Source organism: Odontesthes bonariensis, chromosome 14 (assembly GCF_027942865.1).
Source record: "Odontesthes bonariensis isolate fOdoBon6 chromosome 14, fOdoBon6.hap1, whole genome shotgun sequence".
In the NCBI taxonomy this organism is placed as follows: Eukaryota; Metazoa; Chordata; class Actinopteri; order Atheriniformes; family Atherinopsidae; genus Odontesthes; species Odontesthes bonariensis.
Window position 1 is genome coordinate 31,293,678 of NC_134519.1, and position 58,180 is coordinate 31,351,857.

General features: G+C 41.1%; 4 protein-coding genes across 5 annotated transcripts; 2 read left to right on the top strand and 2 right to left on the bottom strand.

Annotated features, from left to right (window-relative positions):
* Positions 1-1,569: 1,569 nt before the first annotated feature.
* On the top strand, positions 1,570-7,432 carry slc35a3b (solute carrier family 35 member A3b). The gene is made up of 8 exons (XM_075484025.1): positions 1,570-1,819; positions 3,316-3,562; positions 3,742-3,896; positions 4,736-4,858; positions 5,012-5,186; positions 6,171-6,289; positions 6,445-6,578; positions 6,671-7,432. The coding sequence occupies exons 1-8, from the start codon at positions 1,739-1,741 to the stop codon at positions 6,762-6,764; spliced, it is 1,128 nt and encodes a 375-aa protein (XP_075340140.1). The 5' UTR covers positions 1,570-1,738; the 3' UTR covers positions 6,765-7,432.
* fam78ba (family with sequence similarity 78 member Ba) lies at positions 6,942-11,698 on the bottom strand. Its single transcript, XM_075484026.1, has 3 exons — positions 10,517-11,698; positions 10,092-10,371; positions 6,942-9,440 (listed from the first exon to the last, which is right to left on the bottom strand). The coding sequence occupies exons 1-3, from the start codon at positions 10,849-10,851 to the stop codon at positions 9,198-9,200; spliced, it is 858 nt and encodes a 285-aa protein (XP_075340141.1). The 5' UTR covers positions 10,852-11,698; the 3' UTR covers positions 6,942-9,197.
* An 85-nt stretch (positions 11,699-11,783) lies between these two features.
* On the top strand, positions 11,784-18,219 carry cmpk (cytidylate kinase). The gene is made up of 6 exons (XM_075484027.1): positions 11,784-12,040; positions 13,412-13,558; positions 14,242-14,394; positions 14,515-14,591; positions 14,824-14,920; positions 17,246-18,219. Exons 1-6 carry the CDS (start codon positions 11,897-11,899, stop codon positions 17,285-17,287), a joined length of 660 nt encoding a protein of 219 aa, XP_075340142.1. The 5' UTR covers positions 11,784-11,896; the 3' UTR covers positions 17,288-18,219.
* An 18,649-nt stretch (positions 18,220-36,868) lies between these two features.
* Positions 36,869-42,793, bottom strand: bcl6ab (BCL6A transcription repressor b). 2 transcript variants are annotated; one of them, XM_075484029.1, is made up of 9 exons: positions 42,745-42,793; positions 40,644-40,815; positions 40,234-40,455; positions 39,324-40,136; positions 39,080-39,183; positions 38,819-38,983; positions 38,595-38,725; positions 38,373-38,510; positions 36,869-38,211 (listed from the first exon to the last, which is right to left on the bottom strand). In XM_075484029.1, exons 1-9 carry the CDS (start codon positions 42,773-42,775, stop codon positions 38,068-38,070), a joined length of 1,920 nt encoding a protein of 639 aa, XP_075340144.1. In that variant the 5' UTR covers positions 42,776-42,793; the 3' UTR covers positions 36,869-38,067. The 2 variants fall into 2 exon arrangements, with proteins under 2 accessions (XP_075340144.1, XP_075340143.1); XM_075484028.1 differs by having other exon boundaries at positions 39,080-39,207.
* Positions 42,794-58,180: the final 15,387 nt, after the last annotated feature.

The following is a 58,180-nucleotide window of genomic DNA, read 5'->3' on the forward strand; positions in this document are numbered from 1 at the left end:
CTTGCACTTGCTTAAATGATGAATCCATCTTAGAAATGTTCTTTCAGCCACATTATGGTTTCAGAGGAGTTTCCATCAACTAACCTGTTTAACTACCTGAAGGTTGTCAGCAGAGCAGATAGTGTCAGACTGAAGCTCTTGTTGAAGGCATGCTGGTCATGTCCACACAGGTCAGCGCAGTAGGTTTATTCTTCTTTGTTTGCTGTGTATTGTCTGTCAGGCTGGAACATGCTGAGCTGGGGTGGTGTTATCTGCTTAGAATCTATCTCTAAGAGGCGGCTGGTCGATATTAAATAGGATTTAAATAATCAATGAATAAATGGCATGAAGAGAGACAAGGACGGATATCTGGGTTGGAAACAGAAGCAAATATTCTCTCCAGGTTTTCATGTTAGTAGGTCTGGTTTAATTTTTAGGGATGGCTACAAAGCTTCGAGTTACATTTGGACTCTCATTCACATGTTGCAAATTTGTTTGTAAGGTGTTAATAGAAAAGACAAGGTATAACTTTAAAAAGTATAGCGTATAGACGGTTTTGTGTGTATATTTGGTAACATAGTATTTTTGATTATCCAAAATGTGGAAGAACAAAATACCTGCAAATGCAATTATCTGAGAATTTAGGTTTTTTTTCAGCCACTTTTTTTCATATTACCTGCTTCCATTAAAGATGTTTTATTAAAGATGTTATCTATTTGCATTGTGATGTCATCTTTCCTTTGTAGTTAATTCTATTGTACTTCACTGTGGAGCTTAATATCTACAATGTTTCTTTTTATATTTGGCAATCAGACAGGGTCCAGATGATTTGAATACATTCTTCAGAAGTCAAAAAAAGATTTACATTTCAAATGCAGTACGAGATCAAAAGATCTTGAGCCACCTATCATTTCTGTGTATTTTCACTTCAATTTTCATTCAAGACAAACTGCTCTGGCTTGACTTTGCAGGATTTAGTCTGTAACGTAGTTTTGGTTCCCCGCAAGTCAAACAGTTCAATAAACGAGGGCACAGGTGGCACCTAAAATTGAAAGAGTTCTTAAAATGGTCTTAGACTTTCTTTGGTGTGTTTAAGGATACACACATATTGGCACAGGCAAACACAGGATTATTGTGCAGCCAACCCGTTCTGCAAAGCACAGCTGCCACATAAGGAAGTCAGTGTGTTGAACAAACCACACCTCCTGCTCAGTCAACACTTTTTTTGGTCTGCGTGGCTTGCTGTACAACAGTTTTTGTTGCGATAGTAAAATGTATAGGACCATTTTATAAAATGGCCCCGTGGATTTTGTCTAAACTAATCAGTAGAAGTGGAAGTTTCACGCTCTGGCTCTCACATTATTGTCATCACATAGCTAAGTTTTAAATTAGACGATAAGTATTTTCACTAGCAGTTGAAAGGAATTGTAAGCTGAGTCAGATCTGAGTAAACACAATTACCTTATAATTATCTTATAATTGTGCTGATATAGAGACATCAGCAAGGACCATTTAACCTCACCTCAGCCAGTTCCACAGGTTTATCTTGTTAAAACCATGAAACCTGCCTAAGCTCCTCCCACCACTATGAGGGCACTGTGGGAGACTCAGAGACTAGAAGTGACACTGCTACATAGGTTTAGTATAGTTAGTCTCTTTTAATATCCTACCCTCTGTGCAGGAGCTTTCAGATGTGGGGCCATGTGGAAGAGGTTATGAGAAAAAGAGGAACTTACAATAGAAACCATTAAGAGATAAGATGGTTCAGTCAGGAAATACAAGACTGAAGAGTGAAGAATGCCTCTCTTCAGACTTTCAGGATGCCGGAACTGTGAGACTGGTAATAATTAACTCATGGCTGTCAACTCAACTATTTGTACATAATAATGTATGAGCCACAAGTAGACAAGACAATAAGCTATGTTTTTGAATTACAAGCTATTTCAGTGAAAGTGAAAGTAAATTTGCTGAATTGCGCTGCACTTAAGCCTTGATATATCATCACACAAAGTGTATTTGTGTGTGTGTGTGTGTGTGTGTGTGTGTGTGTGTGTGTGTGTGTTTGCTTTCGTTACCTTTTTGAAGCTTTCTCTGCAACAAAGAACCTGTCAAGCCCTGTTCTAATGTGGCAAAGCACAATTTCTGTGCCAGTAATTCTAAGGAGGAAGTTGAGAAATATGGTTAAGATTAGAACTAAGACTGGCATAGGCTGTCCACATTGAATAAAAGTTATTATAAGTGCTTATAAGGATAATTGGTAAAACCTGTGTGTGTGTGTGTTTACTCATTTTCGTTGTAGGGACCAGTAGTCACCATGGAGACCAGTGTTTTATCCTGACGTGGCAAAACCTTATAGCTAGGCTCTTTGTTCCAGTGTTTAAGTTAAGATGTATTGAGATTTCAATAAAGATTAGGCAGGAATTAGTTAGGGCTTAGCTGTCCAAAAGTAATGAAAATAAAAAATTTAAAAAAGCAAGCAACTCACTATAATTGTGAGGTCCTGATGGACCCCACATGTTTAAAGTGTCAAAACTTCAATTCATTATTATTGTTAGAATTAGGTTATAGTTAGATTTAAGGTCATGTTTAGGGTTAGCCATTCAGGTGATTGGTGATCCTATAGTGAATAACCACAAAGATAAAAAAAAAAACACGTTTGTGTGTGTGTGCGTGCTAATTTTGTTATATCTTTGGGACCTTTTCCCATTTAATCACGGACTTTGTCAGGTCCTGTCTTTCTTATAGGGACTCAAGATGGTCTTCAAAAAGCAGGATGTCATTTCTGGGACCTGGTTAGGGTTAGGGGTCAGGTGGGACGTGAGTTCAAGAGAAGATTAGGGTATTGCAATAACTGTTTGGATTAGGCTGTCCACAGTGAATCTTGTGTTTGTATACATTGCCGTCCAGCTGATGTTCTCAGATAAAAACCCAAATCAAAGAACCCCAAAGCAAAGTAGTGATTCAGGAAAAAGGTTGATTGCAATAATTCTTTTGCTAAACGGATGAGCAAACAGGTGGAGCGCAGTACAACAGAGACGAGGTGGAGTAATCTGTCCAAAATTTGCTGAAGAGTGGGCAGGGAGGCAGAGCTAGGTCCAGAGGTAGCTGTGGAGGACAAAGTTGCAGTGGCTTTGAACAAGTGGAACTTGAGTTGAGCTAACAGGTTGGCAGAAGTGGGAGAAACAAATTTAAAGTGGGGCGAAAAACATTTATTCTTAGTGTGAGTTACAAGTTAATGTCAACTTCCATTGTGGGAATGCACTACATGGCAGAAGCAAGCAGGTAGTCTTTTCTTACATCTAAATCTATCAAATTTTTTTGTGTGTACATTTTAAGGTTCCTCCCCCGCCTGATAACTCAGACAAAGAGTCCTCCAAAATGGTCTTGGCCTCGCCCCACTCCTTGCGGCTAAAGTACATATCGCTGGGGGTACTGGTGCTGCAGACCACTTCACTAGTGCTCACAATGCGCTACTCACGTACCCTAAAGGAGGATGGTCCCATCTACCTGGCCTCATCTGCTGTGGTGTCAGCTGAAGTGCTCAAGGTCTTCGCCTGCACCTTCCTAGTCTTCATGGAGAATAGTGAGTAGGAAAGAGAGGGGAAGTGGAAAGAGTGAATGAAGAGCTCTGCTTTCTCCTCTGGGTCGGTTCCCAGGTGAAGTTTAGGCAATGCAATTTTGTATGAATACTCGCCTGCCTTTTTAACATACTCCATGGGTGATCCTCAGTTGGAATTACTGACCACACTCTGTCTCTGTCAGATTTCCGCTTGCGGGCAATGAACCAGCTGCTGAAGGAGGAGATTGTGAATAAGCCTATGGACACTATGAAGCTGGCTGTGCCGGCAGCGATCTACACGCTGCAGAACAATCTGCTCTACGTTGCCCTGTCCAACCTGGATGCAGCCACCTATCAGGTTACATATGAATTTGCAGCTACAAATGCATTGCAGGTGTCTGTGTAATTAAACTATTATGCCGTATGACTTTGGATTTGTTTTACAAATGTATTATCATCATTATTTTATCATTATTATTAATAATATTTGGTTCACATGATGTTTTGTTTGCCAATGTGGGCGATTTAGGAGGATCTGTGTTTGACAGATGAAAACAAAGTGAGACCTTTATCTCTGCATGGGGATTAAATCCTTGTGCAGTGTGTTCAATGTTGCACTGCATGATTTTTCTAGAAGCCCAGAATAGATACACCGACACTTGTTTTAGAGAGGTTTTCTAGCTTTATCTACATGCATGGAAAAGAATGATATTTAAAAAGTTGTAATCTGTAATCTCCATTTAATTATGAATTTTGAATTATGAATAATTGTAAAGACTAGATGTAAAAAGTAGTATTATATTACTAATAATAAATAAAAAATATGTCATAGACAGCACTGTAGAGCATCTGCCCTTTATGGAAAGAGACAGAGGCAGTTTATTGCTACATGTTATTATTGATTTTAAGTATGATCCAGGAAAACTTGAAATACAAAATAATAAACATTTTTTTCAGTCTTCCTTTCAAGTGTATCAGGGTTAACGGCTTGTCTGTTGTGCTCTCTGTCTATACACTCCTAAAATTGAAATAAATGAATTAACTAAAACATACAAATGTGATACTAAAAAATAAAAGCAAAATTATGGAATTTTGTGCATGAATTGTTTCTTGTGCACTCAAAATAATTCTGCCACTGGCCACTCACAGTCAGATTTTTCACTACATGTATCACTGGTGTGTTTGTCATTCCCACAGGTCACGTATCAGTTGAAGATCCTCACCACAGCACTGTTCTCAGTCTCCATGCTTGGGAAGAGGTTAGGCCTCTACCAGTGGCTCTCCCTGCTCCTCCTCATGGCTGGAGTCACTCTGGTGCAGGTACCAGAAGCTCAGACTCGGCTATGTCCCTGAACAGTACACATAGACATATGAATATGAATATGTCCTATGAATATGAGCAGATTTTGTAGTCAATCAGTATTCTGTCAAGACAGATAAGTTCTACCCCTCATCAATGTTTAACTTCCACAGTGGCCCTCAGATTCAGGAGGAGACTCGGAGCAGAAGATACAGACTACAGGCTTCCAGTTTGTGGGGCTCATGGCTGTGCTGATGGCCTGCATGTCCAGCGGTTTTGCTGGAGTTTACTTCGAGAAGATCCTCAAGGAGACTAAACAGAGTGTATGGGTCCGTAACATACAGTTGGGTGAGTGGTTGTAGTCTATATTTGTATGGCAGATTGGTATGAATGTGTTGACATATGAATCCTCTATCTGTTTATGAGAAAGATAAACATGAGATATAAAGTAAAACTTTTCTAAACTGCTTGGGTGTCCTGTCTAATTTGATAGAGAAATACATTAACACCAACTATACATAAAGGAGCAATGCTTCCCACTAACTGATCAAACATGCAGGTTTTTAAAAGATAAAGTCAGCCTTTCATTCCTGTGTATCACCACCAAAGTCAAATAACACATACAATATTAGAGCTTTGGATTCAGTAATATATAGACAGATTTAACTGATACACCTACTGATGTTACAATCTATTGTCCCCTTTGATATCATTAAAGATATAAAGGTGATTTCTCCAAGTATAAAAATCAGTCTTGTTCACCCGAAGTGGGTCACAACATGGAACTTCTTCATTCAAGCTGAACGTCTCTATTGTTTGCTCCTCTTCTTGTATTCTGCTCAAGTGAATAGCCATAGGTGTGTGAAAGAAACAGGTTTTTCAAGCTCAACTGTCTTGTATTACTTTTCTGTTACCAATAGTTCATAGTTAGAGTCCTTTTTTTACAGATTAAATGATTTATGAAGGAACTTGCACGTTTGAAATGAGGAGAAATGAGGGAATGTAAGGATGTGTCTCTTTCTCTTCCTCAAAGGAAACCTCTCTCCTAACTTAACTTTCTGGTTGGATATTGTGCATTTCTTTAGAACATTTTGGCCTTGGAGATGTGAGGAGTTGACAAAATGTTTTATTTTTCCAGGAAATAACCTGGATCATTTTTAAAGAAAGAATTACATTTTCCCTTGTGTGATATCTGTGGACAAATATTTTGGCGATAAAACATTTCAGGGCAGCAGTTTTGTTCTAATAGAGCAGAATTACAACAACTCTGAGTTAGTTTCTTACATTTGCTCCAACAAACGCGTCATCTCTGCTCTCTTGTGTGTCTTTCAGGTGTGTTCAGCTTTGTGTTTGGCTTTATAGGAATGATGGTGTATGATGGCCACTCTGTAACACAGTCAGGGATGTTCCAGGGCTACAACACTATTGCCTGCGCAGTTGTTGTTCTGCAGGTTTGGCCATTATGAATAACTTAATCTTTACCTTATTGTAAATGTTCCCTTTGTTTACCACTCTTTGTGAAGCTGTAGTTGAAATGAGTTGTTATTTTTGCACTTAGTTTTGTTTTCAGGCTATGACATTACCACTGAATGATCTTTGCCTGCAGGCTCTGGGCGGTCTGGTCATCGCGGTGGTGATAAAATATGCAGACAACATCCTCAAAGGATTTGCCACATCTCTGTCAATCATCGTGTCCACTCTTATTTCATATTTCCTCCTAAAGGACTTTAACCCAACAGGGTAATCATGTTAACATCAAATGAACAGATTATATTGTTTGTTTGTAGAATTCATTGTGATTCTTTTTTGTTCTGTTCTTGCTACTTCCTCAGAGTATTCTTCTTGGGGGCAGTGCTGGTTATTGCTGCCACATTTCTTTACAGCTATGAAGGTAAACCTGCCAGCAGCAGCGCCATCAGAGTGTAGTCAGGATGCTCTTTGAGCTGTGGTGCCTGACAGAAGAAATGGCAGCCAGTCAGCCCAGACTGAGCAGGACTCTATGAACTGTGACCAACACTTGGACATGTGGAACTTGCAAATGCAGGAAATGTAAAAGCGTTACAAGTGCCTGTTACTGCCAAACAGCCACAGCTGTGATGTTGCACAGAGGATGAATGAAAATTCTGCAAAATAAATTTGTATGGGAATGTTTTACTTATAACTATAAAGGGTTACAGGGAATCCAACTTGCCATGCATACTGGATACTGTGTGTGCTATTTAAAATAATATGAATGGATCATGATGAAACCATATTCTCACGGATATTTTTTTTTACTTCAGTACTTGAATCATGTGATTTAGGAAGTGGGAATGGGGTACAGTATATTTACAAAAAGTGCATTAACAGTGCTGATGTTGCCTGAGTCAAAGAGAGGAGGACAGAGCTTCCATCTAGTGGTGGAACGAGGAGTAAAGTTACTGCATAGAGGACGGCTGACCCCTGCCAAGATACTGTCCTTTTTTATATGAGATAAAATAAACCTCAAATAAAGGAGCATGACTGCGCTCACTTTGCAGCTGACAGTCTTAGTATTTACATCAAAAGCACTTGTTCTACAGTTATTTAAATGCAAAAATAAATCTCTATTCATATGAGTGAATTAAAGTATCTTTTATGCTTTAAAAAAAAGCTCTGCCTTGATCCCCTTTTACATCGAAGTGTGTGCTTGTGTTTGTGTGCACCCTCGCACTAATGCATACACACAGAGCCAGGCAAACCAATGAATATTTTGAGCATTTTTTTTCCAGTTCCAGTTGCAGTGCACTCTAGAAAACCAAATCAGTCTCTATAGCAACAGATGGCTGAACAAGCAGCTGTGACAAACCAGACATACCGAATCAACAGTGCCTATTTTAACCTCAAAGTATTTTCAGAAGGTGGTCACAACCATTTTCATTCAACAATGGTGCTGATATTAGCACCATTGAAGCGGACCCACATTGGGTTGAGCAGATATGTGTTTGCATAGTTGTTGAAAAGACTTAGGAATTTATGTGTATGTGTGTATGGGATGAAGTGGACAGACAGGGAGAAAAGGTGCAGCCATACGGGAAGGTGAGGCGTGAACCTGGAGAGAGGCACAGATGGAGGATGAGTCATGTGACTTGCATGTGGAGTGGCAGGCAAAGACTTGGACAGAGCTCAGGATGAGCCACTGGACTGACTACAGCCATGACACAAAAACAATCTTTATCTATGTTTATCTGCAGAACATTACTGCAAAATACAGATAATATGAGGTATGAGTTCAGTGTTGGTTTAACACCACACCAAGGAAACTTTGAATAATGCATTTAGATTTGCTTATTGCAGGAAGATTCATGTAACTTCATGGGCAACATGACCTGATTAGTGCCACATCCAATCTTTCCATTGTTTGTTTGAGTACAGTTCCAGCGATGATAGATGTGTCCTGACTTGTTACCTTCTTGTCTTCAATTGGTTGTATGGCAATATTCCAAGTAATTTACACCTCGCTTATTGAAAGTATGTCTGACATGATTTATTTAATGCAGTAACAGATCCAGCTCATCTCTCTGGTTTGTCACCCATCTGAATGCAACATCAGATGCACAATAGAGGCGTGTGTGCTAAAAATATGTTGGTGTGTGAGTTTGTTGTGTACGCAAAACTCCAGTGAAAACTAAAGCAGATTTGCTTCTTTTTCCAAACTTTTATGTTAGGTGGGTGCTCTTAATACAATCTGGTCAATATATGAGTTTAATCTTAATCTAAAAAGACTCATATAATACTTTGTTTATTTTAAATTATCTGAATACATCCTTAATACTGGTACTGAGTGTGCTGAAGGCCTTAGTTGGCACGGATGAGGTTCAACCAGCCTGCAGCATTTTTGGCTGACTTTTCAATCAAAATGTCTTCAGGTAACAAGTTATACAAAACAAGTGCTATCCTTAAGCTTCTTCTCCGGGACAGTTTTTCTAGTCTCCTTCTCACGCTCATGCAATAGGATCTACATAAGGATGCAAGATGCAGTTCTTGTTGTAGGCTAATGCCTCTGTGGTACATCTAAAAACTGTGTTTGGTCTTTGCCAAAATGCAGGCAGAGCTCTTTATGCAGTCCAAAACTTATCGGGCTCCAAATAAGCCTTGATGCCACACCAGTTCCTAACAACAGTTAGTTGCAGACTTACTTTTCTGACATTGTGCTCTATCAGATCAAAGAAGTAATATCCACTTTGGCCTATCATAACAGTCCTCTTGAATCACTCAGAGATAAGGTGCCAGAAGAAAACCATTAGGCTTCATCTACTCATTGCCATTCTTCCCAACTGCACCCCCCTTTTCATGTAAAGGGAACACCTATTTTTTTTTCTGTGCACTGGTTTGACCCTCTTATTTTGGGGGTATAACCACAAGTGGTGCCCCTCTCCGAGGCCTCCACATTAGCACTTGGGCGTCGTTAGCGTTCGGTCTCCCCAGTGCGTTGGGAGGGATGGGCTCCTGGTAGTTGAGGATGTGTGGCTGCTCCTGGTAGGGACGACCCACCAGTGAAGCCCGAGAACCCAGAGGCATGTCAGGATCCACAGCAATGTCAACCCGCATCCGCCACCGCACTGTCTGCAGCACAATACGCTCCTAGAGGAAAAAGGAAACATACTCTTAATATGAATGAGATTAAATGTGTATAATTATGCAATTTGTTTTAAGCGCGTTAAGACTGCCTTGATAGTGCCTGATTTAAATTTGCATCATGTCGTCAACTGCGAATAAATGTGTGGTTAACATGCCTTGGATTACATCCAATTTTCAGTTAGAATTTCCTTTGAACCGACTGATAAACAAGATACAGAACAAGTTTTAGGCCCGCAGAACATTCATGTTTAAAGTGAGAAGTCAACACAAAACTGTGTTTTACACCTGTTCTAATCTTATTGATAACAAAAAAAGAAGAAAGCAAGCCTGACCATTTTGGGGTTTTTTTCAATATGGATTCGAGGCTGTAGCCTGACTGACTTTTTATTGCCTTAGCGGGAGCTGCATTCAGGAAACTAGGAGACAATGATGATGTCATTTGAAACTTTACACCAGAGAAGTGCTGGAGAAACCAATTACATCATAGTCAGTCTGTGTGAAATACTGATTTATAGTTCTAGATGTAAAGCCAGTGCTCCTCATTCCAGCCTGTACAAAACACATGTGATTTGTTGAAATAATCCAAAAGTAATTCAGGCAAAATAACCCTGACTTATGAAAACAAATGGTTTTCTTCTGTGCGTTTTGCCCTACCTTTGTGACAGAGTTCATGGCCACCAGCCAGGTGATGAAACTCTGGTCTCTGGTGATGTGGGTCAGCATAGGTGTGTTGCTGTTACTGATAGGAACTGCCCATGTTACGCTGGGGTAAAAGTTGTCATTCATGCTGACCGTTAGTCTGGATGGTTTGGACGTAGGGCCGGTCAGGGTGACAGTCTCCGTAGTGTTTCCGTACCAGGGGTAGCTAACGCCATCTGAGTCACTGATGGCTTTGACCCTGCCCTCTCGCAGCTCTGGTAGTTCCCAGCTGGACCTGTGGTGGAGGACACGGAGAGGGGAGATAAGAGACTGTGTAGAGTTAGATGTTCTTAGTGTATGTGTGTGTAAGTTGACATATCTACACACACACACAGAAATAAATCCAAAGGCTTATGGTGTCTTCTACTGTATGCACTTACATGCCAATATCACCATATGTGTTGTAGAACTCCATCTGGGTACAAGCTTGGATCCAGCCCACCACCCAGGTTTCATTGCGGGGCACTGGTGGCATCACAACTCCTGCTGAGGCCCTGAAGTAGGGCGTCTTGTAACGGAGCACGATAGGTGAGTTCTCCTCAATGATTGTGGGACACTGGTCGATAGAGGCGGACACCTCATACACCACAATGTTCTCCCGTCTGATGCGGGGCTTGCATGCAATGCTCTGAATACAGCCCATAGTGCAGACGACAAGCAAAATGAGCAAAACCAGAGAAGAAGGGAGCAAGTGATACCTGGCCAGTATGCTCATCAGTCCCAAAGGTTCCACCCTTGCCTGAAGAGCAGATCTAATCTTTTAATTGCACATCACCAGTGATTGGTTAGGAATAAAAAGAGGGAATATGGAGTCCCACAGTCACCATTGATCAAGACTGGAAACGTCCACCATCATATCCTCAGGATGATACGGAGAGTTGACTGAAGGGGGAGTATATCGCAAATCTCTGCAACCTCCTCCCCCCGGTCTGTCTGCTGACTGCCGCACTGCCCTTGGCGCTCGTCCCCAGAAACTGCAATCTGGCCTCCCCTGGGCTGCTGCTGCCTCTCCGCCGAGCGTCCGCAGGCTCCTCTGCTCCTCGTCGAGTCTGCGCGTCCGGCTGCACGTCGGTGCCCCTTGATCCTGCTGCTCTGCTCCCGGCTCTGCGCTGTCATGTCAAGTGGCGACAGGGCAGCCAGGTGCGTCAGAGGAGGAGGGCTGGATGCCTTTTGTTTGCCTGGCTTTCCTGTATTAGCTCTATATTCGCGCGTTGCCCTCAAAAGACAAAATCGAGGTCTTCATCACTTTGACCCATATGAGAGGAAACGTCACCAAATGAACGAGAACGTGTGCTGTAAAGGCAAGCCGACAGGGCTGTAAGAGGCTAATTTAATGTTTTCCACGCAGTGCTTCCATTCGTGGGGATGCATGAATGGTGCATCATGAATGGAGGCAGCGAGGCAGCATAAACGTGCAGATAGCATACAGTCTGTCGATTAGCTCTCTCATTACAAGGAAAAGTCTTTTCGAGCCGCGGAGCACAACGAACCGGAGAGCATCCTCTTCCAGCAGCGGGTCGCCTCGTTCGGTTTGGAGGTGCTGATGCTGTAGAGGCAGGGGAGGGGCGTCACCCGACCTCTGCATTGAAAAAAATAACAAGTGCACGCGGGCGTGGTTACGGACCTGCATCACGCCTATGCTAAACCCCATTGGTAGCTAAAGTCAATAGCGGAAGTGGTGTCGTCTGGCCCATCGACCGACACTGACACGCATTCACCGGTCATCACAACGCTTTGTCGTTCGCTCCCAGTGCTGTTTTATGTTCGGCCGTTTGTTGGGTAACGTGTCTCATAGGGTGCCGAGTTTCTTGAACCAGTTGTTGCTGACCATGAAGCCGCAGGTTGTGTTCGTTCTGGGCGGGCCGGGCGCCGGCAAAGGGACCCAGTGCTCCAAAATCGTAGAGGTACGAGAGAAACGACAATGAAAAATGCCAGCTTTCTTTGTTGGAATTGAGCTTATCGTGGAGAAAATTGTGTTCAGTGGAAATCTGAATGATCCTGTCTACTGCTTACATTATTATTAAGATATAATTACTACATTTCATTGACTTCCGGTTGTCCTCTAAAAATGAACCTCTATGTTAGCCAGCCAGCTAGCTAGTTAGCACAGAGGATATACAGCTATGTGATTTAAAAAAATTTAGAACTATTTAACAGGAGTCACAAAGTGCCACTTTAATTGTTTTTTTTACTTCTCTGACTCTCCAGCATTGCTTTCTGATAAGGATAAGAGGAAATGTCGTTTATCTCACAGTTTTACTATCTGCTAACACCTGAATAAAAGAGATAAATTCAAATTTATTTTTGAACTTGAACAAACAAAGCCAGCGGGATATACCCTATTGACTTTTCTTCCATGTTATGTCCCTATCATTGGCTTATCTACGCAGATGGAGTTATGTAATGGGGAGACCAAGTCTGGAGTGCAACATCACCTTTGAACAAACAGAAACACATGTTGATGAGATTCACCTGATAAGTCTGGCTTCAGGATATGTAATTCACCTAAACATAGCCTGTAGTACAAAAATGTGTCTTCTAAATTACCCCTCTGGACTTATCACGGTGGCATTTTTGCTTGTTAGGTCTGTTTAAGAGTTTTTGGTTTAAAAATACATCAAGTTCACTGATTTTCTGCTGTTCCTCGCTTTCTACGTTGCCATTAGTCATAAAGCCTAAAGTAAGGGCTGTCTATAAACTGGGTACATTTAAAGAACATGTCTGAGTCAGTGTACAGTAAGTGGTTCCAATGGTAAAGATATTGTGTCAGGTTTTCTTCCATCCATCATTTATTTGTTCACTGTGGGGATAGTCGAAGAGGTTTGTTGAACAAGTCATGAAAGCAGTTTAAAAAGCGTGAACTCTCCAGCAGGATGCCGTTTTGAAAGTTGAATTTTTTAAAGCTCATGCTGGTCAGGCTCTGTTGGGGCACGAATAGATGTGTTGTGTGTGTGCGTGTGTGTGCGTGCGTGCGTGTGTGTGCGCGCGAGTGTGTGTGTATTTGTTCGGGAGAACTCTTATGAGAGAGACTTCTTTTTTCAGATGTTACTGGGTGTTGGCTGCCACGTGCAGTGGTTAGACCTGAATGACTGATGGGCATAGAGACTTCTTTCATTTCAGTACGAATACCAACTCTTTTCCAGCTTCTGAGGGAGAAGGATCCATCCTATCAAGAGGAATTCTGTTGATAATTTGGCCTCTTTGGGATGCTATTTTCAACAAATATGTCATATGAAAATATAAATGGTTTGTGTATATATGCGATTCTTTCTCAGAGCTACAACTACACTCATTTGTCAGCTGGGGATTTGCTCAGGGCAGAGCGAGCAAGAGAAGGGTCAGAGTTTGGACAGCTCATTGCCAACTTCATCAAAGAAGGTAAAATCGTCCCAGTGGAGATCACCATCAACTTACTCAGGAAGGTATGTATCAGATAAGAGAGACTTTAAATCTGGTTGGGGTTTGCCTTGCAACAAGAAAATCCTGATGTGTGATTCAGAGCCTGTTTGCAGTTTCACTGGTGTTAATGTTGGCAAAAACTTAACAAATACAAATATTATTTAGTTTACGAGTTCTTTGTGAATAACAGTGATAACAATGGGTAAATCTCAGCCTGCCTTTTTGTTTTGTAACACCCAAGTGGATTAGTAATTACCGGATATTAAACAGTTATTCAACGCACTGTTTGAGTTGAATTAAATGCACAAAGTATTTGCTTCTCTGCGTTTTGTGACTGGGAGGATCTAGCGTTTCTTTCTGTTTGATAAAGTTGAGACAAAACTGTTTTGAGGTTTGAACTATTGCTCGATTAAACTAAATGATTTTACGTGTACCTACTCAGATCATCTCTGATAATAGTGCACAATGCTATATTCCGCTGCAACCGCACAAGAGCTAGCTATTATTAGTCTGTAGTCCTTGTTTGAACATCTGTCATGTGTTTTGAAACTATCTGAAGAAATAATTCACAGCTTTTCTTTAGAACTTCACCTTTTTTATTACTTTGTCTCCCACAATCAAAGATGTTTTTAATGCAAACCTTGACTATCTTTATTAGGATCTTCTTTGTTGTAAAATTTTTCATCTCTTTTTTGTGCTTTATTAGGCTATGGAAGAGACTATGCAGCAAGATGAGAAAAAGTTCAGATTCCTTATAGACGGTTTCCCCCGCAATGAGGACAACCTTCAGGGGTGGACCCGAGTCATGGATGGCAAAGCAGATGTCAAGTTTGTGCTTTTCTTTGACTGTGGCAATGAGGTACGTCATGGAAAACTGGAGAGCTTTGAGCTCTCCGGCTGTTTTTAGTTCCATGCTGTACTGAGCAGATACCCTCTGAGCCGTTTTAGACTAAGGACACGGGTGCTTTTTTGTGCACAGGTTTGCATCAACAGATGTCTAGAAAGAGGAAAGAGCAGCGGACGCACAGATGACAACAGGGAGAGCTTGGAGAAAAGGTGCGAGTTATTTGTGCCTTTAGACTTTATAAGCATTGCACGTCATTTTATTTTAAAATGTTTAGATTTCTATCTGTTCTTCAACAAGCATGTCTTGATCGGTATAGATTTCTCTGACCCATTTAAGTGACTGCTGGATACCTGCGTATGTGTTTTTGACCTAATTTTTGTCTCCTCTGAGTCCCCTGTGTCAACTGACCCCAATAACCAGTCACATTTCTCTCATATGCAGAATCCAAACCTACCTGCAGTCTACACGACCAATTATTGAACTATATGAGAAACATGGCAAAGTGCGCACTATAGACGCCTCTCGTTGTGTGGATGAGGTGAGTAAAATGTATTTTCTTACAGAAAATGTCCATGAAGGACAGTAATGATTTTTAAGGAAAGGAAGCAGGGCCGATGATAATGACGTTGTCCAAAGCTCAGTGTTTTAAAACCTAGAGAAAAGGTTAATCAAGGCAAACAAGCTGCACTGGAGATTTTATAGAGTCATAAAACTCGTCTGCCTCAGTTACTTTATCCTCTGCACCGAAGCAGAGGACAAAGTAATGATTAGAATGCAATTATAACCAATCTGGTGGCAACTGAACATGTTGATGTCATGTGTAAACGAGCCTTCTGGTGCTTCTGTAACATTCTGAGATGATGATCTGACTAGGTCAGACTGAGGAACATATCCGTATCAGTTCCAACACAGCGTGTGAACCGCTTCAGTTGCATTAACATTAAGAGACAGGCCCACACAGCAGCAGAAAGGTAATTTGACATGATCAGGTGTTCAGTGGAATCCCACAGGTTGGATGTTAAATAAATAGATAAAAGCTCTGTTCAATCTTTCCTTCTCTGTGGTTCCATCTACAGTAATTATCTGCAGCACTAAATAATTTTTGTCTCAACGTCTAAGATAAATGAGTGAACGAAGACTCTGATGTGTAGCTGAAGCTTCTGCTCTGTCTGACCATATTTCAGTGTATTCAACTGTTGCCTCCAACACTTTTGCTTAACACAATCCTTTTGTTTGATGTGAATTCTTGTGACAAAGTGAAAAAAATCCCTTTTGAAGGACAAAGTTTTGGGTGATGCTGCAGCGTGTCTTCTAACAACCCTCAAAGGTCTCTTCAAATGAACCAAACGCCATATTTTCACAGTAACAGCTACAACGTTACTGTGGTGCAATTATTCCCTAACGGCTCGAACACTGTCTCTTAAACAAGCTCTCAATGACAGAAGAGGGATATTTTCAGCTGCTTCCATCTACAGCTGCTATGTTTCGTTCAAACTCTGCATGCTTAGGTGACACGACATGTTGTCAGAAAACTCATGTAGACAATTATGATCTAGCCTTCTAACACACTGGCGATTAGCAAATATTGCACGCTTACATTAAGCACTTTTACATGACACTTGGAAAAAAAAAACTAAGTAGTTGTGTTAGTTGGACCAAAACCTGACTTTTAAGATTTATATAAACAATTTCTCCTGAAATCATTCAAAATCAAGCTTCTCCAAACTGGACTAACAAATGCACATGCTCCAAAGTTCCATCTTTTTGTAAAAAGTGTAAGTTTATATTAATAAGGGCCTAATGATATTAGGAAAACATACGATATGCAATATAAAAATTGAAAAGTGATATTAAAAAAACGACTAGTGATATATTGACAAATGATTCAATATATGGTGCCGATCTCTGGTGTATCTATAGGGCTGCATTCCATTTTGCACTTGTGCATGTCAGTTAATTTTACTATAGAACATGCACGAAAGCAAAACTTCCTCAAAGCAGAATGCAGCCCTTGTCAATACACTTGCACTTGTCCCATTTGAGGGTAAAATGTCTTTGGGATATTGATATGGCATGTTGATGCTGCAGTAACCACACATTTTCAATATATTGTGCAGCACTAATATTATTACAGTTTAATTTCAAAGAAAGCTGCTCTCATTCACATATATAGAATGTCTTGAATATTTTTCCAAACAGTCCACAGTGTAACGGCGTCGGACACACTTCCATTAGTTACTCAGTTCCACTCCTGTGGATGCAAACTGTTAGACAGAGCTCGACTCATCTGTGTGTGCAACCGTGCTGAGTCTCTCTCCGTCACTTTCACTGACATGTCTGAAGGGAGAGAAGAAGTAATGGAGAAGTGATGAACGTGTTCTGACTGAATAACTTTATTTTAACAGACTGGTGAAGCCGTTAATGTTATGTGTCTCTTGTGTGAAAAGGTCTATGGATATGGACTATGCTTGGATTAGGAAAAGCACCTCATGGTGGGGCATCAGCAATACTCTCACTGAGAAAAGCTTCTGGCCTGTTGTGGATATAAAACAGTTTACTTTGCTGTTTATTTCTAAACAAGAAGCTCTTTTACTTGCCGGGGTTAACCGTTTCATAGGTTGTTTTGATGCAGAGGATCAATCCCCGTAATACCCATGGCCTTGCAGGAATGTGTTTGAACTTTAATTTTACAATGAAATCACATTCCCATGGTCCATGGAGAGAAAGTCCACAGTTCAACCATCCTACCTCTAAAACCTTTTCAAGGCAAATGGCATCCCTTTAAAAGATTGATGAAGCCTTTGATGATGACATATCTTGTGCGAAAAGGGCTAAAGTAAGCTCACCTTTTGTTCTCTTCCAGGTGTTTGCTGATGTGAAAGCCGTCCTCGACAAAGAAGGTTGAGTTTCTCCAACTGCCAGCAACACTCATTTACATTTTAGTTTTCATTTTAGCAACTGCAAGTATACTATAATACATGTAATTGTCCATTTGTATGAATTTTTATGTTGGTTACTTTTTTTGATTCCCATGTATTTTGTAAATGCTACACTGTTTTGTCTGTACATGACGCGTGTTTGAATGAATGAGAGGTTGAGATGCGCAGCAGCTACATCTAATCAACTAGATCTTCAGAAGAGCTCGCATTTCATTGTCTTTGTCATAGTCTGAGGCCTTTGTGTTGGAATTTAATGTATTAGTGGCTTAGGGAGACTCCGCATCTGTCAAAGACACTTAAAGTACTGGATGTGAAGAAAATTATAGTTATCACTAATGTCTTCAGAGTATCATGTGATGAGAAGCAGCCCTCATGTTTCAGACCAAATAGTTGTGACCTGGTGACAAGGACCGAGTTGAGTCTTCTCTGAACAACCAATAACTTGTGTGGCATCCAATAAAATCAATGCAACACCCGTCTCAAGTTTAATGGACAGCACTACAGAGCCTTGACTAGGTCATTTTTTATGTGAGTGGTCACATATGTCTCTGTGATACATTTGAAGATAAATGGGTAACTCCGACAGAGCAGCTTAGTGTGCTTCATCCCAGCTCTGATGTCTAGATCAAGTTCTAAAGAATATGAAGGTAAAACTGAACATTTAGTTAAATGTTTCTATTTTTGAAGATATCCATTGTGATTAAGACTTTTATCATGAAGCGAATAAAACATTTAACAAAGACGCATAGTTTGAAGTCCACAGTAGTTTTCAACCTGATCATCCAGCAGAGGGCGCCTAATACCAAATTATACTGTATGTTAGGGTTACCACTTGGCAGTTTGACAAATCAAGAAATTGATACAAAAAGTCTGAAAATAAATTAAGAATTTAAAGATGGGTCATGCATCTGTGTGCTACTTTTATTTTTCATTAATTTAAGGTGTAATATATAATAATAATAATACAACGCTTTTCCAAATGCTCAAAGACGCTTTACATAAGGAACAAACAGAAAGCAGAGACAAAACAAGACATTATAAACAAAAAGACAAGAGAAAAACACTGTTACAGACTTTAGGCACATAGGGTGGGGTGGGTGGTAGATGGTGGGGGAGAGGAACATTTTATCAGGTGTTGTAGGTGATTTTGAACAGGTGGGTTTTGAGCTGGCTTTTGAATGAGGGGAGTGTATCAGAGTTCCGGATGGCGGGGGGCAGGGAGTTCCAAAGGGTAGGGGCAGCGATGGAGAACGCTCTGTCCCCAAGGGTGCGGTACTTGGTCTTGGTGATGGGAGTGAGGAGGTTTGCATCAGAGGAGCGGAGATGTCGAGTGGGGGAGTAGGGGTGGAGGAGGTTTGTAAGGTGTGGAGGTGCAAGGTTATTGAGGGCTTTGTAGGTGATGAGAAGGATCTTGAAGTTGATTCGCTGTTTTATTGGAAGCCAGTGAAGTTGTTGAAGGATGGGAGTGATGTGTTCTTTGGAGGGGGAGTGAGTGAGCAGTCGGGCGGCCGAGTTTTGAACATATTGCAGTTTTTGAAGAGCAGAGGAGGGGAGGCCTTACAGGATGCTATTGCAATAGTCAAGTCTGGAGGTGATGAAGGCATGGACGAGTGTTTCAGCAGCTGAAGGGGAGAGAGTAGGGCGAAGGCGTGCAATGTTGGAGGTGGAAGAAGGCTATTTTGGTAACCTGGTTTATTCAATTCAATTCAATTCATTTTTATTTATATAGCGCCAAATACAACAAATGTCATCTCAAGGCACTTAGATAGTAAGTCCAATTCAAGCCAATTGGAATTCAATTAATTAATAATAATCATAATTCATAAAATAATCCAATTCGTTCATATAGAGCCAATTCAAAAACAATTTCCTAGCTAAGAAAACCAACAGACTGCACTGAAAACTTTTTGTTTTTCGGTCCAATCTCCCGGCCTGAGCGTGCCTGAGGAGAGAAACGACTCCCTTTTAACAGGAAGAAACCTCTGGCAGAACCAGACTCAGGAAGGGTGGCCATCCGCCTCGACCAGCTGGGGTTTGAGAAGACAGAAAGGGGGGGGGGGGGGGCTGTAACACTGTAACACCATTCAAAGGATATCTGTTGGAACAGGGAAACACGAGTTAATGACCATAATAATATCACATATACATAAAGAGAGTGAAGTGAGGAAAGGTGTCAGATGAGGCCCCCCAGCAGTCTAGGCCTTTAGCAGCTTAACTATGGGATGTTTCAGGATCACCTGAGCCATCCCTAACTATAAGCTTTATCAAAAAGGAAAGTTTTAAGCCTGGTCTTAAAAATGGAAAGGGTGTCTGCTTCCCGGACATTTACTGGCAGCTTATTCCACAATAGAGGGGCCTGATAACTGAAGGCTCTGCCTCCCATTCTACTTTTAGAAACTCTGGGAACCTCAAGTAAACCTGCAGTTTGGGAACAAAGTGCTCTGTTAGGAAAATATCTTACAATGAGATCTTTAAGATATGATGGAGCTCGGTCATTAAAGGATAAGACCGGTTTTTTGACATTGGGCCCTTGATTTCACATTATAACATGATGTTCTACTCACCCCTGCTTGTTGTTGAACATTTGGAGCTGTTCCGAAGATATTCGCGAGGCGTCTGGCTGCTCTCTTGAGATATTCGGCCATGAAACGGTTTCCTATGGGCAAGCTTATACAGGCACAAACTACGCTGTTTATAATTTATTAATTACTCTACACTAGCACTGATAACGTGGAGGTGCGTCGCTTACTTAAAAAAATCCGGGTTACTAATTTTGAATTTTAGCCGAATGAATAAATAGGCAGCAGGTCTGTGGGCCGTCTGTGGCAGCAGCACGACGAGGACGTCAGTAACACCCACTTTACGACGAAAAAAACAAAATTACAATAACCCGGATTTTTTTAAGTAAGCGACGCACCTCCACGTTATCAGTGCTAGTGTAGAGTAATTAATAAATTATAAACAGCATAGTTTGTGCCTGTATAAGCTTGCCCATAGGAAACCGTTTCATGGCCGAATATCTCAAGAGAGCAGCCAGACGCCTCGCGAATATCTTCGGAACAGCTCCAAATGTTCAACAACAAGCAGGGGTGAGTAGAACATCATGTTATAATGTGAAATCAAGGGCCCAATGTCAAAAAACCGGTCTTATCCTTTAAGAGCTTTATATGTAAGGAGAAGAATCTTAAATTCTATTCTGAATTTAACAGGGAGCCAATGAAGAGAAGCTAAAACTGGAGAAATATGATCTCTCCTGTTAGTTCTCGTCAAAACTCTGGCTGCAGCATTTTGGATCAACTGAAGGCTTTTCAGAGAATATTTGGGACAGCCCAATAATAAAGAATTACAGTAGTCCAATCTTGAAGTAACAAATGCATGAATTAGTTTTTCTGCATCACTCTGAGACAAGATGTTCCTGATTTTAACAATATTACGAAGGTGAAAGAAGGCAGTCCTAGAAACCTGTTTTATATGCGAGTCAAATGATAAGTTCTGGTCAAAAATAACTCCAAGGTTCCTCACTGTAGAACTAGAAGCCAAGGAAATACCATCTAGAGTAACTATATAGCTAGACAATTTCTCCCTGAAACGCTCAGGTCCAAAGATAACGACTTCAGTTTTGTCTGAATTTAGCAGCAGACAGTTCTGAGTCATCCAGGTCTTTATGTCTTTAAGACATGCTTGTAGTCTGACCAACCTATTGGGTTCATCTGGTTTTATAGATAAGTACAGCTGAGTATCATCAGCATAGCAATGGAAATTTATGCCATGCTGTCTAATAATGTTACCTAATGGAAGCATGTATAAAGTAAAAAGAATTGGTCCAAGCACAGAACCCTGGGGAACTCCATGACTTACTCTGGTGTGTGAGGAAGATTCTTCATTTACAAGAACAAACTGAAATCTATCAGATAAATATGACTTAAACCAGACTAATGCAGTTCCTTTAATCCCAATAACATGTTCAAGTCTGTGTAATACGATACTGTGATCGACCGTATCAAATGCAGCACTGAGATCCAACAGGACAAGCACAGACACAAGTCCGCTATCAGAGGCTAAGAGGAGATCATTGGTAACTTTCAGCAGTGCAGTTTCTGTGCTATGATGCACTCTGAATCCTGACTGAAACTCTTCAAACAGATTATTTCTGTGTAAATGATCACAAAGCTGAGCTGCAACTATTTTTTCAAGAACTTTAGACATAAAAGGGAGATTGGATATAGGTCTATAATGAGCCAACACTTCTGAATCAAGAGTAGGTTTTTTAAGTAAAGGTTTAATTACAGCAACCTTAAAAGTCTGAGGTACATATCCTGTCAACAAAGACAGATTGATCAAATCCAATATGGAAGTGTCAATTAATGGGAAAACCTCCTTGAACAGTCTGGTTGGGATTGGGTCTAAAACACAAGTTGATGGTTTAGAAGAGACTATTGCTGTTGTTAGTTCAGAGAGATCAACTGGACAGAAGCTGTCTAAATACAAATCAGGTTCTAAAGATACTTCTAAAGCTGCTGTACTTGATGATACATCACTGATAATAGTGGGAAGGACTCCATCAATCTTCTCTCTGATAGAAACAATTTTATTAATAAAGAAGCTCATGAAATCATCACTGCTGAGAGTTAAAGGAATAACTGGCTCAGCAGAGCTCGGACTCTTAGTCAGACTGGCTACAGTGCTGAAAAGAAACCTGGGATTATTCTTATTCTCTTCTATCAATGATGAATAATAAGCAGTTCTAGCTTTACGAAGGGCTTTCTTATACATTGTTAAACTATCTTTCCAGACTGAGACTCTTCTAAATTAGAGGAACGCCACTGTCTCTCCAGCTTTCTTGCAGTCTGCTTTAAAGCACGCAGCTGTGAATTATACCAAGGAGCCAACCTTTTCTGACTGATTACCTTCCGTTTCAGAGGGGCAACATTGTCCAGTGCTGTACGCATTGAAACTATAGTGCTGTCAACAAGAGAGTCAAGTGCTGCTGGAGTAAAGTTTAGGTAATCGTCCTCTGTCATATCTGCACATGGCAGTGAAGAAAAGGATGATGGTATTAACTCTTTAAATCTGGTTACAGCATCCTCTGATAGACACCTTCTATACGTAAATTTCTTCTCAGAAACTGTATAGTCAAGTAATGTAAACTCAAAGGTTATCAACAAACATCTAGGATTTGGCAAGAAAATACTCATGGACACATTCCTCTATCCATGCTGTTATCCGGCCAGGCGCGTTGATAAGAACAACAACAAACATCAAGTAAATGGTGGAGATCTGATCATCTGTATCTGCCTGTTACTTTCTGGCGATATACACCAATGTTCAGGTCCGATGCCGAGAAATACATCATCTAAAAGAACCTCGGCAGGTACGGCGTTGTGTATGAGTCGCCCAAATGTTGAAGAGCAAGTTATATCAGTCGCGGGAGAGAATGGAAATTACCGTGGGCATGGAGTTGGCGAAGGACGCGGAGATTCGATGATGGGAGGCGAGCTACAGCATGGCGGTGAGCAGGCCAGCTTGAATCTTCGTTGCCCCGTGGCTGCGGTGAGGCCGCAGTCTCCTGAGAACCGGGGGGGCATCGGCTGTGAGAGGCCGAATCCTGATTCCTTCCTGGCTATGCGTGGATTGCACCTGTTCCACCTCAACGTCAGAAGCCTTCTGCCGAAAATCACCGAGATTCGGCACCTCAGCAAAAGCAGAAAGGTTGGAATTTTTTGTTTTACTGAAACATGGCTGGACGGTTCCGTTAGGGACGCTGAAGTTGAGTTGGAGAATTATTTGATTATCAGGAGAGACAGAAACCGCAAAGGGGGAGGGGTGTGCATTTATGTGAGAGCGGACATTGGTTTTAATCATAGGACGGATTTGCACAGCGATCAGATTGAAGCGGTCTGGTTGGATATTTTGCTTCCAATGAGCAAACCCTTTCTAATCTGTGCATGCTATAGGCCGCCTGATCAATGCCAATTTTATGAACTTTTAGAAGAACATTGCACAAAACGAATGGACTTGTTGAAAACGGAGGTTATTTTTATGGGGGACTTTAATACTGACATACAGAAACGTGATATGCCTGGGTACAAGGCTTTGATGAATGTGTGTCGTTCTTTTAGTTTAGATCAGCTGATCAACGAACCCACACGTGTATGTTCCAACACACAAACTACAATTGACCTGGTGTTAGTATCAGATAAGTCTAAAATAGCGCAAAGTGGGGTTATTAATTATGGACTTAGTGACCATTCGATCATCTTCTGTACAAGAAAAACCAAGAAAGTTGTTTTTAATTGTCATTCTTCTGTTAAAGCCAGGTCAATGAAAACTTACAACAAGGAAACATTCAATGAAAGGTTAAAACAGATGGACTGGTCTTTTGTACTGAATTGTGAAGATGTGAATGAATCATGGTGTACTTTTAAACATATGTTTTTAGAAATAGTTGATAAAGTGGCCCCATTCAAAGAAATTAGAATAAAACAGAGGTCAGAGCCCTGGGTAAATGATGACATTCTCGAGGTAATTCGGGATAGAAATAAGAAGTTTAATCATTTTAGAACAAAGGGGGATGAACAAAGTTGGTCTGAGTTTAAAAAGGCAAGAAATGAAGTTAACAGATTAGTGACTAATACTAAAAAGATTTACTTTAAAGAAAAAAATCAAGGAATATAGAAATGACTCAAGAAAGTTATGGAAATCCCTAAAGCAGCTTGGCTATAGCAAACGGATGAAAACAAAAATTTCCAACATCACCTTAGATCTTGGTAATACTGTTACTTCAGATAAGAGAATAGTAGCTGCTGGCTTTAATGTTTATTTTTCATCTGTGGCCCATGATCTAGTGGGGAAGCTACCTGTCCAGACTGGTCTATATGGGGAAAGTCATGTGCAACACTATTACTCTCAGTTAGGGGTACAACCTGGGAGTTTCACTTTTACTAAAGTGTCTGAAGCACTGGTCCTTGAGAAGCTTCGAAAGCTTGATTGTAATAAAGCTACCGGTTTAGATGCTATCCCATCCAGATTTTTAAGGGACTCTGCAGAAGTCATTACCCCATCCATTACTCATATTATAAACAGCTCTATTAGTCAAGGACGATTCCCAAATGACCTTAAAGGAGCCAGAGTAATTCCGCTTTATAAAAAGGGTAGTAAGCAGGACCCAGGCAATTACAGACCTGTTTCTATCCTCAGTAGTCTGTCAAAGGTTATAGAGAAAATCATATATGAACAAATCGATCATTTCCTTTCATCACAAAACATACTTTATGAATTTCAGTCAGGGTTTAGAAAATCCCATTCTACTGATTCTTGCCTACTTTATTTATCGGACTTCATTAAAAAAGAGGTTGGCAATGGTAAATTATGTGGCATGGTAATGTTAGATTTACAGAAGGCATTCGATACTGTGAATCACAGTGTTTTATTGTATAAATGAAAGGCTATGGGGTTTAATGACTTGGCTGTGAAATGGGTGGGTTCATACTTGGGGAATAGGATGCAGGTAGTAGATATTGGGGGTGTTATGTCTCACCCAGCTGGTATTGGCTGTGGAGTCCCTTAAGGGAGTGTTTTAGGACCTCTTCTTTTTCTTTTATATATTAATGATTTAAAAGCTGTCTGTTCATCAAGTTTGTTTTTATATGCAGATGATTCTGCACTGGTAGTTTCCCATAAGGATAAAAATATCATTGAGCAATCACTTAGTGCTGAACTTCTTAATGTCAGCAGATGGATGTCTGACAATAGATTATCATTGCATTTAGGAAAAACAGAATCCATTCTTTTTGGTTCAAAGATTAGATTAAAGAAAGCCTCAACCTTTAAGGTTTTTATAGGGGATTCTGAAATTTCAGCCAAGGAATCAGTCAGTTACCTCGGCTGTGTTTTAGATAGTAATCTAAGTGGCATAAGTCAGGCACAGAAGGCAATCACCAAAATAAACCATAGAGTGCGTTTTATGGCTAGAATTTCAAAATATTTAGATACAAAAACTCTGGCTATTTTGGCAGGAGCCTTAATTCAGCCATACTACGACTATGCGTGTGGCTCATGGTATAATAGTTTGACAGTGAATTTGAAACACAGACTACAGACATCACAAAATAAACTAATTAGACTGGTTTTGGATCTCCCCATGAGAACCCACCTTGAGTCCTCCCATTTTGATAAGGTGGGATGGCTGAAGGTGGAGGATAGAGTGGCTTTGATTCAGTTGTGCATGGTTCACAGGATTGTGTATGGGAAGGTTCCAAAGTATTTTAAAAACTATTTTAGTAAAGTAAATGAAGTTCATCATTACTCCACTAGGGGGAGCACAACAGATTTTGTCCCTCCCTTAGTTAAGACAAACATGGGCAAAGAGTGTTTTTCTTATTTTGGTTCTGTACTGTGGAATAGGTTACCTCGCCCACTCAAAGCAATAAGTAGTTTAGACAGTTTCAAGCTAAACTTGAAAAAATGGTTTCAACAACGATACTAGACTGAGTGCCAATATTATGTGTCAGGTGTATTCAGAACCATTTCAATGTATTTCTTTTTCTATGTGTTTTGAATGTATGTAGGTATGTATGTATGTATGTGTGTATGTATGTAAGAATGCTGCCATACTTGCCCTTGTTTTCCTACCATCCAGGGACCACAATGGAAATAAGCCTCAGGGCTTTTTTGTGTTATCCCTGACTATTTATTTCTTTTAATGTATGGTTCAGTTGATGTACCATGTTTTTAACAAAATAATAGTCAAATAAATTCATTCATTCATTCATCAGAAAATGGTCAGATAAGACAGGGTTATGAGGGAACACTGTTAACTGTTCACTCTCAATGCCATAAGTCAGCACAAGATCAAGGGTGTGATTAAAGCTGCAGTCTGCAGGATTTGTTGTTGTCATACGTAAAGTCCTACTTTTTGGCATTTTAAGAGTTTACATGATCTATCAGAACGCTTGAAGTTGAAAACGGTGACCTCCGTAGTCGCAAAATGCAAGAAATGCTTATTTTTTAACCGAAAAATAAAAAGTTATTCAACTTCCTGTCCCGCCCCTTCAAAACACATGAGAACTCGTGCACGTCTACGTGCACGCCAGATGCGCCTACACGACTCCTCATTCATCAACTCACCTGTCATTTGCGATCATGGAAGACACAGTAAGTAGACTAGCCCGTAATGAAGTTCAATAGTCTAGATAAATAAGCGTGGGGACGAGCCTACCTTGTATCGCGCGTGCACACTCGGTGATTGACAGGCAGCAGAGCCCAGCTCATAAACCTGATTGGTTACCTTTTACCGGTCCGGTCTGCAATTTTGTAAACAAACCTGCTGGCTTTGGAGGGACCTAGTGGGACATATAGGGGACCTAGAGAACTCATTTTTTTTGTATTGGGGTATTTAATGTACTACTTTCAGAATCCCCGGACAGTTCCAGGCATTATGCTTGAAAAAGAGTTGCAGACTGCAGCTTTAAGGCAGTGAGTCGGTCTGTGTACACTCTGAGAAAATCCAATAGAGTCCAATATAGAATTAAAGTTCATATTCAGGCTGTCATTTTCAACATCTACATGAATATTAAAGTCACCCACTACAATGACTTTATCTGTACTCAGCACTAACTGGGATAAAAACTCTGAGAATTCAGACAGAAACTCAGAATAAGGGCCAGGTGGACGATACACAACAACAAACACAAGAGGTTTCTGGGATTCCACTTTGCGTGGGAAAAACTGAGAATCAGATATTCAAAAGAGCTCAAACTAATCTTGGGTCTGGGACTGATGAGTAACCCTGATCTGAAAATAGCTCCCACTCCTCCTCCTCTGCCTGTGGTTCGAGGAACGTGAACATTTAAACAGTCAGAGGGAGTTGCTTCATTAATGCTAACATGATCCTCCTGCTGCAGCCAGGTTTCTGTAAGACAAAATATATCAATATGATGACCACAAATCAACTCATTCACTAACAGAGACTTCGAAAGGAGAGATCTGATTTTCAAACCACATTTAATAGTTTGATGTTTTTGTTCAGTTAAAGTTTTTGTTTTAATAATTTCTTTTTGCACAAGAGGATTTGCTCCTTTTGTGTTAATCGATTGGGTGGGTAGCAGCAGGTGGGAAGCTGCAGAGAAGTGTGTAAGACTACAACTCTGCATCCTGGTCTGAACCCTGGGTTGACATGTTTTAGGGTGGCAAATAAATTCGTCCATATTTCTAGAAATGAGAGCTGCTCCTTCCAAAGTGGGATGGATGCCGTCTCTCCTCATCAGACCAGGTTTTCTCCAGAAAGATTGCCAATTATCTATGTAGCCCACGTTGTTTGCTGGACACCATCTAGACAACCAGCGATTGTAGGACGACATGCGGCTAAACATGTCATCACTGGTCAGATTTGGCAGGGGTCCAGAGAAAACTACGGAGTCCGACATTGTTTTGGCAAAATTACACACCGATGCAACATTAATTTTAGTGACCTCCGATTGGCGTAACCGGGTGTCATTGACGCCGACGTGAATAACTATTTTACCATATTTACGTTTATCCTTAGCCAGCAGTTTTAAATAGGATTCTATGTCGCCCGCTCTGGTCCCTGGAATGCATTTGACTATGGCCGCTGGTGTCTCTAATGCCACGTTTCTGACTATAGAGCTGCCAATTACCAGGGTTTTGTCCTCAGCGGGTGTGTCGCTGAGTGGGGAAAATCTGTTTGAAGCGTGGACAGGTCGATGGTGAACAACGGGCTTGACCTTAGAGCTATGCCTCTTCCTGACAGTCACCCAGCCACGTTGTAATCCTGGCTGCTCAGGTTTTGCTAGGGGGAGGCTAATTGAGCTAGCTACGCTAGGTGGCTCCACACTGGCACTGGCAAAAGGGACCTGGCTCGCTATCGGTTGATTTTCAACAGTGCAGAGCCGAGCTTCCAATTCAGATAACCTCGCCTCCAAAACTACAAAAAAGACTACATTTGTTACATGTACCATTATCGCTAAAGGAGGCAGAGGAGTAACTAAACATCTGACACACGGAGCAGGTGAAAGCAGGAGGAGGAATAGAACCGGTAGCCATGCTACGCTAGAGAACCAGACACACCGTTAAAAAGTGACAATAAAGATCTGTAGGAGTGTGTTAGAACAGAACGGTAAGCTATAGAGTTTAACTATGCAAAATTGTGTAAGTTATAGATCGAAATAAAGTGATTATCAGTACTCCAAGCGGAGCAAGAAATTCCACAGTGCACGAGCAAGGTAACAGGAAGTGATTCAATTCAATTCAATTCAATTCATTTTTATTTATATAGCGCCAAATACAACAAATGTCATCTCAAGGCACTTAGATAGTAAGTCCAATTCAAGCCAATTGGAATTCAATTAATTAATAATAATCATAATTCATAAAATAATCCAATTCGTTCATATAGAGCCAATTCAAAAACAATTTCCTAGCTAAGAAAACCAACAGATTGCACTGAAAACTTTTTGTTTTTCGGTCCAATCTCCCGGCCTGAGCGGCGTGCCTGAGGCGACTGTGGAGAGAAACGACTCCCTTTTAACAGGAAGAAACCTCTGGCAGAACCAGACTCAGGAAGGGTGGCCATCCGCCTCGACCAGCTGGGGTTTGAGAAGACAGAAAAGGGGGGGGCAGGGGGCCACCGCGACGGCGGCACTGTAACACCATTCAAAGGATATCTGTTGGAACAGGGAAACACGAGTTAATGACCATAATAATATCACATATACATAAAGAGAGTAAAGTGAGGAAAGGTGTGTCAGATGAGGCCCCCCAGCAGTCTAGGCCTATAGCAGCTTAACTATGGGATGTTTCAGGATCACCTGAGCCATCCCTAACTATAAGCTTTATCAAAAAGGAAAGTTTTAAGCCTGGTCTTAAAAGTGGAAAGGGTGTCTGCTTCCCGGACATTTACTGGCAGCTTATTCCACAATAGAGGGGCCTGATAACTGAAGGCTCTGCCTCCCATTCTACTTTTACAAACTCTGGGAACCTCAAGTAAACCTGCAGTTTGGGAACGAAGTGCTCTGTTAGGAAAATATCTTACAATGAGATCTTTAAGATATGATGGAGCTCGGTCATTAAGAGCTTTATATGTGAGGAGAAGAATCTTAAATTCTATTCTGAATTTAACAGGGAGCCAATGAAGAGAAGCTAAAACTGGAGAAATATGATCTCTCCTGTTAGTTCTCGTCAAAACTCTGGCTGCAGCATTTTGGATCAACTGAAGGCTTTTCAGAGAATATGTGGGACAGCCCAATAATAAAGAATTACAGTAGTCCAATCTTGAAGTAACAAATGCATGAATTAGTTTTTCTGCATCACTCTGAGACAGGATGTTCCTGATTTTAACAATATTACGAAGGTGAAAGAAGGCAGTCCTAGAAACCTGTTTTATATGCGAGTCAAATGATAAGTTCTGGTCAAAAATAACTCCAAGGTTCCTCACTGTAGAACTAGAAGCCAAGGAAATACCATCTAGAGTAACTATATAGCTAGACAATTTCTCCCTGAAACGCTCAGGTCCAAAGATAACAACTTCAGTTTTGTCTGAATTTAGCAGCAGACAGTTCTGAGTCATCCAGGTCTTTATGTCTTTAAGACATGCTTGTAGTCTGACCAACCTATTGGTTTCATCTGGTTTTATAGATAAGTACAGCTGAGTATCATCAGCATAGCAATGGAAATTTATGCCATGCTGTCTAATAATGTTACCTAATGGAAGCATGTATAAAGTAAAAAGAATCGGTCCAAGCACAGAACCCTGGGGAACTCCATGACTTACTCTGGTGTGTGAGGAAGATTCTTCATTTACAAGAACAAACTGAAATCTATCAGATAAATATGATTTAAACCAGCCTAATGCAGTTCCTTTAATCCCAATAACATGTTCAAGTCTATGTAATAAGATACTGTGATCGACCGTATCAAATGCAGCACTGAGATCCAACAGGACAAGCACAGACACAAGTCCGCTATCAGAGGCTAAGAGGAGTGATGCAACACGTCTTACCGCAAAGCGTCACAGCGTTGACAGGCATCCCTGCCAATGATACGTTTATGTGGGATTTGAAGGAGAGTGTGGGGTCCATGATGATGCCGAGATTTCTGACCAAGGGGGATGGAGTGACAGAGTGACCATCAATGCAGAGTGAGAAATGCTGGGAGGTGGGGAGGGTGGATTTTGGGCCAAAAATTATAATTTCAGTTTTATTGCTGTTGAGTTTGAGGAAGTTGTGATTCATCCAGGCTTTGATGTCAGTTAGGCAATTGGTGAGGGTGGAGAGAATGGCAGGAGTAATGGCAGTGGTGGATAGCTGGGTATCGTCGGCGTAACAATGGAAGTGAAGACCATGGTGACGTATGATGTGACCTAGTGGGAGCATGTAGAGGATGAAGAGGATTGGTCCGAGCACTGATATGTGTTATTTATATTCATCATTGATAATTTGAAATATGCAGTAATGTGCAAAAGTCTTGAGAAATCCCTCATTTCTTTATATTTTGCTCCCAAGGACCCAGACTTGTAATCTTTTAAAGTGGTCTTGAGGCATAACTCTAAAGCTTTTTATGAAGGTCTTTCACAAGTTTATCTCTGAATGTCACCATTTCAAGAGGACTGGCCTTTTTTTGTCAAAGCAATACTTTGTAAAATTTCTACCTTAAAATAACAGTTTGAAAAAAAATGTGCGGCTGGAATGAGTTTTAATATTACGATTCGCCTGTCTCCTATGTCTTAACCGTACATTACCTCCAAGCCTGTAGAGGGAGCTCCATAATGGGTGTTTTGAGAAGTTACCGGTACATAGTATTGCTTTAGCCACTTAACATTGAGGTAGAATTAATTTAAACATAAAATTGTGTCTGTACGGAACAGACAAGTTCGCAAATAACCAATTTTGTGTCTTTAGGCACTTTGTTACCAGCAGCCTGTCATAAAGACACAGTTTGTTCCCATTATTCTAGGAAAAACTTTGAGTATAACACAGTATGACAGACAAAATTAATCTTGCATCAAGAAGGTGATTCCCAAAGACTGAAGACTTGGCATATCACAGCATGGTGTGCATTGTTTTCTTGAAATATTGAGAAAACTGGGCAAGTGGAGGGCAAAAGTAGTAGCCCTAAAATATATATGCAGTACATATATGTATGTATGTATGTTGAACCTAAGAGATGCATATGATACTTCAGGTGATCCATCAACTGTTCATTTAAGCATCACAGAAAAGGTCTCCATGGAAGGGTGGCTGTCAAGAAGCCATTCTTAACGAAGGGAAACTCCCTGAAAAGGCCTCATGTGGTGTGCTAAATGACACAAGAAGTGGACTGAAAATCAGTGGCAACAGGTCTTATGGAGGGATGAAACCCTCCCAAAGCCCGGACCTCAACATTATTGAAGCAGTGTTTGATCAACTTTTCAGAGAACGGAACAAAAGGCAGCCAACATCCAAAGAAGAGCTTTGGAATGTCTCTCAATTCAATTCAAAAATTCAATTCAAATTCAAATTCAATTCAATTCAATTCAAAAATACTTTATTTATCACAGAGGGAAATTAAATGTTGATGTAGCTCAATTAAATCAAAGAGTTATTATAGATGCTGATGGCTGTGGGCAGGAAAGATTTCCTGTAGCGGTCCGTTTTGCATCCAAACTGAAGAAGCCTTTGACTGAAGAGACTCTGTTTTCTGATAACAGTCTCATGGAGAGGATGTTCAGGGTTGTCCATAATTCTCTTGATTTTATGCAAAATCCTTCTTTGCATTATTGTCTCCAGAGGTTCCACAGTCGTCCCCAGAACAGAACCAGCCTTCCTTATCAGGTTGTTGAGTCTTTTTAGGTCCCTGGTTCTGATGCTGCTGCCCCAACAGATGACGCAAGAGGAAATGACGCTCTCAACAACAAACTTGTAGAAGATCTGCAACATCTTGTTGCAAACCTTGAAGGACCTTAGCTTCCTCAAGAAGTACAGTCTGCTCTGTCCTTTCTTGTAGATTGCTTCACTGTTATGTCTCCAGTCCAGTCTGTTGTCCACATGAACACCAAGGTATTTATATTCCTCAACCACCTCCACTTCTTCTCCCATGATGGAAACAGGGTTTGATCTGACCTTGTTTCTCCTGAAATCTACAATCATCTCCTTTGTTTTGTTAACATTCAAGATGAGATGATTGTTCCCACACCATGCCACAAAGCGGTCCACCAGCTCTCTGTACTCAGCTTCTTGTCCATCTCTGATACACCCGACAACTGCAGAGTCATCTGAATATTTCTGTAGATGACAGGAGTCTGACTTGTACTGGAAGTCTGAAGTGTACAGAGTGAAAAGGAATGGTGAGAGTACAGTCCCCTGTGGTGCTCCTGTGCTGCTGATCACCTGGTTAGACACACAATTCTTCAGTCTGACAAACTGTGGTCTGTTTGTCAGGTAGTCATTAATCCAGGTGATTGTTGAGGCCTCCACCTGAGTCTTCTGGAGTTTCAGACTAAGCAGATCAGGCTGGATTGTGTTAAACGCACTGGAGAAATCAAAGAACATGATCCTCACAGTGCTGCCTGCTTTATCCAGATGACAGTGGGTTTGTTGAAGCAGGTGTATGATAGCATCTTCAACTCCAACTCCATGGCGATAAGCAAACTGCAGGGGGTCCTGATATGTGCTGGTTTGCTTACACAAGTGGGTCAACAGGAGTCTCTCCAGGACCTTCATGATGTGGGATGTCAGTGCAACAGGTCTGTAGTCATTGATATCTGAAGGGTGAGTTTTCTTTGGTACCGGAACCAGACAGGATGTCTTCCACAACAGTGGTACCTTCTCTTGGGTCAAGCTAAGGTTGAAAAGGTGTTGCAGAATCCCACAGAGCTGCTCTGCACAGGCCTTCAGGACTCGGGGGCTGACACCATCTGGACCTGCAGCCTTGTTCCGGTTCAGTCTTTCCAACTGCCTCTTCACCTGACTTCTAGAAACAGAAAAGTGGGAGGGGGAGGCAAAGGGGACAGCAGCATCTCCTGATTGGGTTGATGACAAACTAGTGGAAGCAGAAGAATCCATGACTGAGGTGGAGGTGGAGATGTTACAGGAAAGCTGTGGGTCAGAGGAGGATGGGATGTCTCTTTGGCTGGGAACAGGATGGGAGGATGGTGAGCTTGTTCCTGAACTGAACCTGTTGAAGAGTGTGTTCAGCTCATTTGCTCTGTCCAGACTTCCATCCATCCGATCCTCCCTCTGCTTGAGGCCTGTGATCTTCTTCATTCCTGACCACACATCTCTGATATTGTTCCTCTGCAGTTTACTCTCAAGCTTCTTTCTATACACCTCCTTGCTCTCTCTGATCTTGACTTTGAGCTGCTTCTGTATACTCCTCAGTAACTCCCTGTCTCGCTCCCTAAAGGCTCTTTTTTTCCTGTTCAATAGTTCCTTTAGCTCACTGGTGATCCAGGGTTTGTTATTAGCGAAGCATCTCACTGTTCTGGTGGGGATGGTGTTGTCCACACAGAAGTTTATATAGTCAGCCACACACTCAGTCATGACATTAATGTCCTCTCCATGTGGCTTACAAAGAGAAATCCAATCGGTTGCATCAAAACAACCCTATAAGGCTTCTTCAGCTTCCTCTGACCACTTTCTAATAGTCCTTTTTGTGACAGGTAGTCTCTGGACAAGGGGTTTATATGCTGAACAGAGAAAAACAAGGTTGTGATCTGATTTACCCAGGGGAGGTCTTGATTTGGAAATGTATGAATCCTTGACATTTGTGTAAAACAAATCCAATGTCTTGTTTTCTCTGGTAGAGCAGCTGACAAACTGTTGAAAAGTTGGCAGTGTAGCAGAGAGTGAGGCATGATTAAAATCACCAGATATTGCCACAAAAGAATTGGGGTGTTGAGTCTGTATCTTAGCAACAACGGAACTGATGACATCACATGCAGTGTCGGCAACAGCTGAGGGTGGAATGTAAACAGCCACCAAAACAACACTGGTGAACTCTCTTGGCAAATAATATGGACGAAAACTTACTGCCAATAGTTCAATGTCAGGACTGCAGATACGACTCTTCACAGTAACATGTCCTGGGTGACACCATCTGTTGTTGACAAGCACTGCCAATCCACCCCCTTTCCTTTTCCTGCTACTCTTTATATCTCGATCTGCTCGTACAGTCAGGAAGCCCGGCAGAGAGACGCTGGAGTCGGGTATATGATCCTGTAGCCATGTCTCAGTAAAACACATAATGCTACATTCCCGATATTCTTGCTGAGTCCTTATTAAGGCTAAAAGTTCATCCAACTTGTTAGCTAACGATCTTACATTTCCCATGATGCAGGATGGCAGAGATGGTTTGAACTTCTTCTTTCTTTCTCTCCTCTTTGCTCCTGCTCTGCATCCACGACGCCTCCTTTTCAATTCCAGTGGGATTTCTGGCTTCAGTTGTCGAATTATTTCTGCTTTTCCAATGTTATTCAGCTGCTCCCTGTTGTAAACCACCTTCTTGCTATGGTGATGCATCATGGCAAAAGAGTAAAATATACAAAAGTATTGGGAAAAATTAATCCAGCTGCACAGCATCCAAGGTAGGAAGGAACAGTTGTCCAAAAAATGCAATTTCTTCCAAGAAATAACAGGAATGAAATTTAGAAAAAAAGAAAAATCTCAATGTGAGGTACAGAGCTACTCCAACATGCTGCCACCCTAAGCAGCGCACTCTAGAACAAGAAGAAAACTATTCCTGAAGACTACTTAAAGAAATGACAGAAAGCTTGTCTAAGAGGGTTCAGGCTGTGTTGAGGAATAAAGGTTCTCAGACCAAACATTGACTTTCAAGTTTGTTATAAATGTTCAAACTCTGTTTTTGCCTTAAATACTGTAAGAAAACACCAACGACCAGCCTCTATGATTACCGCCCTATAGCACTGACACCCATCATCACTAAGGGCCCTGGAACGGCTGGTCCTCACACACATTCAAGCTTACCTCCCCCCCTCCTTTGACCCCTATCAGTTTGCCTACAGGGTAAACCGATCCACTGAGGATGCCATAGCTATCGCTCTTCACACCACGCTGAACCACCTGGAACACCGAGAGAGCTACGTCAGGATGCTCTTCATAGACTTCAGCTCAGCATTTAATACCATCATCCCTGACATCCTGGATAGCAAGCTGTCTGACCTCGGACTTCCCCCACTCACCCGCAGCTGGATAAAGGCCTTCCTCACGAACCGGGCCCAAACAGTTCAACTTGGTCCCTACCTCTCCTCCACCCGAACACTCAGTACGGGCTCCCCACAGGGGTGTGTGCTGAGCCCCCTCCTCTACAACCTCTACACCTCCGACTGCAGACCGGCCCACAGCAGCAACACAATCGTGAAGTTTGCTGATGACACGACTGTAGTGGGGCTGTGTGGGTCAGCCTACAGAGAGGAAATTGTGCAGCTGTCTAGCTGGTGTGCAGCAAACAACCTGGCTCTGAACACCACAAAGACTAAGGAGATCATCCTAGACTTCAGGAAGCACAGAGCAGATCCGCCTCCCCTCACCATCAAGGGCAACGCAATGGAGAGAGTGCGCACCTTCACCTTCCTGGGCACCACCATCTCTGCTGACCTGTCCTGGTCCGCCAACACCAAGGCTGTCGTCAAGACGGCTCAACAGCGTCTGCACTTTCTGAGAGTGCCCAGGAAGAACAGCATCAACCAGAAGCTGCTGCTAACCTTCCACCCTTCCTCTATCGAAAGCATCCTGACCTACTGCACCTCGGTGTGGTTCTCCCTTTGCACCGGGGCAGACCGGTTGAAGCTCCAGAGAGTGATAAAGACAGCGCAGAGGATCGTGGGCTGCCCCCTTCCTTCCATTAATGACATGTACACATCTCGCTACCTCAGCAGAGCGCAGAACATTATCAAAGACATCACCCATCCCACCCACCACCTGTTTGACTTGCTTCCCTCTGGCAGACGCTACAGGTGCACCAGAGCCAAGACAAACAGACTCAAGAACAGTTTCTTTCCAAAAGTCATCACCATCCTGAACGCACACATGCACCAGCGCCCCCAACATGCAAAACCTCATGTGCAATAACCTCACCCTCACAGAACCCCCTGTGCCATAATCTTTTGTGCAATAATGTGTAAGAAAGTATTTTTCAATTTGTATTTCATTTTATATCGTGGTTTTATTTCTTATTTATATTAGGACCAGCATCTCGTGGAGCCCCCTGTAATTTCGTTGTGTACAGTTTCTCTGTTGCATAATGACAATAAAGCTTTCTATTCTATTCTATCTACCATATGTTTTCGCGGATTTTTCTATGAATTGCTGAACCTATTTCCTGTTTCCCTGGAATTGTTTACAGAAATAAAGGGTGACTCGAACTGTTTGCAGAGTGCAGTATTTAGTTATCTTTCTAATGCATATGTATATATTTTTTTTATTCAGACATCTTGTGGCCTCAGTCCAACTTTGCTTTCTTTTCCAGAGACATAGAAAACCATGTGGCACAAACCATCTTATGTGACAATAATAAAATCAAGCAATTTATACGTTTTACAATACATTTTATTTTTTGATATGCATATAAATATATTTGATATATATATACATACATACATAATCTGTCGTTACAAAGACATTTGCTTACATATCACTGATATTCCTGAGTGTTTTTAGCTTGAGGCCTGGTGTCTGCACTTATAAAGAGCTTCAAACATCAGATTATGAGTTTCCAAAGCAATCGTACCTTGACATGCATACTCATTGACGTACAACAGTGCCAAGTACCACCGAAGAAACACATCATAAAAGCAGTCAGTAACAACCAGGGCTTTCATAATGTCTCAATTAAAATGCATTAATCGTCAGACTGGGAAAATAACCAGTAGAAAAGGGTTGAACGTTATAAATGTTGTAGTTTATAGCAAACATAAGTTTAAAAAAGATGCCACTGGAAAAATGGATAACTACATGTCAGCACCACATGTCAGAAGAAAGAACCCAGAAGAGGTACAAATATAAATTAACACAACAAGTGCTGGGAATGGGGTTTAACGAACCGTTGAGAACTTTCTAAATGGAAATACGTGAATGAAAAGCATGAACTTATATAATTACAGCATCATGAGTATGTGCAAAATGCCAACATCGACCTCGAAAGTTTTGAAAAAGGAAAATATATACCATACATATACAATTTCTTGAAAGTCTGTACAAATAACAGTGCGTACCACAAACTGTGACACAGCAAAATAATAAGCTCTATTGTTACTGACAGTGAAGCCTACTACATGTAAGAAAAATGCATTTTATGTAAATATATTTGTACTCTGCCAGCAGATGGCAATCTGAAAATATATATTATCTTATTTACAAGAACTGCCTTTTTTTTTCATTAGAAAAAACTGCAAATAACTGCGTCGGACCACATTGCTGACAACTTCATGCCACTATGTGAAACAAATATGTAACAGTGATTCTCAAAATGAACGGCAAAGAGTGCTGTCGAGTTATCTGCGAAACCAAGAAATAACTATATAAATTCACATTCAAGATGTACATTCTGTTGTTAGACATTCAAAATGAAAGCATGAACTACAGTCTTTGAAACATCAAAGAGCTTACTTTAAGTAATGTGCATCATTTACAAGCACATAGTAGGCAAACAGATATTAACATTTTCCTTTGAGTTTTGGAAAAATAAACTCTTTCCGTGAAAGACGAACTCCAACGTCAACGGCAGGTCTGCGGCGGGCTCAAGAGGCATTCACCAGGCCTGTGACCATGTTGCTGGGAGACCTGCGATACTGAGCCTTGGTGTTAGTGACCGCGCCGTGCTTCTGTCGGAGATGAAGCCGAAGCTGACTCTTGTGCCTGAAGTGAAGGTCACATTTTTCACACTAAATATAAGGACAAAGAGAAAAAAAAATGGTTAACAGGGCCTTTAGAATACCACTCTGGACTTATAACTATTGATATATAGATCACATGGGGGGAAGGGATTACTCTCCTTTTAGACAAGAGACACGGATAAGGAGAGGAGACTAAGTAGGAAGCTTACATGATAAGGCTTTTCTCCAGTGTGAATGCGCATGTGGCTCTTGAGTGTCTGAAGGTGGCGGAAGTGTGTTCCACAGATCTCACATGGGTAGGGTTTCTCTCCTGTGTGGATCAGCACGTGTGCACGGAGGTGGGCCACCTGGAGGAAAATGGAAAAAAAACATTAACTACGTTCAAATACAACAGTTTTTTTTTCTTTTAAAGATTTCTTCCTCCTTCTTACTTGGACAAATCGGGAGCCGCATGTCTCACACTTGTATGGCTTTTCTCCGGAGTGTATACGGGTATGGGTCTTGAGGTTGGCTGGTCGATTGAACTGAGCACCGCAAATGTTGCAGTGGTATGGCTTTGCACCTGGAAGTAAACAGAAGAAGGTTGAGCAATCAATAATTTAGCCACATCTTCTAGCTCCACTTGCTGGTGCTTTGAACAGCTGAGCAGACTTACCGGTATGAACAGTCTTGTGGCTGGCCAGGTTGCCCTTGTAACGGAAAGCTGCCTGACAGCAGTCACACTTATATGGCTTGTCACTGTGGATCTGAACCATGTGCTCTTTTAGGGTATCTTCGTCCGTGAACTTGGAGTCGCACCCGTTGCAGAAGTAATTATTTTCTTCAGGGCGAGGTAAGGAAATGAAATAATGTGAATTTACTATATTGTAAAATCTTAACATAAGCAGATAGTATGGATCTTGGGGAGGCCACTTACCACAGCTGGAGGAGGAATAATCTGTGTGTAGCTTTGAAGTGTCGTCCCTGCTGTATGAGTCAGGTGAAAGGTGACCGGCTTCCATACACTGAGGGCTTTCACACCTGCAGGAGGAGCATCTGTGAGGGCTACACTCGGGAGGAAAACCATACAGTTCATTCATTCAGGTAAGCTTTTATCTCATTGACAAATGAACAATTTGTGCTAATTTATTATTAGTAATGCCAGTAATTTGTAGTTTTACCTGATGCTGCCGCAGGTGTGGACACTGTGAGGCAAAGGTGTTTCCTCCTTGTGCTCGCTGGCTCCTTCCTCTGACTGGAGCTCATTGTGTGCATCTGCTGCCTCACTCCTGGAGGGGCTCAGTGAGGGGGACGACGCTCCGACATCAGCGCTGTCTCCCTGTACATCCTTTCCATTCTCACCAGGGGTTTGGTTCATCACAATAAACTTGTACTTCTTCCAGTTGCGGGCCCTGGTGTCTTCGGAGCAGTCTGTGAGCTGTTTGTGGCTCATGCTTGCATTTATGCTGCTGCTGGACTCGGTGGGTGAGTTTGGCTGGCAGTCAGATCTGAGTGGGCTTTGAGGACTACAAATGACACCTTTGCTGTAGCCTGGGGATAATCTCAAACAGCTGGTTTGTGGGTGATGAAAGTTTTCTTCCATGGGAGCAGCAGGGCCTTGAAAACTTCCATGGGCTACCAGCGGTCGGATGATAGTGGAGGGGAAAGGGGAGTGGGATAGGACAGAGTGTGATATGCTGGTTGAGGACTCAAGATGAGCTATGCTGGGCAAGCATCTGATCTTAAGAGAACCTTCTCGCTTCCCAGAAGGGACACAGCGGTCGCCATAGACATGATAGGAGCCGGAGGTGTTGATCCCCCTGAAAACATTGGGGATAAAACCCCTGCACTCCTCCACAGGGGAAATGCTTGATGAGTGGTTATTTCTAAAGTCTGGCTCTTTCTCTTCAGCAGGCCTTGAAGCAGAGATTTCATCAGCCAAATTTACTGAGTTGTTCTGTACCTCTTTGATATGCATGTCCATGGGCTGATTCCTGTAGAAACAAAGTCAAATTCAAGTCAGATTGGCTTAGTTTTTACAGAGACTATTGTGTCAGTCTCTTTGCTATTACGTTCTCTATTTTTCTTTACCTGGACTTGATGAACCTGTGACATGTGTCAGCTACATGTTCCATCTGGAGGTACAGGGCTGTATTCAGGGTGGCCAAGACCACACTGTCATTAAGGTTCAGGCAGGAGGTGTACATGAAGTCCAACAGGAGAGAGAAACATTTGGGGTCCACTTTGGGGTCCAAGCTGATGGCACTAAGGTTCGCGTTCTCAGGTTGCATGAACACGGAATAGAAGAAGCCACTGTTGAAATGCGAGAAAGATAGAAACAAAGATGATTATCATAGACAAATAAGATTTCACAATCATCGAACAGTCTTATTTAGAAAGCTGCAAATGAAAAGCAAAATTATTCTAATCTTCTTAAGGCAATAGAGTCTTAAATAAATTCATGTACCTGAACTTTTAACAAATATCATGATAATTAATACCTGCAGGCCACTAGGATGGCCCTGTGAGCATGAAACTGCTGTCCATCCAAATGTATGGCAACATCAGTTAGGAGGTTCCTGCTGCGCAGGCGGTTAAAGTTGAGCAGGACGTCGCCTGCATGGCGTGTGAACTGAATGCAGCCATCCGCAGTCATGGCCATGCTGTCGCAATCTGTGCAGGAAAAATATAGAGATGTCATCTTCAATGACATACTCAAGAAATCGTCTAAGGCAGTGTACATACTCACACAAAAATAAGCTGAATGAAAACAATGAATCAGTTTTAGTTACATTAATTCAACATTTATTGATGACATATACAGTAAATATACAGGAACTATAGCACTACAGTTAGTGCTGTGGACAATATGTAGGACTGTGAATGCCTAGCATTTTTAACTCGTGTCACTTTATGTGTACTCAACATCACTGTACATCACTTTATGTTATTCCTGATACTTCTTTTTGCTTTTTATTGATGTATGCTTTTGATCGATGTAAGTGCTGCTGAGTCCACCAATTCCTTCGGGCTCAGTAAAGTATCTGCCTGTCTGTCATCTATTAATCTAAACAGCCCTAAAAAACAAAAATTCCAGCCAAATTGCCCTCCAAGACAAGAATAACTAAACTAAATGATTAATAAGGAATTGCAAGTACTTATATAGAACATTATTTTAAAAAAAAAAACCTACACAGTTTACATGTCATCAGTCATACTACTGACAAATACAACCACCAGCCTCAAGGGTTTTAAATCAAAATATTGAAACAAACAAGTGTTTTGACGGTGTTTAAACAGAAGGTGGCGCCACTGCACAGGATAAGGAAGGCGGAAGCTCATCAACCTTTCACAGGCTTGCCTTTGATCTATCTTATTGAGACTTAATGACGGTGTAGTACACAGGATTGTAACCTTACATTCTGAAAACACTCACTTGATCAGTGGACCTACATCTGCATAACCTACAAGCTTCAATGCCATTTTTGAGGCGTTAAACAAATAAATATCACAGGTAGAAGAGTCTTTCTAAACATGCAAAGAAAATAAACCCAAAGTTGGAAACTTAATTACGGGTTTTAAAAGATCTGAACAGCGCTGTGTCGTCTTCCCCCAGCAGTTGTACACACAGAGTGCACAAAAACAAGACCCAAGTGTCTGCTGGCAGCCTGCAGTTTGTAAGCGTGTTTGACATTGAGCACATTCCGTCCTGCCTGCTCAGATTAACTTGCCAGTACACCGAGAGGTTTCCTGTTTCCCCATAAAAATGGAAGTCTTCTTGTTTATCCCATTAACATTTGCTTCCCTCTTGCTTAACCAATCGCTTGAGTTATTTATAAACCTGGAAATATTAGATTATACGTAGACGGCATGATTTGCAGGATGTGATTTCAATGAGTTCTTGCTGTATCTTGGGCTGCGAGTTAAGCCACAGCGCAGGCAAGCACAAGTCCTGTCAAGTTAACAAACACTATCAAAGCTGTCTAAGCACTGTCCTCGAATTTAAATGTGTATGTTTTTTTTTAAGTGTTTACAATCATTATTGCGACCAAAACAGACCGTAAAAAATCGACGTTGAACCGTTTGGTCAAATTAAAAAGGTCCATACGAGAAATAAGCAGAGGACATTTGCCGTGACTGAACCAGACAAGCAGATCCTGTTGCGCCACCACTGAACGTCGCATGGCCTCAAACTTGTGAAATGGTGTATCAGCTTAAACGGCTAAAGTAAATGATAGACTTACACTGAGCTACAGCTAATAACAGCTGACTACACTAAAGATTAACGTCGCAAAAACAGCAGAATGTACTCAAACGAAAGCTTTAAGGATCGATTTGATGTACAACTGTAAAATCCACAAGGTCTAAAACACCCAAACAGTACTTCAGGGTCAAATACAGTCAAAGGCAATGCGGCTGTCAAAATTAAACACCATGGTTCAAACATAGCAGTTGACTCTTAGGTAAAGAGTTCACAAAATATTCGAAATATAAGGAAATAATGTAGCCCAGAAGCAGCCGGAGCCGATATGTGGCCATCTGTAACTTTACAACACATCTGACCTAATGATGAGAAAATTGGAAAAAGAAAAAAAAAGTCACCTTGTAAAAGTTTCCTCGAAACTCTGTGCATCACCAGTTCTGAGAATCCAGTTCTAAGAAACACAGCAGCTCAATTCTCGGAATTTCAACAGAAGACCGTACCATCTGCTCCACTGCGGGGGAGCTGCTCAACGCCATTTTCTTCTCCCCGCCGCAGCGCCCTCAGTTTTAAGAAGCATGAAATGTAAATACTCTCTAAATATCTATATAAAAACACATTTGTAAGTTTAGTATGAGATATATGAAAAATTAAGCGTGCAACTTGTATTCCTTAAGAGTCAACTAATCTCCCCACGTAGTGGATGGGTCCAAGTGCAAGGTCAGCTGACCAAGTTATAAATACTGTGGGGAAAGGACTGCGTGTTGACTTAAAGTAGCCCAGAGTCTGATTAAAATAGTTCAAAAGTCAGCCTCTTCGACTTTAAGAATGAACAACGTGATGTCGCCCAGTTTGTATCATGTTTTGTTTTTCACATTACCCCGCCAAACGTTTGCGTCATGCCCTGAATTCCATTTTGCTCGCTTTAAATAACTGCATCTCTTACGCTCATTTCCTAGTTTCTCCTTCGAGCAGGAGCTACACACTATATATTTACACCAATAAAAAGGAAGTATTGAGCAGTCGGTTGAATTTAATCTTGATAGATGCAAGTTTTAAGTCGGAAAATTTTGTAATTCTGATGTGTTTAATGTCAGAAAACTCTTAACAGGTATTTTACTTTTGTGTGTGTGTGTGTGTGTGTGTGTGTGTGTGTGGTCATCAACTTACACCAACATGTTCTATTTTAATGTCACGCATGTGCAGTGGAAAGCAATGTGTTTGCATGCGTGTAAACTCAGGTAAAAACTCCAAAAGGGCTATTTGCAGCTGTTTGTATCTCCATCACTTTTTGTCATACCACTCGCACACAGGTGTATTTCACACACCTAAATACAGAAATAGAAAAATAAAATGAAAAAGTCCTGAGTATTCATTGAGCTCTTTGTGTGCTTTTTTTGTTCATTGTGGTGCTTAACAAGAAGTTCCCGACTAGGACCTGAATCAAGACCTTGCTGCGAGTTAGTGATAAGTAAAAATATGATGATAATTTTGAACAGTCTGTTACCCAGATATGTGTTTCCTTTCCTTATCACTTGTTGCTGATTATCTAGAATCTGTTGAACATGTAGCATAGTAATACCTCAATATTATATAGTATATTTGCTGCTGTTTTTGTCCTTTAAGTAAAGTGACATGTCACTTAGCTTATTAGTTCCACATTAAGTGCTGAAGAATTTGAGTCTGTTATGTAAAGAGTTATTTAATCCAATCTGGTCATATGTTGAAAACATGAGCAGCTCATTAAAATGTTAAACTAAATGATGTGCAGGGGTTTTATTTAGCTGGGGGCTCAAATGAGACTATTGTGTGAATGCTGTTTAAAGCATTTCAACAATTTTTATATCAAAAATTTCCGCTCGTTCAGAAAATGGTGGTTATATTTTTTGGTGTTTTTAACTTTTAATTTTTTTTTTTAAATCTTCAGCTTTTGCACACATTTTCCAATCACTGAAATGAATGGAAAAAGCTTGAAATCCTTCTATAACTTTCAGCTCTTTCAAACCTAACCACGTCAGCATACTTTCAGCAAGATACACCATGTAAAGTTTTTAACCAGTCACTGTTTTGAACACTCTTCACCACTCGCACACCCTTCAGCTTCTTCATGTGCTTTAATTCAGCTTCAAATCCTTCCACTAATGCCTTTCAACCCTTGAACTTTTTTCGGTTAATATTTTAGCCTTCAACCAATTTGATCAACTCTTCAGCTTCTTGATCTGCTTCCAGTGCTTTTATTCCTTTAACTACAGCCTTTCAGCCTTCAAATAACTTTAGCTAAAACCTCAGCATCTGGTTTTCAGCTATTTTTGTCAACACTTTAGCTTCTTCAGCATCTTCAAGTAAATTAATTTAGCTTATTAGCATTCACATTTTTTTTAGTCATGATTGCAGTTGTGCTTTACAGTGAATTACTTTTTAAGATGGAAAACAATGTTGGCCTCAAAATTAAATTACCATTGGGCTGAAAAAAATTACACATCGTCATTAACATAGTGAACAAAATCATTCAATATAATATATATAATGTTGAGTTACATCAGACACAAGTAACTTTACAGATTGTATAGGAGGAAAAAAACATAATATTTATATACATTGTCGAAAAGATCGACTCAGGCTGAATCTTTTTTTCTTGAAATAATGGTGTTGTGCATCTCAGCAGATCTAAATTGCATCAGTACAGGTGGCTATGGCAACAAAGCAGTCTATTTCTAGTTAATGTTTTCACCAATAATGTTTTTCCGCTGTGGTTATCTTTAGTGGCCCAAGTTTCTATGGGTTTTTCATGTCCACATCCTGAGGCAATATTTTCTGATTTGAATGAGGAGAGATAAAACTTGTTCAGTCAGTTGTAGAGCTTTGGCAAAACATAAATGTCTGTTTTAGCTGATTGGAAGCAAAAAGGATGCATAGATTTGATTAACCCGCTGATTTCTTGCTTATATCTGTGTATCACCTTCAGCTTCACATTAGGGGTTTGCCAGCGTGCAAAAGCAAATAGCACATATGAAGCAAAGTTCTGCATGTGGTAAAAATTTGTACAAGAAATTATCAGCATATCACACAGACATGATCCTTTTTGTTCATTTTGCAGGGTTTGACACTGCTATATATATATGGGTATATATAGCATATATATATATATATATATTTATATATATATATATATACCCATGCTTTATATCCTCCAGTTAGCAATACAAGCTTTCTGTTTCTAAATTCTTATCCTGCGAGCCTAAGCGGAGATAACCATAATGAACACTGTTATGACATCACTATTTTCTAAAAGGGCCTCTGAGGCACAGTGTTTTTCACAAAAGTATTCACTGATTAAGTGGTAACGATCTTCTCATGTAAGCTGATAGTAAAATGGGTTAAGTCACTCTTATTAAGAATACAAAAAAAATAAAAAATGTGAACCAAAAATAAATGATGTAAAACTGCTGCTTGTTTCTGATTATGAGATACATTTTGTTTCCCTCACATCAAACTGGTCTCTTTTCTCTCTAATCTTTCTGCAGGGCACATCGAAAGAATGTCATGCATGTCATGAAAACAGCACTTTTTTGTTTTTTCCAGCCAACCCTGGAACAAATCTGTTCCTCTATCCTGCTTGGCCGGTTAAAGAGGCTGCACTGTGTGTTAACAAGTGTTCCCCACCCCCTCTCATGAACTCCTCTGACCTGGGGCCTAGACACAGACGGATAGCAACAAGGCTGTCCCAAAACATGATCCAGGCACATGGTTGCCTGACAGGGATCAAAGGTCATGTCAGTAAAATATGACTCTAAAGTCTGCTTGGTTTTGCCCCTCTTTTTTTCCTTTAACAAGGAAAGAGGAAAGTATTCATGTTTGTTGAACTAGCAGCATGCACTTGAATTTGGGCCATAGCATGCGTTTTTTTCTAATGCCAAGCATCAAAAAGGAAAAGATAAATGATCATGATACCAGATTTATTCATTTATAGCGCTAAGCTCTATATTGTTTTTTCAGCTGCTGTTAAAAAACACACTGTATGCAACCATTAAAACCTTGTATATGGTTCACGTGAGCCAAATACAGTGGACTTTGATATTCTTTACTGTAGCCTGTGGGGGACTTACTGAGAAGTATGTATTCAAACTACTGGTGGTAATAAATACTGAACTTCAGGTGGCTCCATTTTAGTGTACCAAACTGCAAATTACTTGTTGTCTTGTACAGACAATACAAAGTCTCTACACAGTACATAGGACACCAACCTCACTCCCAGAGAAGTTGGCCATATCTGTAATTTCTTAATTTTGTTAGAAGTTTTAATCAACAGAAACAATCACAAAGGAAATTATTTTCAGTGTCTTAACTGACTGAATATCTACATTTTTAGAAAATATAAAATCTGGAATTCAAAATTCATATCTTTAAAAAGGTTCTCAAATATATAAGCAACAGTATTCTGCAAGTTTTGATAAATCCAAAAACAGAGAACACTGGGAAACGCAAGGACTTCACATGAGGCTAGAGAGATGAACATGGAACAGAATACTAGGAGTTTAAATGCTTAGGGAGTGACGAAGGGATAGAAAAATGGTAAGTGTAATCAGTAACTTAAACCAGGTGCAAAGGAAGTAAAACTCAACAAAACAACCAAGGGGGAAGATCTTACAAAATAAAACAGGAAGTAACCAGAAAACAATTCCAAGGACCAAGACACAATCAGGGGCTGGACGGTGGCCTCACAGCAAGAGGGTTCTTGGTTTGAATCTGTGCTCCAGCTCCCTCCCACTGTCCAAAAACATGCATGTTAGGTTAAATTGGTGTCTCTAAAAAGGAGTGAGGGTTTATGTTTATGCATTTAGCAGACGCTTTTATCCAAAGCGACTTACAAATGAACTCCCGGCTGGGGCCTTTCTGTGTGGAGTTTGCATGTTCTCCCCGTGTATGCGTGGGTTCTCTCCGGGTACTCCGGCATCCTCCCACTGACCAAAAACATGGATGTAAGGTTAATTGGTGTCTCTGAAATTGTCCTTAGGAGTGAGTGTGAGCGTGTGTGTGGTTGTTTGTCTCATTTGTCTCTGTGTGGCCCTGTGATGGAGTGGCGGCCTGTCCAGGGTGTACCCCGCCTCTCGCCCGATGACTGCTGGGATAGGCTCCAGCCTCCCCACGACCCAACCGACCGACAGATTCAGCGGGTATAGAAAATGGATGGATGGATGGATGGAAGGACTTACAAATGAAAATATAACATTACAGCTAACATCAAAGCTAACATTAACAATAAGCTACATAGAAGGAAGCCACGTCAGACTCTGTCAGAGGTGACAGTGTAGAGATGGAGTGCAGGCCTAGAGGGAAGTACAGAACGATAAAGTGCAGTAGATGGGGTAGGGAAGTAAGTGCTAGGATAGGAGATGCTCTCTGAAGAGCTGGGTCTTCAAGAGTTTCTTGAAGATATTCAAGTTCTGGTAGCGCTCGGTAGGTTATTCCACCATCGTGGAACGACACATGAAAAGAGTCTGGATTGTCTTAAGCGTGGTGTAGGCACTGCTAGATGACAAACCTGTGACGACCGTGTCACACCGCGGTGAGGTTAAGTTGGGTTTTTGTCTCGTTTCATGTATTGTTTCGTCATTTCCTGTTTTATTTTGAAAGATTAACTTCCCTCTCGTTTCAGGTCACTTGCCCTTCCTCTCGTGCTCCAGTCTGATTGTCGTATGAATGAATCCAGCCTTCTTGTTTCCCTCCAAGTTGGAGTGGTTTTTGTTTGTAAGTTTATCATAGTGTATTTCCTCCGATTTTTAGGAGAGGCTTTTTGTTTTTTCCTCCGCAGCAGGAGTGATCCTTAGTTAATCTTAAAGTTTCATGGTCCTTTGTTTTTTCCTCCGTTAGAGGAGTGATTTTGAGTTTGATAATTTATATAGATATACTTTCCCATTTTGGAAAAGTATATTATTAGTATAATATTTCATAGCCTGTTTAGCTTCTCTGAAGAGGAACTTGTTGATTCTGCTGCCCTCCTAATAAAGCATTGAAATTACATCTCCTGCATCTGCGTCCTCCGTTCTCTAAGTGTGACAGACCGGAGTGACAGAGTTGTGACATAAGCCTTTGCAAGAGCATTCACGTAGATGGGAGCTGTTCCATTAAGCACTTTGTAAGCTAACATTAGTGACTTGAATTTGATGCGGGTAAGGTATCCCAAGGGTATCCAATGGAGTTCAATGAAGAGAGGGGTGACATGTGCTCTTTTCGGCTGACCGAAGACCATACGCTCCGCCTCGTTCTGGACCATCTGTAGTGGTTTCACAGCACATGATGGGAGACCAGTTAGGAGGGTGTTGCAGTAGTCAAGGTGGGAGATGACCATAGCTTGCACCAGGAGCTGGGTGGCGTGTTGGGTTAGGTATGGCCTGATCTTTCTTATGTTTAGCAATGCGAAGCAGCATGATCTAGCAACGGAGGTAACATGATCTTTAAAGGTTAGTTGGTCATCAATCATGACACCCAAGTTTCTAGCTACCTCTGATGGAGCAAGAGATAGGGATTCAGCTTGGATGCAGATGCTGTGGTGTATGGTTGGTTTGACTGGAAAGTCGAGCAGTTCAGTTCAGAGTGTGCTCTCCCTGTGATGCCCATGCTAGAGAGTATGGACAAAAGGATACAATGGTTGACAGTGTCAAACGCGGCCGATAGGTCGAGCAGGATAAGTACTGATGATTTAGCTCTACTAAGTGTGCATGGATGTTCGTCTCGTTTGTCTCTGTGTGGCCCTGTGATGGACTGGCGACCTGTCGAGCCTTTTTCCTAGTGACAGCTGGGATAGGGTCCAGCCCCCCCACAACCCTGAATTGGATTAAATGGGTATAGAAAATGGATGAATGGGTGACACAATCAGCAGATTAGCTGATGTTAGGTTAAAGTATCAGGATTGAATACAAAAGGAGGATCCACTAAAGACTTTGTCTTTACAAGCAAGGATGTGTCGTGACTCTCCCTTTGTCCCAAATTCTGTCAGAGAATCAGCAATAAAATTAGAAAATATTTCTCAATGCAAAATTGCAATTGTGAAAATATTTAGGGAATTTGTAGAAGTCTCAGTGTAGTAAGGCCAAGGCTGTAAAACACTGTTAGATTACATCCAAGGCAAGATAGCAACAACTCGCTGACAATATTAGATGAGAACCTTTGATTATTTATTTTTTAGAATAGAATAGAAAGCTTTTATTGTCATTGCACAATAACAAGCCATGCTGGAAGTACAACAAAATTATGAATTTATTTACATCAAGACAGCTGGAAGCTTTTTCTCTGTCCTGTTGTATGGTGCTGGCCTCTGTGATCAAGTCAAAAGTAGTCAATTTTCTAAGTTTTGTGATTATCAAACATAAAGCTTGTAGGGTGCAGCACAATGTCATTACTTCATGTTGTCGTAGTGATCCACCATTCTTCATGGAGGTAGAGGTTGGCCTCTACTGGGTTAGCAAATTGTAGCCTTAAGAGCACTGATGATAATCCGGCTTCTACACAGAATTGGAAAGGCTTTAATCAGCTTGTTTTAATTAATATGTGCACCTGGGTGTTAATTTTCCATCTGTACTGTGCAAAGCTGGAGCTGGTAAAAATCTGTGTCTACTACAGAGTCATTAACTTAACACTGTTTATCAAGACTTTCACATCACACCTAGAAGTCAGGTATTAGCGGATGTTAGTAGCTTTTTGACCAGTGTAAAAAAGCTTGAGACACAGGGACTTTATTCACATTTCACAAGTAAGACCCAAATTATTGAAAGTCCAACCAAAACAGGACTTTTACAATGAAGTAAACACGTTAGTTTGACCGAAACAATATGGAACTGACCCTTTCAAAACAGGACTAACAAACCCAGATAATGCAGATCTGGATTGAATTGCTCTTGCATGTGTGCACTCAATGAGACTCAAATGGGCCAAGGCACCTTAGCACAAGGTCCAAAGTTCCATCTTTCTGCATGTCTTTGCAAAAACAGAGATGTGTATATATTAATGCAATCGAATAAAACTGTTTTTGTTTTACACATTGTTTCCTTTTCTTTAGTTAGATGGCTAAAAGTGTCTAACATTGTCACTCTGCACTAATGAAATCCCAGTTTTATAACCTCAGCATCATCTGACAAAATCTCTTTGAGAAAGTTAGAATGTCTTGAATGTTTTCTCATGCAGTACCCAGTGTAGCGGTGTCGGACATACTTCAGCCAATAACTGGGAAACATTCCCATGCATGTATATTAGGACAAGGATGGCGGTCCAATTAAATAGCATAGTTGAGATGTAACTGTAACTCGACTCAACTGTGCATGTGACTGCACTGAATGTGAGTGTTTCACTGGCCTACATGCAGTCCGGAAATGCCTTCTATTTAACATGTAAAGTATGCCATGAAGAGAAAAAAATGAAGAGAGAGCACGTACAACTTGCATTTAGCGAGAAGGGACACAGATTCCTTTTGCAAAGTGCAACAAAAAGTATCCTAACTTGATACACGTGTGTGTATAGATTCAAACAAATTAACAAATGACAATTTAAATTTTTTGTTGAATTCCAGGAAAATTCTCAACTTTTTTGGAAATGACTTCCCCATCTCTAGCGTTCCTTTAATCCTTAGTTTTCCCTGGCTCACATTACATAACCCGTACATCCTCTGACCGCCGGATTGAGAGTTGGAGTCCTCTCTAACTGCCTCAAATTGGCTCTCCAGTCATCCAGTTCACCACCATCGGGTACCCCTTTTACCCCGGTGGACCTGTCTTTGGTTCCTACAGAGTACCATGACCGTGACACTGTTTTTCAGGACACAATCAGGTGGTGACACAATTCACAGTGGTGAACACCATCGCCTCACAGCAAGAGGGTTCCTGGTTTGAATCTGTGTGTACTCCTACTCCGTCCCACCGTCAAAAAACAGGCATGTTAAGTTCAATTGTCTCTAAATGTGTCTCTAAATTGTCCCTAGGAGAGTGTGGTTTTTTTTATTTTACTTTTTATTTTATCTGTTGTGTACATGCTGATGAATTTTTCCCTCCAGGTCTTAGTATCACCAGAAGTACATGGTTTTAAAGGGCTACTAATCTCACACATAATTGATACCCAAAATACTTTTAAGCTGAAAGAATTTATCAATAGTTAATTGACTGACATTTTTTTTTTCAATCTTACACACTACAATCATTTTAAATGATAAAACTCTAAAAATAGTCTCCAACATTAATCTGTTAAAGAACACTGATTATCTGTTTGCCTGCTGACATGGTATGAAAGGGTGAAAAGGTCTCATAGCAAAATAAATAAAAGTGAATTTTGGTCCTTTAGCATGATATATTAACCCTGATTTTCATATTTCACATATCTGTGGTTTTCAGAGCCTGGCTCAGCACCAGACAAGCTGGAGAAGGGGACATGCTTCTGCTCTGGCTGGAATTGCACTTTCCTGTGGATTTGCAAACAAACAGCTGTGGACAATAGGGATCTGTTTGGTGTCCACTTACATCAAGTAAATAATACGAATAGTATTAAATCAACGCCTGCAGACAAAAAGCTGCCTTTCCCAAATTCTGGACAATTTCCCTCAATTAATTGTTGCTCATTTGAACATCTTCATATAATTTTAAAGAAGAATTGTGTAAACATGGGTCACATTGGACCGCTTCAGAAAAAAATCTCCTCAAACTCAGTACATGCCCAGCCAAACAGCCCTTCAGTGTACCTAGACCATATGGTCTCATATCTCGCTGGATTTTGTCACTGGACTACCCCCCCACAAGGTAAAACCACCGTTCTCACCATTATTGACCATTTTTCTAAGGCGGATCATTTCATTCCCCTACACAAACTTCAAATCATCCGCTGAAACCGCGGATCTTCTGGTCAATCATGTTTTCTGTCTTCATGGCATTCCCTCCGAAGTGGTGTCCGACTGGGGACCCCAATTCATTTCGCAGATATGGCAAACTTTTTGTGTTGCTCTGGGGGCTAAGGTCTCCTTGAGCTCTGGTTACCACCCCCAGTCCAATGAGCAGACAGAGCGGCTTAATCAGGAGCTCGAGGCTGCTCTCCGCTGTGTCACAGCAAACAACCCATCCTCCCGGAGCCGGCAGTTGGCCTGGATCGAATATGTACACAACACTCTCACCTCCTCCGGTACTGGATAATCTCCGTTCCAGGCCTTACTGGGTTAGCAATCACCTTTACTTCATGAAGAGGAGAGGGACCTGGAAGTTCCCTCAGTCAAACACCACCTTCAGCGAGCCCAGCTTTTTTCAACCCAGACTCGTGAGGCTTTGCTACGCACAGTTGAACGCAACCTGTGTCCCAGCCCTGCAGTACGCCCCTAGCCAGTGGATTTGGCTGGTGACCAAGGACATTCCTCTGAGGTCTACCTCTAAAAAACTGGCACCGAAATCCATCGATCCCTTTGAAATAGACTCTTAAATCAACCCTTCCGCTGTCCGCGTCAAGCTTCCAGCCTCCATGCGCATCCATCCCAATTTTCATGTCTCTTTAATCAAACCTGTATCTGCCAGCCTGTTGTGCCCTCCGGCCAATCTCCCTCCACCCACCCGGATAGTGGATGGTCAGCCAGCCTACACTGTCTGCTGCATCATGGACGTCTGCCACCAGGGTATACAGTACCTGGTGGACTGGGAGGGGGTACGGCCCGGAGGAGCGTTCCTGGGTCCCTCGTCGGTCAATCCTGGACCCTTCCCTCAGCACACACTTCAACAGGTCCAGGAGGGGTGGGAGGGCTTACTGTCACGATCATGCTTGGCTGTGTTGTTGTTGTGGTTTCTAGGCCTTAGGTGGGGCTGAGCAGGTTTCCAGGAAGTCCGAGGCGGAGTCTGGATTGCTTCTGCCTTCACACCTGTTCCTCATTTGTCTTAATCAAGACACAGTCTTACATGCTGTTTACACATACCCGGGTATTTTTATAAACGCATATTTTCTAACCTTCCTTTTCAAAAAAAACTTGGTGCACACAGCCCCGTTTTCAAAAAAAACTTGGTGCACACAGCCCCGTTTTAAAAAAAAACACGTCTACATTGATCCGCATAAATACGCTATCAGGAGCTGTTAAATTACGCCAAGCCTGACGGTGGTATGGCCGGGCTCTGTCTGCCAACAGAAGCTCCGCAATTGCTGCTCTCCACGCCGTAATGCGCCTTTGTTGTTCAATACATTGTATGACTGTAATTTTCAAAATCACACAAGCGAGTATAGCTCTCAACAACAGAAATGCTGCTAGTACCTCCATGCTTGCCAGATAGGGGCGGGGCTCTGTACTATGACGACAACTCCGCATTCCATTCTGAAAACTCCGTTTTCGTCTCTTTCAACCAGTTTACACACAAACACTAAACGGAGATTTTAAAAAATCTCCACTTTTGCCGGAGTTTTTTTTTAGCTTCGTTTTCGGAGGAAAAAACTCCGTTTGTGTATAAACGAAAGGCACAAACGAAGGGAAAGGTCTTCGTTTTTCAAAATACCCGGGTATGTGTAAACAGCACCTTAAGGAGCTGCAGGAACAACCAATCTTTGCCAGATTGTCTCGCTTCACCAGTTGTAATTAGGCCGACTCCTGTGTTCCATAGAGAGTTATTTTGTAGTACTTACCTTGCCTTCTTGTTTTTCTTCAGTTTTTCTTTTGTTGTATATTCTCCTCACTCTGGATTCCCATGCTAAGGACTTAGCATTCTTTGTTGGATTCCTGTTTCCCTTACCTGCATGCTCGCCCAGCTCACCCTCACCTATTAAGAACTGATAATTACATTTGTCCGTACAAATTACCTGTAAATAAACTCTGTTCTTTTTTTTTGACAAATATCTAGATTTTTTCTTTTAATTAACAAACAACCACATACAAAAACAAAGCAACAAGAACAAAAACAAAAACAAAAGAAGGCACATTAACAGACATATTCATCAAGCACAACAGTAAGTAGATACAAAATCCGGAAATTAACATTAGTGAACATGAGCAGAAGAAGAAGAAAAAAGAAAATAAGTAATACAATCTCCGACAGAGCCCCTCCCTCCAAAAACTCCATAAACGAATCCCAGATCTTAACAAATCTGTTATATTTCCCCTTTATCAAGTATGTCAATTTCTCCATGGCTATACAGTGTAAGAGTCCTTCAGCCCACATTTGCTTACTTGGCCTATACATAGATCTCCATGAGAGAGCGATATTATGTTTAGCTTCAAGTATACAATATATGACCATTGATTTCTCATACTTACTGAGTGTACAATTTTCTGGGAAAAGTCCCAGTATACAAAGCTTGGGGCATAGTGGAAGATGTGTATCAGTAATCTTGGACAAAGTCGTAATTATCTCCTTCCAAAATACTTGGATAATGTAACATTCCCAAAGACAATGAAATGTCAGAATAAACTCTGTTCTAACTCTAAATCTCCCAGTGTTCTACGTCTGCTCTTGGGTCCTTTTGTGAGTCGGCTAGGCACCTAGCTGTGACACTGCTGAAATCCCATTGGCCCTAAAAGTCCTCCTGTCCAGTCACTAGTGGCTTGACTCCTTCCAAATCTTGAGGGAAATAACACAATGAAAAGCTGACCCATATGTACACAAAGTGCTTAAAAAAAGGAGCCATTTGCAGTTTATTTTCAAATGGTGAATCTTTGCTCAAATCTCAAACTGTAGCCAACAGCAAACAATAATTGTCCAGGGAAACATTTATACATAGTGATGAAAGAATAATTGTGCATCAACATCAAATATATATTTAGGCCCTCATTTTAATGGTGGCTTCTATGTAACCCCTGATCATGAAAAATCATAGATACATCATTGTCACACGCATGTAACATTTGATATTAGCCCATTTGTAATTTCACGGCGACTATAGTTCCAGGAGGAAGAGTGGTCAGCTGCCAGTTAGAAGGTCGGTGATTTGATCCTCATCTTCCCCAGACCACATGTTAATTGTGGTTAATAAATTGATCATTCATCCCGCAGCAGCACACCTAAATCAACATAGGAACTTCTGAATGTCAACCAGGTATAACACATCATTTATGACAACTGTCACATCTCGTTTTCAGCCAGTAAGACACAATTTTCTTCAAATACATGATAATTTGGAACTCACAACTCTTCAAAACACTAAAGACCATCGACAGGACCTGCTAAATTAAATTGACCCTGATAACAACTTTTTCTTTCACATTAAAAATAGTTGCAATTAATACACGGACGACCAGTTTAATAATACAATCAAAACAGGAAACATACTTTCAGTAATTCATTTTAACAGCTGAAGCATGTATTCCAACTTCCACCCACACAAACACTAAGTCAATTTACACAGCCCTTTAATATAATAGCAATATTGGAAACTTGGCTCAATAGTGAAAGGGGTGTGGACTTTGGCATAGAAGGCTATGAAATGATTTGCAAGTATGAGATTTTCATCGAAAGAAATCCTAATTGTATCTTTATCCAAGAAACTGAAGAAAAAGAAATTATAGATATAGTTGATAAATGTAATAACAAAACATCCACATTGTGATGGCACAGACATAAAAATTATTAAATGGGTAATTGAAGGAATTTTCAAACCACTAACTTACATTTTCAACTTATTATTTCAAACTGAAAATGGCAAAGTTTTGAGTTTTGCCAAATTCAAAACTGGCAACAAACACCACTTCAATAACTACAGACCTGTTTCACTTCTCCCACAATTCTCAAAAATTCTAGAAAAACTTTTTGTCCAGACTGGACAAATTTATTGACAAATACAAACTTCTCTCTGATAGTCAATATGGGTTTAGAAAAAGCCGGTCCACAACATTCGTAATGACAGATCTCATAGAAGAAATCACAAAAGCAAAATATAATTGTCAGGGTGTGTGTTATTTTGATAGTCTTGTCTCTGTGTTCACTCTCTGTTCCCCGTTGATTACCCATCCACGCCCTCATGTGTCTTGTTATCCCTTCCCTCCTGTGTGTATATAACCAGTGCTCAGTGGTGTAGTCTACCTTTTTGAGGTGGGTATACTGTATAGTTGGCCAGTCATTGGCCCGTGGTACCAAACTAGGGGTCGGGACTCGGGACCCCTTGGAACCAATAGTAGCCCCTTAAAGGCGGGGTAGGGGATCTTTTTCTGGAACATTTTTTTACATATTGCTTGAAATACTCTTCACACCCCCATTGCAACCAATTAATTAAAAGTTTTGACACAAATATGAAAAGTTTTAGTGGCCTCTAGAACGTACAATCTAGGAAAAACACTATCCAATCATTGTGAACGGACCGTTCACAATGATTGGATCCTGATGCCGTCTATCAAACTGCAATCTGCTCCTCCCTCCCCCTCCTCCCCCCTGTGCGCGTACCCTACCCTCCTCTGTGAACGAATTACGCGTCCAGAAGCTTGGCAGGAAGCTAAACTAGAGCCAGCTTGGCTAGCACCTAGCATTATTAAACGTATAGTTAGCATATACTAAATACGGCAACGATCGATGCTTGCTGTCAGAACAGCGCTCGTGCACCTTCGTGCTCGTGTGCGTTCATGTACTCTAGAGGTGTGCCTTCGGGGGGGAAAGTGAAGAAAAGGGTTGGGACTTTTTACCTGTGTATTTTCAAAACGCAGCTTCGCTGGACTCAAAATCCAGGATCTCCTACCCTACCTTTAATGCACGCCGTACCTCCAGTGGCGCGCTGTAATAGTCATTGAAAAGTAATAAGTACCATAGTACTACAATACTATGACATAACACAGTTCAGATGAAAAGCCCTCTAAAAGCTATGACAAAAAATAGGCCAATGTAAAGTTTCATTTTTAAGCATTTTCATCTATGACAATCAAAAATGTTACTATCAAGTAGGCCTACAGCAAGTCAAGCCCAAACAAAATAAAATGAACTGATTTTTAAATGTAGGCCTATAGAAATATAGCCTGTTTTGTAAACTCATCACATGCACTAAAGGTTTTTGCATCTGACATTATATCGCAGTAACAGTGTAGTAGATAATGTAATTACCATTGCCTAAGTACAGATACATCTCCCCATCCATGCATACCATGGAGATAGCATGGTTCTGGCTAGTAAATAAAGTTTAGTTTATGATAGATAAATTACTTAATCCAGACAGCCACTGTACCATCATGTAGACCATATACAGACAGGTATGGCGATTAGGAGTTTTTCCCAAAGAAGAATCCCAGATAAACAAACGTCTAGAATTTTAAACTAAGTAAGCAAACGTGGATCAGAGTAGCTAGCTTGCTAGTATTGAGAGAAGAACGAAAGCTAGACTACAGCATGACTAGCCTGTGTTATTGCCGTGTTATGTCCACAAATTAAACAACCTGGAAGGGTAACTTGGTAGGAATACTAGTCTCATAAAAAGCGTGAATTATGTTTTTGACTCAACTTAACTTACTTTCGGAAACGTCAGGTCGGGCAACCTTATTAAAAAAGTTCCTAAGGTCTTGCTGTCCCTTGCGCCTGGCCATGATCCTCGTCGTCCCCAACTAAAAACCTGGAACGCTGCTGCTTTGTTTAACCTGGCAGCTCGCGGTCGGCTACCTAGCGAAATTCACTGGCATGTTTTCATCACGCATTGAGGCTTTTCAAATAATAATGATCATCATCATAATAATAATATATTGTAACGACCCAGAATTAAGGTAAAAGCACACGGACTGGCTTGTTTCCTCCTCTCCCTGTCAATCACTGGACCGCAGGTCATGTCACTCAGGTGTGGGCTGATGATTGGGGGAGAGGAGTGGGCGTGGGCCAGTCTGTGTGCAGGTCTGGTGTTCTCCTGGGGCTGGTTGCGGAGCAGGACTGAGAG

Coding starts and splice junctions, on each gene's coding strand:
- slc35a3b (XM_075484025.1), top strand. CDS start 1,739: ATGGTTCAGTCAGGAAATACAAGACTGAAGAGTGAAGAATGCCTCTCT. Junction 1,820..3,315: donor ATGCCGGAACTGTGAGACTG/GTAATAATTAAC, acceptor GTACATTTTAAG/GTTCCTCCCCCGCCTGATAA. Junction 6,290..6,444: donor GCGCAGTTGTTGTTCTGCAG/GTTTGGCCATTA, acceptor CTTTGCCTGCAG/GCTCTGGGCGGTCTGGTCAT.
- fam78ba (XM_075484026.1), bottom strand. CDS start 10,851: ATGAGCATACTGGCCAGGTATCACTTGCTCCCTTCTTCTCTGGTTTTG. Junction 10,372..10,516: donor ACATATGGTGATATTGGCAT/GTAAGTGCATAC, acceptor CCTCCACCACAG/GTCCAGCTGGGAACTACCAG. Junction 9,441..10,091: donor CCATGAACTCTGTCACAAAG/GTAGGGCAAAAC, acceptor TTTTTCCTCTAG/GAGCGTATTGTGCTGCAGAC.
- cmpk (XM_075484027.1), top strand. CDS start 11,897: ATGTTCGGCCGTTTGTTGGGTAACGTGTCTCATAGGGTGCCGAGTTTC. Junction 13,559..14,241: donor CCATCAACTTACTCAGGAAG/GTATGTATCAGA, acceptor GTGCTTTATTAG/GCTATGGAAGAGACTATGCA. Junction 14,592..14,823: donor AGGGAGAGCTTGGAGAAAAG/GTGCGAGTTATT, acceptor TCTCATATGCAG/AATCCAAACCTACCTGCAGT.
- bcl6ab (XM_075484028.1), bottom strand. CDS start 42,775: ATGCACAGAGTTTCGAGGAAACTTTTACAAG. Junction 40,456..40,643: donor GCCATCCTAGTGGCCTGCAG/GTATTAATTATC, acceptor GCATTTCAACAG/TGGCTTCTTCTATTCCGTGT. Junction 38,511..38,594: donor GCGGCTCCCGATTTGTCCAA/GTAAGAAGGAGG, acceptor ATTTTCCTCCAG/GTGGCCCACCTCCGTGCACA.